The sequence below is a fragment of the Dermacentor andersoni genome, chromosome 3 (genome assembly GCF_023375885.2).
Source record: "Dermacentor andersoni chromosome 3, qqDerAnde1_hic_scaffold, whole genome shotgun sequence".
NCBI lineage: Eukaryota > Metazoa > Arthropoda > Arachnida > Ixodida > Ixodidae > Dermacentor > Dermacentor andersoni.
The window spans coordinates 128,590,885-128,651,832 of record NC_092816.1 but is presented as its reverse complement, the minus strand read 5'-3'; the positions used below and the strand labels follow the sequence as shown (position 1 = coordinate 128,651,832).

The 60,948-nt window shown below is 46.1% G+C and overlaps 2 protein-coding genes across 2 annotated transcripts; one reads left to right on the top strand and one right to left on the bottom strand.

Moving 5' to 3' along the window:
* Window positions 1–233: 233 nt before the first annotated feature.
* On the top strand, window positions 234–18,282 carry LOC126525321 (glutathione S-transferase 1-like). Its single transcript, XM_050173331.3, has 5 exons — window positions 234–411; window positions 2,989–3,047; window positions 3,648–3,789; window positions 12,527–12,700; window positions 17,983–18,282. Exons 1-5 carry the CDS (start codon window positions 271–273, stop codon window positions 18,121–18,123), a joined length of 657 nt encoding a protein of 218 aa, XP_050029288.2. The 5' UTR covers window positions 234–270; the 3' UTR covers window positions 18,124–18,282.
* Window positions 18,283–32,833: 14,551 nt separating this feature from the next.
* LOC126525322 (uncharacterized) lies at window positions 32,834–49,046 on the bottom strand. Its single transcript, XM_072286896.1, has 5 exons — window positions 48,818–49,046; window positions 45,829–46,212; window positions 41,832–41,993; window positions 35,347–35,973; window positions 32,834–33,006 (listed from the first exon to the last, which is right to left on the bottom strand). The coding sequence occupies exons 1-5, from the start codon at window positions 49,044–49,046 to the stop codon at window positions 32,834–32,836; spliced, it is 1,575 nt and encodes a 524-aa protein (XP_072142997.1).
* Between the last annotated feature and the right edge of the window lie 11,902 nt (window positions 49,047–60,948).

Below are 60,948 nucleotides of genomic sequence, written 5' to 3'. Positions count from 1 at the left end.
GTGCAAAGTTAACTAAAGTATAAAGTACAAGTTAAAAATACAGCAAAACACCTGGCGCGTGCTTTCTATAATGTCACATGTGGAAACGTACGTGTAGTAGGAACCATTGTGAAATGACACACGTGGCGAAGAGTCATTGCTGCACGTCGCTTCTAGAGGGCAGCTGTGCGGCTAGTAAACTGTACTTTGAAGGCAGACACATCGCTGATTTCGTTCTATTAGCTCAGAGGAGTGAGTCCGTAGTGTAGTGTAAAAGTCTAGCAGCCCAATATGCCGGTAGAATTGTATCTGTTTCAGGGCAGCGCGCCTTGCACATTCGTGCAAATGGTTGCCAAACACATTGGCGTTGAGTTTACCCTTAAAGAACTTGACTTTCTGAAGCGAGAACACGAGGCACCAGAGTTCACCAAGGTATGTAGAGGTTCCTTTGAAATAATGATCTTTATATGATGATAAATGCCAAGAATTATGCGAAATAGTATAGAATAATTGTGAGAAAATTATGTGATCTGCTCATTGATGGAAAACTGGAATTCTTGCTCGACATGAATTTTTGGAAATTGCGGTCTCTTGCGTGCCCCGAATTCATGCCTGCTCTTTTCTCTTGTGCAGTCATTTTGTTCTTATATTCCTTTGGGCTGCAACAAATGCATGATCAATACGTAAGCGTTGCATAATACGTGAAGCCACATGGAGCCGTCGAGAAATAAGGCTCATTTACCTGTCTTTTCATTTTTTTTGCTGTATTTGTCAGCAACGAGAACCAAGATATCCAACTCGGCGTCATACGAACAAATTGAGATACGGAGCAATTTTCATTGTGATTCAGACGCGCGATCTTTGGCTGGCTGAATTTAGGAATCTTAGCGTAAACCCATATGTTTTTCTCACTGCATACTATAGCTTCATATGAAAAGTTGTACCCACGTACATGCATTTTTGAGCGTATTTCTGAACAGAAATTTGTGCACTCAATGTTGTCCGAATTCCGTTCCCTCAAACTTGATATATTACTCCTAATGTGCCTAATATGAAGTCCAACAATGTAGGTCATTTTCCCGAGTTGGGTCGTCAAGGGAAATATGGCAGCTTAGAACAAAGGCGCACTTGTTTTGCTCTTTTCACATCTGTTGGCATAGAAGAATAACTGCATGGAAATTACGCCGTCCATCGTAGTAGCGAGTACGGCGGATGCCTTGAACACATCGATTTTCGGAGGCAGCATATGCACATGTCCGTAGCGCAATCCGAATCAATTCTATAGGCAAGAAACGTTTACTTCCTCATTACCGTGCAGCCGCAAATGCGCGGAGGAGAGCACCATCTGGTAGTCCTGCAAGCAACCCAGCATCACGCGTGCTTCGCTGTGTTTGATTGGGCTATTATGTATGAGAACAAAAAGTCAGGCTTGAGCCACGGAAACTAGATCCACCTTGGTTTTCAAAGAAAAGCTTCGCTTTAGAAGAAGCAAGGCAAACAAGGGCGACTGGTATCATAAATCAGCTGTCATGCTAAAAAAATTCCGGCAGAACCCATCTCACTATGGCTGTCATCGGTAATGCGATTAGAATTCAAGCAATGCAGCCACACTGCGTGCTGCTGAAGTCACGTTTATTTGAAATGTGTAGTGGTAATTCTGAGACTTCCTTTTGCTTCGGCTGCATGCGATTTGCACTTCCTCTGGAAGTGGCCTACCTTGCTACATCACTTGCTTGCCAAGGTCACCATGAGCACGATTGCATAAGGACGATGCAGTGCCGACGATGAAATGATGAAGCAGGAATGACGCACATGGAAAAGCAAATGTTGTATGACGACGATGGCATGACGACAACGGCATGACGATAATGAGATGACGATCCTGAAATTATGTTGTTATAAGACGACAGCTTGACGACGAGGGCGTGAGCACGATGGAACGCTGACGGGTGGGTGGCGATGATTGCGTGTCGAGGAATGATGACGATAGAACAACCATAACGGCATCACGACGATGCTATGACGATGACTGCATAAAGACGACTGTACGACGCCGCCGCAATGGCGACCATGACATAACAACGGTGTGATAACAATGTGATGACGACGATTCTATGATGATGATGGCCTGACGATTTTCTCATAAAGTCTGCATAATGACGACAGCGTGAGGCCGATGGCATGACGACGTCGTCATGGCGACAGTCGGATGATGAAGTTTAAGTATTGTGCAACAACTACGGCCGCATCAAGACGAATGTGGGACAATGAATGCATCAGGTCGGCTGTCTGATGATGGCGCAAAAACGACGATGGCCTAACAACGGTAAGCGGACAATGGGATGATGATGGCGTGACGAGTAGTGTATGACGACGATGGCATGATGACAATGGCAGGACAAGAGCAAAATAACAGAGCTGGAATGAGGACGATACAGCGCAACAATGACGTGATGACCACAAACACATGCATTGTGGCGCAAGCTATTAGACAACTTGGAGAATTGGTTTGGCGTAGAAGGAGTGAGAACGATGGCAGCAGTCAGATGACTAAACTGAAATTAGAATGATGGAAGAACCACGATGGCATCACTACCACGAGCACAGGCTTAGTCACCCAAGCTGGTAAACAACTTTGACTATGTGGGTCGGCGTAAGTAGATAGATAGATAGATAGATAGATAGATAGATAGATAGATAGATAGATAGATAGATAGATAGATAGATAGATAGATAGATAGATAGATAGATAGATAGATAGATAGATTCAGAACACCTGAATTAGGCAAAGAATGCTATTGCAATTAGGGCACGTGCCCACTTTAACCTCAAAACCCGGCACAATGTTTGAGTTCATGTTTCGAGCATACCGCAAAAGGTGTACAGACGTGCGTATTCTTAAGCTTGTTTGCCGTTACGAACTCGCCAAGCTCCCTTTAATTGTAAACACTGATTCCTAAATGATACCGTATAACTGTGTACACTAAATAGTTTTCCTCTCTGCTCTAGGTGAACCCATTTCAGAAGGTCCCGACTATAAACGACTCCGGATTCATTCTTTACGAAAGGTAAGCTGGACAAGACCCACACATGCTGTGAGTTCTTATGCAAGGGAACGTATAATGATACGGAGATGAACTGAGCGCACTCGTGGGAAGCTATGGAAGAGGACGTATGTGGGCCTAGCGTGCGAGAGTGCTATTCTATGCTCTTCTGTTCTATCTCGTGAATTCCCTTCGTACTGTTCCTAGATGGAAGACTGTTCTGGGACTCGTGCAGTTGTATCTGTGAGGGCTGATCAGAAAAGCAGTCACGCAAGCGCATTTGGAAGGAGCCATAAACCTGATTATCGCCAATAGACCAGCCTCGATCAATTACTTCTCATTTGCACAAAAGTATATTAAGAATCAAACTTTTGAACTGCTTGTGCTTTGTGGCAAGGTTACTTTTTGTAGAATGGAATACCAGCAGGCAAAGTGCCATTTACTTGTTTAGGTCACCATAAAGTTGCGCAGAGTTAAACTAAACACAACACTTGCAAGCAGCTCCCTTCATAAGGTCATGTTTGAGCGCTGGCCTAAAGCTTAAGTGGCTTAATCATTATGGTAAAAGAAACACACATAAAGTTGTAATTTATTAGCTATGCCCCCACCTCGTATCAATTGCAGCTCTGCCATCGCTTACTACCTGGTGAACAAATACGCGCCTACCTCGGAGCTCTACCCCAAAGATGTGCAGAAACGGGCACGCGTAGACCAAGTCCTTTCTGTTGTATCGACGCACATTCAGCCAAAGTTCTCAGCATTCTCGGTGAGTCTTATTGCTGAAATTTTGCCTGGCACTGTGCGCTATACTCATCTTGTTGAGTCCAAAGTCTCGAATAAATTTTTCTTTCATCTGCAGGGTGCCAGATAGATTAAAAATTTCATGCTGTTGGGGAATCTGCATCTGTGAAGGGCGGTTCTAAAGTCGTTCCATAGCATGTTTCGCCGGGTCAGTTATTCATTTCGCTTCCTCGTGGTTTTGTTATTCCAAGCACGTATGATGAGACCGTTTGTGCAGTGTAAGAAATAATTGGCGTGTCATAAGGCATCAAACAACGACTTCTATTGAGTGCTAGCAACCGCGATCGCCTCAATGTTTCCCTCTTTGCGCACACCGAATATATTAGAGCAGAATAAAGAATTGAATACAGAACATTGACGGCGCCTACATGCTTTAAAGATAATTGGCGATGGTAATTCGATTAGCAATCTTTCTTGTGATGTATGTATAAAATGTTATTGTAAATTTTGTATGTTATGATGATTATTGTAATTATTGATTACTATTATTGTATCCCCCTGCCATCCATGAATCACGCCACCTTTCGGGCACATCATCAGATGCACGAAGTGACCATCTCGATGCCAGTCACAATGCTGAATGATGCCACAAAACAGTGTATGTTGTTTTTATCAATTCATCGCAGCTGAAACTGCGTAGCAAGGCCTTCTATCCGTCTGTTTGGGCACACACCCAGCGGAATACACCTAGTAAACCAAATTCCTTAGTAGGTTAGACAGCAGTCAGCAGCAGGTCGTCTTCTCAAGAATAAACCATATGACCACTATTGTCCGCATGGCTGGACAGTAACCAGCACACACCTAGTGGTGCAGCCCGGTGTACAACTTTCTTACTGGTTATGCGAAAGAGGATAGAATGTAAAAGTCGCAGTTTTGCCTGAAAGGCGAAGCATCGATTACGATAGCAAATTAGTAGGCAGCTATAAGAAGTAAGGATAGTAATTTTATCCGCCGTATTTACTCGCAAACATCCGCTTACTAAGTAACTTAACAAGTATGGTGTCCTGTGCACAGAGGCAAACATAAACACCTCTCACTCGATGAGCGCTGACACCCGCTGTCAAAAATCATGGAGTCAGGAAGAGTGGCAGCAGCAGCGAGTGAATTGACCTTCGTGTTGTACCTCGCTTCAACGTGAAATAAGTGACCAGAACACAGCACACACGAAGCTATCAGCCCTCGTTGTACCTAGATCCTGTGCTCATCGCACATCGCTTTCAAGATAGGTCCCGTGGTGCTGCGCTCAGCCGCACCATGCGCAGCTGCCGCTGGAGTAGAACGGTGTTATCGCACTTGGACTTCACGTGGAACATGATGGCGACGAAGACAGCGGAAGTGCATATGGAGTGTCCATATAATTGCTATGGATATGAAACATGCCGCACACTAGTTGCAGTTCCCAAACAGTGCTAGCAGCTTTGAAAAAAAATTACCAGAAACCATTTCACAGTGAATGTTGGCGTTACTGTGATTGACATTGCATGAATGTATCGACACACGGCATCGCAACCGCGAAAACGCACCGTGTGTAGGGTGTGTATGCAGCCGGGATTACTTTTTTGCGCTTCTCTCTTAACACGCTGTGTAATCTAGCGCTGCCACGAGACGGCGCAGCGTCCCCACGATGCGCGTGTGAATACATATTTAAGCAATATTGTCTCAGTACTTGCGACACCGCCTCTACTTTACCTACGACCGAAGACATTTATGTAATCTTTCTTCATTGAAGAGCACTGTACCCAGTGGCACATTTGCCAGTGATCACTGGGTTCACTGAAGAGCGCATACCCAGTTACGCATAGCTTGTGATACAAGTAGGCGTAAACGACGTCCTTTCAAGAGCGCGCACACCGGTTGACGCACATCCAATGTCCCAAGTTTGTCTGAAACATGTTTGCTGGAGAGTGCCTTATACCTTGTGGCACAGACCGAGAAGTACATGTCAAATGACCGAAATTTGGGGTAAGGAGATTATAATGAAAAGCCGAACATACTGAGTAATCTAAATTGACTTCAACGAGGTGTATTCAAGCTTGTTACGTACATAGTTTCCCATGCTGAGTGATCCAAGTAGGGGTGGACGAGGTTCATGGAAGAAGGATACATAAGGGGGTGGCTCACAGCGAGTAGTAAGTTGGCTTGAAACTGCTATAGTTAGCAATAATTAATAAATTTTAGTCTGCTATAATTTCTATTGCTATAGAAATTATATGGACACTCAAGACACATTTCTTCCGTCGGTGCCGGCTTCGCCGTAAAGGTACGTATTAAGTCCAAGGCGATAAATTCGTCGCCGCTTGCCGTATGCTGCACGTGCGAGTGGAGGCGCGCAAGGGTGAGCGGCGAACGCGGCTCACTCTTGCGTGTACGAAAAAAGAAGGCGGGCCGGAAGCAAGCTTTCTCCTCTCGCGCACGAGGCACGGAGGCGAGGCGAGGGAGGAGGGAGAGCGTTCTTCCTAAGTGGCTGCTACTTACGGCGCGGCCATGTGGGCGCCGTATATTGAAAGCGATCTGCGATGTGGCCAAAGTGCGCGCCCGCGCAGGCCACATATTCGAAGCAATCTGCAATGCTTGCAGATTGCGCTAAGTGCCGGTAGCTTCGTAGGCGCTGTGCTTTAGACGTTTCGTTCGAGTTGAAGCGAGATATGAACGACGAACACTTTGAACGCTGCTGCTGCCGCGATTCCTCCCTCCAGCATTTCGACAGCTTCTGCCTTTCGGGCAAAACTGCGACATTTTTTTTTCTTTTAATAGGCAATACATGGGTGAGCTCACTGGCACTTCTTTGTTGATGAACCTGCCATGCTATGTAGCCAGTTTTACGGAGCCTCGCTCTCATATTTATTACTCGAGAAACAGGTCAGAGGCTCTCGAGCCATGCTAGACACCGGGGTGCTGACAGGGAGAGCTTCGTTTTAAAAGTAGGCGTTAATCTGAGGACATCTGCCAATATGAGTGCTCCACTTCCATTTGCCCATTCATGATATTAACGCAAGGAAAGATAAAGAATGCGCAGGAGTGCTCTCATAGTTCAGCGTGATCCACCAAATGCAATATTCGTCGTAGTATCCGCATGGCCAGAAAGAAAAACGCCTGTTATAATAGATTTCCTAAAGCAGAATGGCATGTCTCTTTTACCTGGCGACGCACCGCAGGAAGTATTATGGAAAACGCCCTTACATGCTGCGAAAAGGTATACGGATTAGTAGTCCCTAGAAGTGGACATGGGGATTTTTTAGTTGCCGTGAAAAAAAAAAGAAGGTTGAATAAGTAAATTTCAGAAGTACAAGCTCGGGGAACATTGGCAGACAATGCCTGCTAGCATCGCAGTTGTTACGTTGTACCGCTCCATTACAGAAAATAGTACTCTACTGGTAGAGGAAATATATTAGGAATAGAATTGAACATGCTCTCAGGAACGTAGGAAGGCTAAAAGCAATGAAGAAGAAACTAGGAATTGGCAAGAATCTGATGTATGCGTTAAAAGACAAAGCCGGCAATATCACTACTAATATTGATGAGATAGTTCAAGTGGCTGAGGAGTTCTATGGAGATTTATACAGTACCAGTGGCACCCACGACGATAATGGAAGAGAGACTGGTCTAGAGAAATACGATATCCCACAGGTAACGACGGAAGAAGTAAATCAAGCCTTAGAGCTATGCAAAGGGGGAAGGCAGCTGGGGAGGATCAGGTAACAGCATATTTGTTGAAGGATGGTGGCCAGATTGTTCTAGAGAAACTGGCCACCCTGTATACGCAATGCCTCATGACCTCGAGCGTACCGGAATCTTGAAAGAACGCTAACATAATCGTAATCCATAAGAATGGGGACGCCAAAGATTTGAAAAATTATACACCGATCAGTTTACTGTCCGTTGCCTACAAAGTATTTACTAAGGTAATTGCAAATAGAATCAGGAACACCTTAGACTTCCGTCAACCAAAGGACCAGGCAGGATTCCGTAAAGGCTACTCAACAATAGACCATATTCACACTATCAATCAGGTGATAGAGAAATGTGCGGAATATAACCAACCCTTATATATAGCTTTCATTGATTACGAGAAAGCGTTTGATTCAGTCGAAACCTCAGCAGTCATGGAGGCATTACGGAAAAAGGGAGTAGACGAGCCGTATGTAAAAATTCTCAAAGATATCTATAGCGGCTCCACAGCCACCGTAGTTCTCCATAAAGAAAGCAACAAAATCCCAATAAAGAAAGCCGTCAGGCAGGAAGATACGATATCTCCAATGCTATTCACAGCGTGTTTACAGGAGGTATTCAGAGACCTGGATTGGGAAGAATTGGGCATAAAAGTTGATGGAGAATACCTTAGTAACTAGCGATTCGCTGATGATATTGCCTTGCTTAGTAACTCACGGGACCAATTGCAATGCGTGCTCAGTGACCTGGAGAGGCAACGCAGAAGAGCGGTGTAAAAATTAGTCTGCAGAAAACTAATGTTTACCTGTCTCGGAAGAGAACAACAATTTACAGTAGGTAGCGAGGCACTGGAAGTGGTAAGGGGATATATCTACTTAGGGCAGGTAGTGACGGCGGATCCGGATCATGAGACAGAAATAATCAGAAGAATAAGAATGAAATGGGGTGTGTTTGGCAGGAATTCTCAGATCATGAACAGCAGGTTGCCATTAACCCTCAAAAGAAAAGTGTACAACAGCTGTGTGTTACCAGTACTCATATATGGCGCAGAAACCTGGAGGCTTACGAAAACGGTTCTACTTAAATTGAGGACGACGCAACGAGTTATGGAAAGAAGAATGATGGGTGCAACGTTAAAGGATAAGAAAAGAGCAGATTGGGTGAGGGAACAATCGCGAGTTAATGACATCTTAGTTGAAATCAAGAACAAGAAATGGGCATGGGCAGGACATGTAATGAGGAAGGAAGATAACCGATGGTCATTAAGGGTTACGGACTGGATTCCGAGGAAAGGGAAGCATAGCAGGGGGCGGGAGAAAGTTAGGTGGGCGGATGAGATTAAGAAGTTTGCAGGGACGACATGGCCACAATTAGTACATCAACCGGGTTGTTGGAGAAGTATGGGAGAGGCCTTTGCCCTGCAGTGGGCGTAACCAGGCTGATGATGATGACTCTACTGTTGAAAAATGCAGGCCACGACGGTTTTAATTTCAGTGATGGAATCGTGCACGTACTTGAACACGTCGATCCGTGAAAGCCGGAACTTGGGAACTGTTTTCGGCAAGCGAGTCAGAACTTGTCGGCAAGCAGTTATTCGCGTAGTGTTTGGAAATGCATTTTCATAATTTCATAATTTATTTATTTCATTATTTATTTATGAAATGAAGTGCGGTGTTAAGAGCCCGGGAGCAACCTCCCCCTTAAGCTTCTCCTTCAATTTCCTAAGCCGCAGTTGAATTTAGAGCTTTGCACGGCCCGCAATTCTGAGCCCGCGCCTGGCCCGGGCCCTACACTGCCCCAGACAGCCCGGTCCGGCCCGACGCGAACGAAGCCTGAGTTCGCCCGGCCGGGCCCGCCTTTGATTTAGGCTGGGTTAAGGCCCGGCCCATGCCCGGCCCGACCTGCAATAAGGCGACGCCGACACAAAAAGAAACAATATCAGAGAAATCAGTTTATTTAAATGACCTTAGAATGTTGAACTCTTGCATTCCACATGACAAAATCGTGAATATATTCAGAATCAGCGCGAGCACAGAATTGTTATTCTAAGCCATTGTGCAAAAACAAGTTGTCCATTGATGAATGGTTAAGGCAAGTGCGGCGCTCCTGCATTATGAATCCGGCAGCACTGAAGTCTCGTTCACTGCTTCAACAGGCGGCCGGAATGGCGCATAGCCTCTTAGCCAAAAGAGCAAGTTTTGGGTACGTGGCTTCCTTGCTTTTCCAAAACGGCACTAGTTCAAATTCCGAGCACGGTGTCAATTCTGCGGCCAAGTAATCGGTCAGCTCGCCTTGTTTAGCAGTCTGGTTGCTGGCTGCGTCGCTCCACTCGCTGAAGGAGTCCATGCATAGCTTTGTTGCGGGACGTTGTTATTGCAGAGTGCACGGGTACTCCCGTGTATCGACGCGAGAAGCTCTCTTACGCGATCGTATACCTCCTCTCACTCTTCGGCGGAAATCATCCGAAGGTGTTGAAATTGCGGGCACAACATTGTGGCCATCTCGTGCTCCATGGTCAGGATGACTTTCGTGCGTAGAAAGTAGTGGGCACGCTGCTGCAGCTTCGCCATTTCGGTGGTCTTTGATCGTTCGGCTTGGCCACGAAGAATCCTTTCAAATTTTGCAAAGTGCAATAGGGCTTGAGGTAACGTTGGTCTTTTGTCGGCCTCCAAAGTGATCGTTGCTTCGGAAAACGCCTCCAAAAATGCAATTAGGTCTTTCAAAATTATTTTATCCACATTGCCCATCATAGAAGAGTTCCTCTAGAAGAAGTACTTCCATTTCTGCAGTTTGGTCAAATACAGATTTTAGCATAGAATGTTTTGAGTTCTACTTCGTGGAACCTCCAGGCAGACGGTATGAGTGATTTGGCTAGCTAGGCCACTTTGTTTCAAGAATTTGACATTTTCCAGCGTCTCGCAGACAGACGGGGCTTCAGATGCAATAAAATCTTCAAAGAATGTATTCCGAAGAAAAGTATTCTGGAGATGCGCGCAGCAGTTCATTCTGCTGTAGGGCTGGAGGGCGCACTGGATATGTGCACCCTGGTCAGTTACAAACGTAGCCTTCTGTAGAGAGTCGCTGTCGATCCACAGTTTAGCGAAACACCGTTGCAACAATTTTCGAATGTTTTCCCCAGTCTTGCGTTCATGAGGAAAATTGCATGCAAAAAGAACGTGGGAGTGCAGTGCAGACGCCACTCACTGTCAATGTAATGCGCCGTAGACGTCGTGTACGCCACTTTCCGGAAATCGTCTGTCCACATGTCCGTAGTGATCGCACAGTCGAGATCGGGGAGCCCGACCGGTCCGTCCTAGACATAGAAAGCCTGGCCCGGGCCCGGCCCAAGCCCGAGTAAGAGAATCTCCAAATGGCCCGAGCCCTGCCCGGGGGCCGGCCCGGGTCCGGATTTTCGGGCCGGCCCGAGCCCGTGCACAGCTCTAGTTAAATTAGTAAGCCTAGTGAACCAGGAAGCGGAAAACGGTGGTATTTGAAGGCATATAGAACACTGCGCAGCTGAAGAAAGACTTATTTTCTGTTGGTGACACGAAGCTGCGCAAAAACACTAACAGTAAGACACGCGGATTTCCCTCGTTCTGAAGGTATCGCCGTCTGGCCTAAAAGCATTGCCGGATCTCCAAAATCGTGCATTTTTGCAAAACGCAGGCCGATCCCCAAAGCTGTGCTATAAAACGCACCTTCGCAAAGCGCATAGATGCCACGAGGAATGAATGCGAGAAACTGACACGCAGCATCAACCGAAGTCATAGCGCTGGATTGACAGGGACATGAAAGACGACAGGACACTTAGCGCACGGGCAGACGTTCAAAGAGCAACTTTGCCACGCGAGAAACGTGGGTGATATTGTGACCTAACGGTTAGCACACTGAGCTGCTGTGCTATAATAAGGACGTTCGATCGCACCACCACTCACGCATTTCTTTTCAGCATTAGATGCTGACTGCACCCACTCTTGGGAGATTTAACAGACAAATCGTAGTGTGTTGGGCGTACGCGGGCACCATCGCAGTGTGCACGAAATTATAACTTTGTAAAGAGATACGAGGTATATAAAGCGCTACCTTTATAAAGGAAAGTGTGCAAGGGCATCTGTAACACACGTGCACGCAACTCTTGGAACAACACAATCTAAGTATGCTTTCGCATGCCTAGACAGTTGTGGGACTGAGTTGTCGCCTAGATTTTACGTTACGTAGTACCTAAATTTAGATCCACATGCCGTTATTAAGTTAAATCTACTCGGTTAAGAAAACACCGCATGCCCAAGAAATACCAAATGTAACTAGCTAGTTAGGATGTGTTTTTGTTTTATCATTACTGTTGAACAATAGAATGGGGAACCTGCAGAGGGTAAATTCTCAAGAAGTTCAGTAAGGATCCTGAGACTAGAAGTTGCTTGGAAATTTTGGTTTCTTCGCTGCACACCTTTGATGGAAAGCAGGATACTATTTATGTAACTATTTCGGCTGCGAATTTCCGAGAAATGGCTGTATTCAAGAATTTTCGGTCGTTCTCATTAAGAGGCACCTAAAGGGTAAAAAAAACTAAGTAGAAACTCTCCTTTCCGATTGTAGTTCTGCGTTTGACTTAGCATTCGCACATGCTGCATCATTCACAGGTAAGTTGAGGACAATACCAGGTGGACTTGTTTCTGCAGAGACTTTACAAAACAGCATGTACTACATAGTGGCTTTCTACCGATATCAGGGGTTGTGGACCATACATTTATGAAGCCGCCCTTACAGTTGAGCACCTAGCTCCAGAGAATGGCGATTTGCTGTTTCTTTGATATGGTTATGCTAAATAACATTTATTATATCCCATTTCATCGTAGACTGTTGTGTATATGACATGGCGACAGCATTTAAAAAGTAATATTGGACGAGATTCAGGGACGTTGAATACCATGTCCAATACATTGCCATTGAACTTACGTACCCACAATTGCGAAAGCTCTTTTTTTTCTCAAGAAGGTTATTGCTTTCTGTCTTTCTTTCCTTTTGTTATATAGATACCATCATTCAGAACCAACAAGAAGCCAAGTGCCGAGAGCTTCAAGGAATTTGAGGAAGGTGTCGTGAAGGCTTTCCAGGAAGTTATTGGCGACAAAGCAACTTTTGTAGCGTGCGATCAACTGACTCTCGCCGATATTCGCCTGATTTCTCTCCTAGCCTGCATTGTTCCGGTAAGCAGTCTGCTGTGCGTTCCGCTCAGGTAAAACAACCATTTCGCCTATGTACAGCATTGTTGCTTGTATGCTGAGGCCCATTTGTTAGTTTGGTGGCTAGGTCACGCCTGCAATTTGCCTGAATACTTCGCTTTACTCTCTGTTGTGAAGTTTGCGGTTACCATAAAAAGAAGAAAACAATGCCTTTCACGCCTAGGCTGTCTTATGCGAGTCTTAGGCAGGTAAGGTTGGTTGGTACATAGGAAAAGTTCAATGGAAACAAACTGTTATCTCTGTCTCAAGCGTCCAACATTTAGGTACTGCTGAGAAACGTATAGTTAAAGCTCGTATGCAGAAAAGTTGGCCCTTTATCTAGAGACACAAGCTCCCTGCGCGGTGCATCCAATCAAAAGACACGCAGTATACGATGTCGCGCAAATTGATCATAGGCCCATTTTAGGCTAGTGATGGCTCCACAAATTAAGACTCAATAGACCTCAGACTCTGCCCAGGCGGCGCTGCGGAAAAACCCGTCACCAGCGCCCCCATCGGAGCCTTGGCGCGAACTGAGTAGTGCAAGGAGAGCTGTCCGCAAGCGAAGGTGCACAGGCCACAATGGACCCTTCTCTTTCGTTTGTGTTGAGGCACGGTTTCCTAAATATCAAGGATCTGGAAAGCTTCTTCCGCCCATCCACGCTTCGGAAAGGAAGCTCAGCCGGGCGAAGTACGTGTACAATATAAAATAAAGTCTCAAGTGTTATTTCGGCGTGCTGCGACTCGCAAGTACAGAGAGCATCAGGTTTGTCTATAGGCATATCAGCATAAAAATCTAAGCATTTCAAATCGGTCCATATTTAATATGTCTTGAACACAAGACTCAAGTCTCTCCTACATTTTTATGTATTTTATCGTAATGTTTTGTCTCGCAATTATTTACAGAGAGTAAGTCCTTTCATAGCCTTTTCCAGGGCAGCAAACAGAAAACGTTTTCCAAGGCAGCAAACAGCGTGCGATCATAACGAAGGAAGCTTCCTACAGTGCCTACGCGCTGCATCTTTCTTTCTCGCAGGAGCTACAACATCGCTCGTACCTTAATTTGAACTTTTCGCAGACGCTTCGAGCAACAAACGCGCACAAATAAATGTAAATAAACGCGACATTTTTTTTTTGCACACGTGCGTTACTTCGCAATTACTCGTCCAGTGCTCCTACAGCAACTTTATTGCTCACATTTGAAAAACGCAGTCGAGCAGGCTGAGCACGTTGCGAAGCGTGCTTGTTGTATCGGCGCAGGACATACAAAATACCGAAAGTAGAAATGAGCTCGCGATACAACGATGCGCTAGAACAGGATTTTGAATTCATAAACGAACCAAAATGTTTGGTTAAGCTGACCTGCCAAATCTCTCTGTTCCACTTGTTGAGTCAAGCGGAAGGCGGACGTCTGTTAAAAGGTGGAGATATCAATAGCACATAAGCAGGATGGTTCGCAACGTTATTTTTTCTGTCACGAACGAAGTGGCGGCTGCAAATTCTTGAGTTTTCGCTTGGTTACCACGGTCCTCCGTCAGGGCTACGCAACACAATTACAGAAGAACAAAATTGTCGCACTTTCTCATGCGAGCCGCTGTGTTGTGGGGAATGCAAGTAATCCGATTACCTAACAGGTTGAACGGCCCGTATCCAGCGCTCTCGCCTTTCCCCTTCATACGATGGCGATGGAAATAGGTAAAACTGAACGTTGTTATTCCGTCCTTCACGTTCATAGCAATTTACAACACAACAGTAGCGTCGATTGCGGCGTTTCTTCGCAGCGAGCGGAGCTATCCCGGTTGCCGTCGTTTCCGCCATCAGTCTGAAAAGTGAGCCGGCAAGCGCTTTATGGTAGTTCGGCGGCGCGTCCGACTAGCGTAGAAATTCATAGCTCTCTGTCTGGGTGTTAAATGCGCAAAACACTAGCAATATGGACCAAAATCTAGTTAAATCGTTGTTTCGCAGTCGCTAGCTGCATAGGCAACTCAGCAAGGGAGTCGGGCTTCGCACTACTCAATTACTGCCTCTTCGCACCGGCAGGTGGCGCTACGCGTCTTGCAAAACTCCAGAGTCTGACGTCCAATGAGAATTTGTTGCCTTCGCGACGTGCTTTTAGATGGTTTCCCCCACCCCCTCCCCAAGACAGTCCCTAAAAAACGGTCTGTGACATTTGCTCTGCCAGCTCTTTCAAGATCTAAAGCATCAAGTTCTTATTTCCGCGCTTTCTGATATCTTATAGAAGAATCTATGTGCGAGCGATTTTTGTTGCTGCTTTTGTTTGATGGAAGGTTCATTCATTGTTTCATTGAAACAATATGGCAAGAGAGTTCGCTTTCTATCTTTCTGCAGTAGCCTGATAAGAAAACACGTGCAGCCATTGGGTGGCGTTTCTAAGTCACTGAATAAAAAAAGAATAACGCCAGAAACATATCCTGGTGCGAAGCATTTATAGTATCTCTTTATTTGCACGTTTTCGAGCTTCTTCCGTTAGATTTGGGGAGCGCAGCCTATCCCCGGTTGTTCTGACGCATGCCGCAGGAGCAACGCTAACCTTTTTTTGTCGAGGCATATTCGCTGTCCGAGAGCTGTGGAGCGTGCTGAGCGGCGCGCGCTGTCCAATTATTGCACCGATGAGCACGCGCCTCTGCGCCTGGTGCATGCCAACCACTTTGGAGGTGGCTGTGCCTCTAGCACGTCAAGGGAGCGGAGCTTCGAACTTTGTTGCGGGTGATGTAACCTAAAGGCCCAGGGGACTCAAGGTCTCCATATTATCGTATAGTCAAATGACGCTCCTTAAATGATGCCTAACTACAAAGGTTACACCCATTGGTTATATTTGAACTCTCAAGTCAGCTGATAACTTCAACTTCACGCTTGTCACAAAACCAAGAAATTAATTTTTATTTAAAACTTCATAATTTAACTACTGCATATATCCGAATGACTCTTTTTAGAATGAAACAAAATAATACGTTTAGTTTAGGCCTAATACATTATTTGGCCTAATTTTAAAAACAAAGCTAATTTTTGATCGTGACCCCATGGCAACTTTTTATAACATGCTTCCCAGTGAAAACAGCGCTGCGAATTGATTCAGTGAAGGACAGGCAGGGTCGACGTGTCAAGCTCCGACGAATCTCGTACAACCGCACGTGAAAAGCTCAAAAAACGCTACGCAGATCCCGCACACCGTAGGAACCGCTGTAAGCGAATCTTTCACGTCTGCTGCACCACCGCATCCAAGTGGGCACCGGCGCATCATGCCACCTGCTTACGTACTCGTTGTAAACAGTACGCCCCCTAGGCTTGACGACATCATCGACTGCGTCTACCGGTTGGCGAGCTATACTTCCACTCTTCTGCCCTCATCTTCTCACCATCGCACCTCTCTCTCCCTCCTCAGCGTTTGTACCCACGTCTGCATAGTCCGGTTACCCATGAAACCGACCAAACGCAAAAAAAAAAAAACCTTCACTGTGGTAACACATCGAATGCTCGATACGTAACGCCGATTTTTTGAACAATCGGTTTTTAGAGAACCACCGCTCACTAATAAAGGTGTGGATTGATTTGCATGCGTCATGTATAACCCGGCATAGGGCAACAAAAGCGCCGTTAGTCAGTGAAGAAAACGGTATGAATTGTGCAGTGAAAATTCACGGGTTGAGTTTTCTGCTCCGAGAGAATTGTTCCGACGCGCAGTGCGGCGTCACCGATCACTAAAGGAACGTCCGCAAAATATTACGAAAACTATTTGACATTTGTTAGGGCATTGGCAACCGGATACCTATAACGTCCGTCTAGTGCAATGTAAACATTAAGGGACGTTTCTTATTCGCGCAATATTAATTCGTGATCATGAATTTTTGACATTAAGCAAAACGTTTTCTCTGCTCAGCAACCGGTCACTCCAGCTGCTGCAGAGATTATATACGTTTGGCTGCACTTGAGTGCTTGCTGTAGGCTGCTTTGACGGCTTCGACTCACTCATGGATAAAAAAAAATCTCAGAGTCTCGCGTGGGAATGTGGGCACGCGCGACGAATAATTGGCATCATTTTCGGCGCAATCTTTGAACATTAAGCGGTATCACCAGGTGCATGTCTACTAAGGTTTCTTAGCAAAACGTTTTCTGTCCCGACCGCATACGCAATTTATGCTGGCAAATAAGTCAATCAGTGCGTTTATTGTAACGCCTTCCAATAGTCTGTTTATAACGTTGTATCAGGACAATATGAAGTACTGCGCCGGGTTCACCTGGTCGATATAGGCCCCGTTGTATCAGTTGACCATTCTTCTGAGCGCCCAGCCCAATATTAATCGCTTCACGTGTAAACCATCCTGATGCACTGTGATTTTGAGATGTGAGCGCCATGGCGCGCCGCCATATGCTGTCACCTTGTCACTGACAATTCCTGCTGTTCTTGTTGTTCATCGCAGGCTGGACACTATAAATGTTGTGCGCATTGATTAGATCAGACGAAGGCGAAGCGCTCTGTCGCCGCGCGGACGGTGTAGGATACAGGGGTTTCTGATAAATAAATCGCATCGAGCAATCGCAACCGACGGACGCGCAGTCATTTCGTTCTTTACACGTATTAAATGCATTTTAATTTTTTCATATCAGAGTTTACGCACGGTTGCCCCGTGTTTCTCAGTCAGTCCACGGTACTTGTAAAGTGTACATTGATTGGTATATATGAGGAAACGAAGGAATGCCATCAATAAAAATGATGCGCGCATATGTAATGGGCCTGAGGGTGAGCTCTTGCCGCAGATGATGCTTCCAATCACCGTTTCCGGGGCTTCCGCCGCTCTCTAAACGGGACTAACATTTAAGCAAGGTGCTGGAATACCGTTTTAGATCAAAAGTGGCTCCGAGCAGGGATTCTTTTATATGAAGAGAAGCGACCAGTCGAAGGTAGCGTAAGAATTCCTAGCTGTAAGACTGCGTTATTTGTTTGTTTCGTTGCCGTATGTTTGTGTGCACTCACGCACGCTATGATTGAATGACCAATATTAAAACGCAAACAGAAGAAGACGTTTAAGCACCAGCTACAGAGAAACAAAAATGTTGCGGTCACTTTATTACCTTTGTTCCTCATCGTACTGTCCATGTTGCTATATATTTCTGTTACCATGGAGCAACAATCGATACTGTGCTCATAGAAAGTGGGTTTGTTAACGGCAGGGCAGCAAACACTAATTATGTTGAATTATAATACCATCATGGGTGATATTGTTTTTTAAATTTATTGTATTCTGCAGCTCAAGGACCTCTTCGACAGAGCAAAGTATCCCAATGTGGCGGCCTACTACGACCGTGTGACAGCCAAGATGCCTTATTTCGAGGAACTTCTGCGGCACCATATTGACGAGCGTTCCAGATTCTGGTCAACCCTTCAGTAATTCCGAACAAAAGTAAAGCAAGTGACTATCTTGCAAAACGAAAACGGAAAAATTATGCTGGATAGTGGTAGGAAAATCGTCCTTAGGTGGGAATGAACTCAGCCGGATATGCGTAGAGCACTGAAAATAAAACTGAAGAAATCATGGGACCAAACAGTGCATTGTGCTCATTTTTCACGAACTGTTCCCTAGAAGAGAAGCACTTGTCCGTGGGTGGGTTAATTACGCTTCTGATTCAGGGTGGAAATTCTTAAATTGCATATTTAGAAAGATATCGTGACTGGGGCGCATAGGCTGAAATTATGTGCTTTCAGCGTTCGTAAGCGCTAGTTCTTACGAACAACTTTGTTATTTTGCGGTGTTTTGTGAATAAAGCCCTAGGTTTAGCAACAGTAAGACCGATGCTTTCAAAATTTATGTGACTGGAATTTTCCCAACGTATAGGCACATGTTGTTGAGTGTACAGCCTTGGAGTACGCAGTGGCGCCTGCTATAAAGCTGTCTGATTTCGCCGCCATGCTGTGGTTGGCAAATTGTTTGTGTTTATATCAGCAATGCAGTTGCTGGTAGGTGTTTTTGGGCAGGCGTGGTCTGTGTAGGATGACGTGACAACGACTAAATCATTTTGTAAGCTGCTCTGATAGATTTAACTTGATGGGACTGGAGGTGTCTTCACAATTGAGTCAAACAAAGCACCCAGTGCGTGCGGGTGAGCACACTTGAAATTCTAGCCGACCAGGGATATTTGTTATGTATTTATGAACATTCATTTGACGATCGCACTTAATATTACCAAATTCACTCGCTAGTTCACCTAGGCAATGAGTAGTTCAGTGAAAATACGAGACGATTGTAACAGCGTGGATGGCGTTCTGCTGTTTTCTTCGATAAGCGCTCAAAATATTATTTCCCATTACATTGGGCGACTAGTTTGTTGCATAAATTATCTTTTTGCCGCCGTATAAAGACATTTTAGATAGTATTAACAACGTGTCTTTAACGTCAAACTGAACAAAGTCAACTGTTCTAAAGTCTTGTTCGGCCCATTCTCTCGGACGCAGTCTCCCAGTTTGCGGAAAATTGAGTCTCCGCAAAGAGTCATCGCATTATTTTTATGCGGCGCTCATAAGAATGGCACAGAGCCGGTGATGTGTTTGATTTTTGTTTAGCAATTCGATTATTCTCTGCTTTGAGCCACGCCATGCCACTCATGCAGAAGGGCCAACGGGAAGTTCGCATAGTGGATTTGCCATGATTGAAAACGATACAAGCCGGCGGCTGACGCACCCATGTTGAAGATTGCATCGAAGTTGTTTTGTAGTTGCACTCAGTTGGCCGTATACATGAGCATTGTTCTAAATCAATCAATCAATCAATCAATCAATCAATCAATCAATCAATCAATCAATCAATCAATCAATCAATCAATCAATCAATGAGTTTGTTCCAGATTCAACAAAACTGAGGGCAGCCAGACAAAATCTGCAACAACTTCTCATGAAGTGTATAGTCGGTGAAAATGTTCTTGTTTATCCTCATGCATGGTGCTAGATCACAGACGCTGCTGCTATTAGTCGACTCAAAATGAATACAGCCGAAATGTTCACAACTACACCTTTATAGCACGTCTGCGCCACCAAAATTTCCACTTTCCGTAGTTATTGTTGCAGCGAAAAAATACGCAATGGTTCCCAATGGTGCCAGCTCGCACACGCCAGAAAGGAGCAACGGCTCGTCAGGCGCTGGTCACAAGACATTCACTAGTCATCTGACAAAATGAAGGTGACGTAAAATTCTTTATGTTGAAGGGCCCTATTTAAGGGAGTTCCACAATTTGAAAATGCCACGAAATGTAACGACACATGAAATATTTTAATATGAATTACTTTTCTGGCTGGTTGTGCTGAATGTTTACCCTAAAGCGAGGGGCATTCGATATATTTGGCTTTGAAATCTTGCGCGATGCCAGTCCTTTCAAATGCTGTATGGGGAGTCCTCAGCCTCACTGTAAGGGAACGTTTGCAACCAAGGTGAGTCTGTGAGACCGAAGCCCATAATCATAAAATTTAGTCGCTACAAATATGCCCAAAATCTGATTCACAAAGAATATTGACTGCAAAATAATACGGTGTTATTGTATTTCGCGTCACTCCTGCTCTTCAAAGCTGCCCGCATATGGAAAGGTAGTTATTTCAAGCATTTACTGAAGTGGATAGACAACAAACAGCAGGATTTTTTCGCGTGACGTCTGATACGCTTAGCATAAAGCTGGCCAGAAGCTACGCACCAAGGCAGAAAGATAGCCATAATTCAAACTGGCCCAGCCGACATATATGCGTACATACAGCAAGATGCCTGACACAGTTATGCCCATACTCTCTTGCAGCTTCCTAAAAGCGAAGTTCTTTATTTTAACTGCAATTGCAGATATAATATACACTTAGGAAACACGAAGACGATGGAGGGCATGAGACACGCCATTTTAGAGAAAGTGAGCCACTGGCCGAGTCAGACGCTTCTTGGATTCATTAAAAGTTGTGCCTCACTCTAGGCGCCGAGTCCCTTCATGCGATGACTCAAGTTGCGCCAGAATACTTTAGAAAAATGAGCCATGGCAATGACTACAAGGTGATTGGTGACGCACCGACGAGAGTTTAAGCGCAAGGACGAACGTGCACAACCAAGGCGGCTTCGGAAAGAAATCTACGCCGCGTTAGCCTACGCCGGGAGACCCGAAACGGACCTCGGCGTATTGAAAGAGCATCTGCAAGCTCTGCATACTGACACGAGGGAGAGAGAGAGAGAGAATGAAGAGGAAAGGCAGAGAGGTTAACCAGATATGAGTCTCCGGTTTGCTACCCTACACTGGGGATGGGGGATAGGGGTTAGAAAGATGACAGAGAGGAAAACGCAAAAAAAGGAAAAAAAAACACGTACACATGGAGGCACACACACACAAAAGGCGTTCCAGTTAAAGTCGTTCACACAGGCCGGTAGATCGCAAAAAGCGCAATAGCGCTTGCACGGCCTTCTTCTGTGATCGTAGGTCCTGTCGATGTTGTAGAATTCTTTTTTCGGATAGCGCTTGGTCGTCCAGTTGGTCAAGTTCGTGGCGAAGGCATGCCCTCTGTGTACTGTACTGCGGGCAGGCACACAAAATATGGCCAATTGATTCTTCATGGCCGCAGTGATCACAGGTTGGGCTGTCGGTCATCCCTATGCGGAATGCATAGGCTTTAGTAAAGGCAACGCCCAACCAAAGTCGATATAAAAGCGTGGCGTCTCTACGGCGAAGCTGTGATGGCGCTCGAAGACTTAGTGTTGGATCAAGTAAGTACAGTCGCGTGTTTCTTAAATGTGGCTCATTCCATTGCGACGCGGTGCACGGCGGAGCAAGTAGGCGGAGCTTCCGTGCTGCGTCAGTTCTAGAATGAGGAATTGGGACGTGGCGCTCCTCAGTATGGGCTGAGCGGGCAGCGTGATCCGCCCGTTCATTGCCGATAATCCCGCAGTGACTTGGAAGCCACTGAAAGGTTATCTCATGGCCTGCTTCACTTATATGTTGCAACGTCTCTGTAATATGGAATATTAGTTGTTCGTGTCGTCCGCGTCGTAAAGGTGACAGTAGAGACTGCAGTGCCGCTTTCGAATCGCAGAATATTGTCCATTTATGTGGTGGTTCATCACCAATGTGATGAAGGGCAGTAAAGAGCGCTGCGAGCTCTGCTGCCGTCGATGTTGTCGCGTGGGTCGTCTTAAATTTGATTGTTGTAGCTTTCGCTGGTATGACGATTGCCGCCGCGGAGCTACTTGGAAGGACAGATCCATCAGTGTAAATATGCGTAGAATCACGGTAATTCTCGTACAAATGTAGTAGCGTGAGCTGTCTAAGGGCTGGCGATGATAGATCAGCTTTTTTCGAGATACCAGGTATTGTGAGGTTGATTTTTGGCTGAGCGAGGCACCATGGAGGAATCGAAGGTCTCGCAGCCGGGGTGAAATAAGCTGGCAATGATTCATCATGTGCGGTTATCGTCCCGCTGAAAGATGTGTGTGGTCTGTTCGCTGTTAGGGAGGCCAAGTGGTGACGAGGAGTCCTGGTCAGATGCCTTATATGGGTCCTGAGTACTTCAATTTCAATGTGGGTCCTGACAAGGTGATCTCCAGCGATTGCTATCGTAGCCACTGTTGAAGCACTCTGAGGCAGGCCTAGACAGATCCGGAGCACTTGACCCTGAAGACTTTGTATTGTGCGTAGATTTGTTTTACCTGTGTTGTTTATTGCTGGCAAGCTGTATCGCAGAAATCCTAGGAAAAGCTCCCTGTACAGTTGCAACATCGCACTTGGCGACATTCCCCAGGTCTTGCCAGCGAAAAACTTGAAGAGGTGACAGATGCCTGTCAACCGTTTTTTCACGTATGATACGTGTGGGCTCCATGACAAGTCCCTGTCGATTATGACACCTAGGAACTTGTACGATCGGACCCGTCGTATTATTTGGCCATTTATCATTACATTGTAGTTGGCCATGGGTTTGCGCGTAAATGGCACTAGTGCGCATTTCTCTGAGGAAATTTCCAGGCCTCGATTACGAAGGTAGAGAACAGTTTGTGTGGCGGCTCTCTGAATTCTCGCTCGCAACTGTAGGCGTGTTACTGCAGACGTCCATATGCAGATGTCATCCGCGTACATTGATAGCCTGACTGCAGTTGGCACGTGCTCAAGGAGAGCAATTAGTGTTAGATTAAATAACACAGGGCTAAGTACACCGCCCTGGGGGACGCCGCGGTAGCTATAATGTAGGCAAGTATGGCCTTCTTCGGTGCTTACAAAAAAGGATCGCATGGATAAATAACTCCGTATCCATTTAAACATCCGACCACCCACTCCTACCTCTGCGAGAGCAGAGAGGATGGCGTCATGCGTAACGCTGTCATACGCCCCTTTAACGTCGAGGAATAAGGAAGCGCAGAGACGCTTACGGCACTTCTCATGTTGAATGTAGGTGACCAGGTCGACGACGTTATCGATCGATGATCGACCACGTCGGAAGCCCGCCATGGTATCTGGGTAGGTGTTGTGGTGCTCCAAGTACCACTCCAGGCGTCCTAGGACCATCCTCTCCATTACTTTGCCCACACAGCTCGCCAACGCGATCGGGCGATATGATGAGAGTTCCAACGGCGACTTGCCAGGCTTCAGCAGTGGAACAAGGCGACTTGTCTTCCAGGTTGTTGGTAGTGTGCCATCTCTCCAAGATTCATTGTACACCTCAAGGAGAACTCCTCTCGCTCGCTCACCCAGGTGACACAGAGCCCGGTAGGAAATTCCGTCAGGTCCTGGCGCTGGTGTGCGGCTACACAAAGTTAATGCTGCCTTAAGTTCGTGGATTGAGAATGGTAGATCCATCCGGTGATCACGTGGTGGCGGACAGTTACTCGAAGGCGATGGAATGTTGGTAGCTGTGAGTTGGCCGGATAATCTGGCGCAGAAATCCTCTGCCACATCAATCTCCGATCTCTTTTGAGAGAGGGCAAGCGCCTTGAATGGGAATCGCTGTACGGGGAGTGTCCGGAGATCGCGCACCGTTCTCCATAGTTGCGATAAAGGCTTGCGCGGATCTAGCGACTCACAGAAGGCAGTCCAACGTTGCGATTCGAGCTTGTCTAATCGGCGCTGTATCTTCTTTTGCGTGCGCCTGGCGGTCCGTAAATCGTCCATGCGCTACTCTTGGACGTCTGTGTGGAGACTAATCATGCATGCGTAGTCGACTACAATGTTAGAGCTGACATCACATCCGGTATACTCAAACAATACTTACGCAGCCTTCCCAAACCTGGGTTCGCCAATCGCATTGATAATATCGACGCAAGAACATCGTATTCAGCGGCTCGATATTCGCCTATCGAAGTTCGACGGCTGAACGACCGACTGGAGGCCGTTCTGGGAATAATTTAATCCGCTAATTCATGGCAACCTCTAGCTTTTCCAGCAAGACAAGCTCATTTATTTAAAATTGACCATGACCGGCGAAGCACCAACCGCTATCGCTGCACTACAAGCAAACGCGAGCTGCTACAATGATGCCCGTGAAATATTACTGAAACGTTTCGTCAAGAAAGCTATAATAATTAGGAGCCATATTAGCCGATTGAGTGACCTACAGCGTATCGCGAAATTCACCAACACATAAATCCTTCGAAAACTCAACGACACGGTACTCCATACACTTTCAGTGTCGGTAAGCGAATATTGTTGTATGCTGTAGTCGATATTGTTGCGCTGTCTTGCAAGTCGCATGGCCCTCAAATACCACTAAAATCGGGTGAGCCGTAGAACAAACGAAAGACAAGATAGCATTCCAGTTGAACAGAACAGCGAACCCGAGAGGAAAATCTGGTCTCCTTGCTAAAGCTCAACGCGTCTGAATTCGAGTCCCGGTACCGCGCTGTCTTTTGACATTTCCGGGGAAGAAAGACCCTGCCAGAATTAGTTGGCTGGAGCCTCAGAGACACCGAGTGGAATAATACATGCAAACCCGTCAATCTGTACGGCGTCACTGCCACGTACCTCTACGACAGAACCTCTAACATCATCTAATAACTTCGTACCCCGAGAGAATCATGCTAATATTGCTTAATCATGCTAATTCTGCAAATTACCCGCCGACGTGACCGAACTCTGCGACTCTAATGTCTCACTAGACAATAGCAAGAACCGACATTAGGCTGCAGAACGATGCCTCCGCTGCGCGTTAAGGCACCACATGTTGAAGAATTGTTGAAGACAATTCGCCTGCACGTGAAGACACGTACAGGCGATCTGCGACCCTGAGTTTCTCGAGAACGCTGTTTCGAAATTATTGCAGGGCCCAGTACAACTAAAGTCAACGTGAACTGGAGCTTCGAGCCGCCTCGTATACTTGCAGGCTGCTGTCACATGGGCTACAGGAACAACACGTCGGGTACTTGTATAGCTCCTATTCGATGGAGGAAGCTCAGATACCTTCGTCAGACAGTAATGGGAGAAGAAAGTAAGCTTAAAATTACTGGGGCATGAACGCTTGACCACTGAATTACATTAGTACACAACGACTTAAAGACCCTGAACCGCACCCGCCGTGGTTGCTCAGTGGCTATGGTGTTGGGCTGCTGAGCACGAGGTCGCGGGATCGAATCCCGGCTACGGCGGCTGCATTTCGATGGGGGCGAAATGCGAAAACACCCGTGTGCTTAGATTTACGTGCACGTTAAAGAACCCCAGGTGGTCGAAATTTCCGGAGTCCTCCACTACGGCGTGCCTCATAATCAGAAAGTGGTTTTGGCACGTAAAACCCCAAATATTATTATTATTATTACCCTGAACCGCGTCATAGGCGAAGTGAGCTCTGTTCACACAATATAATCTGGGGTCATCGAAGCGCTTATTATGACCGAGATATGCGAAAGCAGCGGCCTCGTCCGAATGGAAAATTCATGCAAGAGTAGAAGCGCCACGAACAGTACTGCGCTGGCGTAATTCAAGTGAAAGATGCCACTCTATTGACATTATTATAGGCAGTGACTACTATTGGTCCTTCTTAACTGGCAAGGCCCAGAAGACTGAGCGCCGCCGAAACGATCTTTGGATGGATACTGTGTGGCCATTAGTTACATGCCCAGCCACCGTTTAGTGCGTCAAGTCCTTAGGACCTAGAGCAGCGTCCAGCGACGTCGGCCATGTATGTAACAATAAAAAGAGATGCAGTTTCGCACAAAAGGCGGAGAGTCGATTCCGATAGCAAATTAGTGGACAGCTAGCTATACGAAGTAAGGATAGTAGGATTATCGGTAGTATAAACTTGTAAACATAGGCACACGAACTAAATTAACAAGCATAGTTTGACACTTGCACAAGCAAACATGAACACATCTCACTCGATTACCGCGGAAAGTCGCAGTCAAAACGCTGGAGTCAGGAAGCGCGGTAGCAGCAGCCAGGGAATTGGCCTTCGTGCTGCGTCTCGCATCAAAGCGAACTAAGCCGCGAAAACAAAGCGCGCGGTGGACTCTCACCCCGTCGCATTTGGCTTTCAAGATACAGCGGACAGGGTGGTCGCGTGCGGCCGCCCGGGCCGTCTGTAGTGAAACGATCCCCCCCCCCCCCCCCCAACCCACTCCCCGGATCCTTCCGCACAACGAAAGTTGGCGCGTTTTCTCCCCGCTTTCCTCGCTTGGTGCGTGATATTGTGCCGCGACAGCCGGCTCAACCTCGCGCGCTTTCATTCGCACAAATCGCATATGGCGCGCGGCCGCGATATTATCGCCTTTTTACTTCACATGGAAGCTCATTGCGAAGGTGATGGCAGAAATGCGCCTGGAGTGTTGTTATGATTGCTATCGCAACAAAACTACTTGGAACTAGAGATGCTTGGTGTAAAGGTGGGTGAGGACACGACCAGTAAAAATTCTTTGAGATACCCCAAGGAGACACTTAGAATGATTGACTGTGATAACGTTGTATTCTTACCGTGGAAGCCCACAATTACTTCGGACGACAACAGAGAAACAGCTAAGAAACCTTTGTATCTGCTGATATGGAAACATCATCAGAATCTGTAACTTCTGCGGGACTACGGCATCGCCAATCAAAAATACCTCGATGACGGTGTGGCGGAGCTTGTCGCTGATAGTTACTCGCGTGATTATACCGGTCCATTCTACTACATGCCGCAACAAGCAGTAATCCGCGAAGATCGAACGAAACTACGAGTAGTTTTCGGCGCCTCCTTTCTCGTCAAGGACAAATTTTTCTTCAACTCCACCTCGTTTTTAAACCCAAACTTTAACGGTAACCTCATTGGTATTCTTATGTGGTTTTTGAAGCGTGCCACTGCTTTGCTCACTCATACGAAAGAGAAATCTTTACAGATCTCCGTAAACAAAAGGGATCGAGATGTCTTGAGATATTTGTTGCTCGAGAACTTACATACGCCTCAACAGCCCTTAAGATTAGCACATAGCGCATGAAGGGCGCCGCTCGTAATAGCGTGCAATTCCTTTCTTTTATCAACCGCTTATTCAGCGTCCTTTTGAGCAGATGGATTTGACCTTCCCTGTTACGGTTAAGTGCCTCAGGGATTCAAGTTCCCTAGATGACATCTTGACTGGAATGAAAACGGCTGAGGAAGTTTTACGCTCTGAAGTAGACCGCTGTCAACTTAATACTGCGTCTACCACGATTGCGAAGTACCAGAACCCCTCAACGTCACACATTTTCTCGTTAGCAAGTGCCTGATGTCTTTTCTAAATACCGGAACCGCGGACTTGAACTCAAAGGCATCAAGGCTGCTTGCATTACGGACGCGACGAGCAGTGGCTCCACCTGCGTTTTGGGAACATTGGTCCAAATACCAATGCAAAATAAGAGCTCCCTCAACTCCAAACATCCAGCTTCACACCGAATCAAAGTCATTCACCTTGTTCTCCAGTGCGACGACTCTTCCTATCTTACAACCCTCAAGAGACCTAACAGCTGGCCCATGCTTATGAATTGCATATAGGACGAGATGGAAGACCGAGACCCGGTCTTGTGACAATAAGTAGAGGGACCGACATCCCGAAATTGGTGCAACACTCGTATGCCCTATAGGCTGCTCATGACTTCCCCTACGGCAGGCTGCCGAAGCATTTAAGAAATAAGTGGAAGACGACAGAAGGCACGAGGCACGTGGCGCGTGATCTTAGACAAAGTAAGCCAACAACCGCGTCCGACGGTTCTTATGGCAGCATCTTCGGCTGTTCGTGTGGGAGCGCCCTAGACCGCTCTCATCAGCGGTGTTGTCTTCTGCTCGTTAAAAGAGGGTGCGCACCTTGCGTTCGACTGGTTCTTTTCGATCGCTCTCGTCCATCTTCGAGCGCTGTGAGGCACTCCGAGTCCTGTCGTCGGAGCGGTGATCGAGATTGAAGCGTTTCCCGCAACGTAATCACAGCACAGCGTCACCAATATTGGCGACGGTCCACCATAATCAAGGCAACCTAGGCCACTTCATGCTGGCGTCTTTGACGAATTCTCGTTGCACCGTCGCGTCCACTGGTTTTTTCTGGCAGCGCCGGTAGCTTCGGACAGGCGGAACATCAGACATTGGCAGTAGTCGCGTGGTTATGAATCTGCCATTTGCTCCTCCGAGAACGAGTCATACGCTTGGCTTGCGCGCTTGTCCTCTACCTGCGAGTTTGTGGAACGACGGATCTGCCCGACTGTACTTTGGGGGATGGAGGCGAGTAGTCGAAGATAGCATTAGTTTCCACAGGTGGTGGTAACAACTTTATTTCGTTAACACAAAAGACCTGGTTGATTTTAGTGGGCTTCCAGGTTTGGTGAGGTGGGCGTCCGTTCAGGTCTTCTGGTGCCGCATGCTATGGTGGTGAGGTCCTGTCTTTTGGCGACCTCCAAAGCCCTGATGAAGGCTCGCAGTTGAACTGGAGGGTTCGACTTGGGCACCGCATCCTCCCACTCTTGCTCGTTCAAGAGTTGCCATTCTCTTTTCGGTGTCAGACTGTTGCGTTCTAATAAAATGTGCTTTAAATCTGATTTTGTGGTCCCACAGAGCTTACATTCGGGGGTTGAGACTCCTGGGTAGGTCTTGCAGTATATACTGGGGTTTGGGAAGGTGTTAGTTTGTTGCTTCCTTCATGATCAAAGAAGAAAGGCGCGAAAGAACAGGGACAATTTACCCGCCGTGGTTGCTCAGTGGCTATGGTTTTGGGCTGCTGAGCACGAGGTTGCGGGATCGAATCCCGGCCACGGCAACCGCATGTCGATGGGGGCGAGATACGAAAACACCCATGTACTTAGATTTAGGTGCACGTTAAAGAACCCCAGATGGTCGAAATTTCCGGAGTCCTCCACTACGGCGTGCCTCATAATCAGAAAGTGGTTTTGGCACGTAAAACACCAGAATTTTTTTTTCTCTCGTGGCTCGTGGAACTCACGCCGTATGTCGAGCAGCAGAGCACGAACTCGTTGGGAAACAGAAATTTGCGGACTGCCGTGCCGTTTTGCACAAGCTGTTCAACGCAGAATACCCGTTTCGCAGGCGAGAACACCAGGAAAAGCGACCGTCTGCGGAGCCCTCTCATTTACGGTGTCCAACAAAAGGTGAAATTAAGACGCAGTTTCAAGCGTCAAGCCAGCCAAGCCACTTGCCTGAGCGGTGTCTCTTTCAGGTACTAAATTATCTTGGCGCAGCTTTGCTGTCTTTCGGCTTGCATTACAGTATAGCAAAGTCTTTCAAGCTAAAGACAAAAATGTGCTGAATTCGATCTTTGGCTGACGTGGCCCGTGGATGCGTTCAGTGCATCTGCAATTGCATCGTCTGCACACTCGGTCATGCTACCTCTGCATAAGCATTGCCCATGTGATTGAAGTTCCTTCTAGTCAGTACTTTGCATGACATCTGAAGACAGAAGGCAGACTAGCCCAACGTTTTTCAAGAAGATTAGAAGGTGGCCACTTCCGTGTATCTTGATATTTCAAAACCGCCGAACTTCACAAGCAAAAGGCGGTCAGGTGAGGTATCGAGAGCTGCAGTAAGTTAGTCCTCGCTGCTATGTTATACACCTTTAGTTCATTATGCTGAGGTTATTGTCAAAAGGTCTTAGCCAGAAGTAATAGTAAAACCCTTTGCATTTATCATTGTGGTTACATGAGTATGCTATGGGCTTTGAAACGGCACGTTAAGTTTTATGGGTCATTGGTGATAAGCATAATGATTCGCAATATTCTAGCCTAATACACCTTGAAGATGACTTAGACGCGCCAGTAATCTCGGAGGATGTTTTGTGTGTGTATTTTCGCGCGAGGACGTATGTATATATTCGATCTCGCTGTGGGCTACACTGCACAATAACACACGTGAGATATAATCACTTAGTTTTGAAGCATCCCGTTGAAAAATTGAAGGATTTATAGCGAGATGGTCCAATGGATTTGGGCAGGTTATATTTGCATATGACCAGTATTGGAAACTCATTCGTGAGAAATCGGGCTTACGCGTAGCGATGACCATGATGTCTAGCATTTAGTTTCGCAAAGACCAGATGTATCCAAAGAGCGGCAATGCACGTAACGAATAAGGTGCATTTATTTGTTTGTATTCAGTGACAGACTTTGGTAGTATTATAATTCATTGATTATGTCGTCTATTCCGTAACACTCACTGAGGTTCAGTTGGATCTATTCGAGTAACAAATAAATGTAACGAGTCACCTTATTGACGAGGCAAGCTGTTCGAGGTGACGGAGCTCTGAGCGCTTCAATTTGTGGGAGCTGAAGTAGAACGCCCGCAGTCATGCAGCAGACACGTGGTCGCGTACGTTTAGACAGGCACATATGGGCGCGAAGCGTTTTCTCACCTTAGCGCTTTACCATATATTGGTCGACGATTTCAATCGGCGCTGGTATGGCTGCCTGGTGACGAGTTTCGTTTTACAGATTTTCATGGGTGCTACAGGGAGGGACTTTTCCAAGCCTCATCAATGACGCCCGGCGCTTCATAGAGGAACCAGGCGCGGGCATCACAGCATCGAGTAATCACAAATTTGTGCTTCAGGTGCTCGTGCGTAGCAACAACACCCTCCCCTCCACTGTGCACAGCGAGTAACTTGATATTGTCGATCCAGATGTCTTCACAAGCGAGGGAAGATGACTGATGGCACGTTTGACAATCAATTATAAGTGGAGATAAAAAAAACGTGTGGAGGACTGCCGTTAATCAACGGAAAGACTGCGGCCAGCTTGGTTCATATTGTGCGTTTGTGCATTGTTCATAAATGTTGGGAACAGGGTAACGCAAAACATATGGCTTGTGTTTTAGTAATTGTTTAATTGATTTCGTGGCGTAGTAAGCGCCACTAATAAATTACATTTTAGAAATAAGCATTTTTGATTGTATAAGTTACTTTTTTTCGGTAACGTGTAAACATCTGAAACATATTGGCATAAGCATGTAATTAGAGACCAGAGGCTACTGACACTCCACTGGAATGTCGACGCTCTTTCTAGTGCGTAAAATAGTCACAATGGGGGAATGATTGTGTCCACTGAACGCTTCCGCGAATAGGTATATTGGCGTAACCTACTTGCTATGTGCTTCCAGGGGATGTTATCTTCAGCCTTGTCAGGAGCATCGGAAGTTCACTAATTAGTGACTGCAGCATGTCGACAACCTAGCGGTCTTGCTGGATTTACTGTGTGCACAACAGTCGGTGCTGTCGATGTTTCTTGTAATTCAGAGAACAGATAACACCCTTAAAAGTGAATACCAAGAACCAGAATTCGTATTTTAATCATCGTAACTCTACATAGCTTTGTTGTTATTGTAATCAAGCCTGTTTGGCCTGGGTGGCGAATGAGGAGTGAATGCGGACGTAGAGCGCGTGTTGTACAGCCTGCGGTCGTCTTTCGTAAACGTGTACGTGGCGCGTAGGTGGCTATTACTAGTAATTCGTCAGCTGCTGTGTGAGACGAGTGATGCCACAGAATCCGATTCCAGATAGTTATTTCGTGCTCGATGCGGGGACGCTAGAAGATACCACCTCAGATTTGAAGAAGTGGGAGCACCTCTAAGCAATAGTCCTGAAGGCAAAAGTGTTCTGGGGGCTCACCGCAGCAGCAGCCCGCTGACATGCTTGCCGACACCCGGCTCCCGTGGCCAAGCATCGTGCATTTCTGCCTCGCGAGCTGCCTTATCACGGAACAAAAAGCCGCATGGGGAAGCCAGCCCACCTTGATATCCGACCAAAGTGATTGGCCTATGAATGGAAGCCTCACAGGATATGTGAGAAACGTGTGAGAAGCTTCGTATTTGTGGAGTACCACCTTCATCTGTAACTTGCTTCTGTGAGCGTTGGAAGTGGTCTTGTCAGTGTTTAAGATTGTGCCACCCGCCATTTCTATTTCCGGCGGAACGTGGGAGCACACTCGCATACCACGGAGGTTAGCGACATCGCACAAGGTCTCCAGAGCGGCCGCATGTTGTTACCTATTGTCAGAATAGTGCTGGGGGTGCTGATTGACGTTGTTTGCTTCAGTTGGCACAAGTATTTCGAGATCCGCGGAATATATTTGCCTGTTGAAAGGTCTTATAGTCTTGGTGGCAAATACAAGCATGAAAATAATGGTGGTTGCCTTAGTGGTCGGCGTTGCTTTCGCAGTGCACGTGCTCGAACAGAATACCATGCTGAGCTTTCCTCTTTTTGCCTAGTGGATCAATACAACCACGAAAGTGTCATCACAGGAATGATCAGACTCAACATACGACGTCATGGGATTTTCAGTGACAGTTTTAGTATCGATACCATTATACTTTTAAAAGGCAGCTGCCGCGGACACCGCTGGACTTAGTGAACAGGTGTGGGATTGCCTTTCCATAGAAGACAAGATGGTAGCAGTATGCGAGGATGTAAAAAAAGTACGATGCTAAAAGATTGACCCTTGTTGTCACCGCTAAAGATAGCCCGGGTGATTAAAGCTGTGAACTAAGCGGTCAAATATCAGGCTTAACGCTTTGATTACCTATTATTTTACGCCTCTGAATGCGCAAAACCACATCCTTAAGTGATCAAGAAAAGCGTTCCCTTGGCTTGAGTGTGAACATGTGGTACGGTGTATAACAGACGTTAGCGAGTACGGCCACAGAACGTTGGTGGTGGCGCCCGTATACTGCCGCTATATGGTGGCTCCGTAGTTTACGTGGCCGGAGCTATTGTCCCGACGCAGGAACTTGTTGGTTGTCCTTTCGTGGCACACGAGGCCCAGAAGCATCATCGCCACGAGGAAGGCCAGGGCTGCAAATGACCGGAAGAGGTTGTCATACGAGCCCATTGTGTCGCGAAAGTACCCTGCAAAAAAAAAAAAAAAATGAATCACCGACGATTATGATTCCCCCTAATGCGAAATTCGAGCGCAGCTCTATACGTCTTTTCATTTCGCATATATCGGCTAGCACGGACATTCTGTCTCGTGCAGCAAGTAGGAAAAGAAGCGAAGTGTGACGCGACTGCCTGTCAAATCGGGAGATCACTACAGTCAGCCAGTCGGTGACGCGTGGGCTTGATTCCAGCAGTCGCCACGGACAGACCGCCGCTCATGCAGCGCGTCGTATCCATATATGGTATCGTGCGACGCACTCGCCGCGTGCCATCGGTCAACAGACGAAGGCACTTAGCGCGATGCTTTGGCGCCATCTCGTAGCGGTCGTCGCAAGACTTACACGGCACTACGCTTTTCTTTTCACGCTGCACTCGACGTTCGCTTTCATCTTTCTCTGTCCTCGTTTGCTCGGTTACGCCGAGGTACGAAACCTGTACTCGCCGCCGGAACGAGCGCCAAACAGCTGGGCTCTAGAGGTTGCATCATATTGGGACATAATAACCTGAAAACGTAGACTCGTGAAAAAAATTATGAGAATTGAATAGCCGGAAATTGTCTTTATAGGATAAACGGACGCCGGAAGCTTAAGCCTAGTTTCTTGACATTCGCCCACATGTTTACTGCCACGTAGGCGCGCCGTGTTGCCTTCGTCAATGTTGCGTGTCATGTTGCGTACCAATTTGCTGGCCATTCCTTTATGCAGAATTTGCTATGTACAACGAAGAGCTCAATAGGAATGAATGAAACTAAACTTTACTTCGGGATCTAGCCTTAAAATGTATTTTACCGGAAGACTTATGGGGAATAACAAGAAATGAATAGCACACGCTCCGTCATAATCTGAAACGAAGGTTAAGATGTCAGAATTTACGTTCCGCAAAATTTTCCGCATTGTAGCTGCATAACTGCGGCACGCTTTTAACAGCTTCTGCAATTAGTAACCGTGAATGACAATCATTGCAAGGTCCGTTTTCATACTGAAACCTCTGCGGTGGATGCGAAACCAGAAATACAAGTTCATAAGGATTGTGTAAAGGGAAACTAGGCATTTTGATGCCCACATCGTTACATCTGGACAAGTTAGTTCGGCGTTGCCGCCATTCGTGTATTCAGGGATTAGGCTGTCAAAAGATGTACACATGTAAAAAAAAAACGGTTACACCAACCGGTTCAGTGCTCTGTAGCTTTAGGTTTTACAGGGTTTACCCCCTCATAGAGAACAAGAAGCGCTATGTGGAATATTACTCTTTCCTCACACAGTAGAAGAACTCGGTATCGCTCTAGCTCTGGCGAGTTTGTCAGGCGAATGGACCTAGTTAACAAAACTTGCAATCTGACCCTGGCGCACCTTATATTTCATTAACATAATGTCACCACGTTGCCATCTAATCGGCCGCCAATGGGATCACAGGTACGCTTCGATAACGAAGCAGTGCTTCAGACGCGTAACAGTTACCTACGGCCTATATTTGCGGCGCTCAGCGCTTATAAAGCATTTTAATTACTATTTACAAGAATTACCTGTTTATGCAGGTGGCGCTGGGGTTTCATCACGCTACACAATTTACAGGATGACTAGGTTTGGTGTGGCACGTATCTATCGTTCTAGATCAAAAATCATGCATTCTCGTAGTAAATATGGAGATCAGCTTAACTTGGGCCTTGAAACACATAGGCCGAGCGGCGGTAGTGTATAAGCAACTTCTACAACAGAAGCAAGTTTGCACGAGGTCTCCCGCAGACTTCCGGTTCACAAAAACTGTCATCACCCGACGTAACTAAACGCAGTACTGCTCATATTTATCGAATTGACCTATACTTATAGCAATGTTCAATATACCCCTGCAGATATATACCCTTGTTCCAACCACCACAAGAATAAAAAATTCATCATGCGATGCATTGCGCACTGCATGCTTAGCAGATAAACTTATTGGTTGCACTGGCAGAACTCATGACGACGAATGTTTCTTTTTTTTTTCTCTGCCGCAACCCAACAGTAGCTTCCAAGGCTCCATGGAGATAGAACGTTTGTGATCTACTGATTTAATATTTTCACGTGAAATATGCAGCGTTTTGATTGCGCAAATATTGAGAAAACATATCGGGAACAGTTGGTGGGCAATCTTCGTGCTTGCATGGCTGATTTCTCTCGCTAGACACCAATGCTTACTAATTACTCGCGATATACAAACCTACTCAAACATAAGTTTAGTTTTTCATCGCACTACTCTCATTACGGCTGTAGCGAGGGGAACCCAGAAGGAACAATAGAAGTTCTATTAGAGACAGCCACAAGATTTACCTACCTATGATCGCAGGGTTTCCCAGCAGCAGAGGTAGCATGGCAACTCCCGTGACGCCTATGGCCGCCGCAATGTGTTCGATGCCAAGGTAGTCCGCCACTAGGACACCTTTCATGGTCAGAAGGCAACCAAACTGCGCCGCAGCCACGAAGCACACCATCCATAGGCCTGCAACCGAGTGCACGTGGGGCAACGCCAGGCATGCTAGCGTTATGAACACGTAGCACAGCGCCACCAGCGCGCTACGGCTCAGGTAGCCCCGGTCTGCTGCCAGTGGTAAAAGTAGCCTCCCGAGGAGCCCCGCCAGCGAGATGCATATGATCATCTGCTTGGCTTGGGCGACTGTCAATCCTTTGTCTATAGCATAGTCCACGATGGTCGTCGACAGAAGCATGTCGCCGTAGTCGCACAGCACAAACGACGGAAGGAAGGCGTAAAAGATCGGGGCCTTCAGAGGCGCGAAGGCTGCGCAGAGTGACTCCGTGCATAAACTCTGAGTCTCGGACGGCTCGCCTTGCGATTGGCCACTCGTCTTGACTTCGATTTCCACGGGTAGTTGAAACACTGTTTCTGCGTCACACACATTTTTCGCCTGGAGAGGAGTTTCGTTGCAAGCGAAGAAAAGGTGTGCTTTAATATGAAATGAGAAACAATGCATCATTGTAAATAGCAACACAACATTTTCTTACCACTTAGGTTCCCTGTCATATTGACTAATTGATTGAAAATTGCGCATTGTTTTAATTAGGATCATTAAAAGGTAGCGGAAGTGGTTTCCCAATCGAAGAACACATTCGAGTTGGGAAGACGTGACTGCACAGTTTATGATTTACCATTTTCCCAGACAACCCTTCCTAGACAACAAGACTTGGTTGGCCGAGTTGTCTAATATCATGGGCTACTAGGAACGCACTCGTGGTCGTGATGTCGTTCGGATCGTTGCATCGTCGTCATAGCATCGTCGCCACATATTCATCTAGCGATCATTATGATGAGGTCATTTTACTACCGTCTTCGCATTTGTAACGTCACACTATTGTTGATATATATATATATATATATATATATATATATATATATATATATATATATATATATATATATATATATATATATATATATATATATATCTTTGTGTGTGTATGCCTTAAGATAGAGAAAGAAAGCGAGAAAGAACAGGAAATGCAGGGTGGTCAACCAGACGAGCACCCGATTTGCTACCCTACATTGGGGGTGGGAGAAAGGGGAAAAGAAAGAGGAAAAGAAGGAGAGTGAGAGCCCTGAGTCCCTCTGTGAGGATGCACAGGGATGCTATAAACGTTCTCCTAAGCCGGTGCACTTCAGGTAGCGTACTAGCACACATTTTGCTTTTCGTGCCAATGACGGGTGTGCTCACCGTGAGAGTATCTTAGACTCGGTGAACGGTCCTGACAATGACACCAAGGGCAGCACGACAAAAATTACCTGTATTTCTTAACTGAATGAAAGAAATTGAGAATAAATAGAAAAGAAATACGATGAAAAAAAAAACAACTGGCCGCAGGTGGTAAACGAACCGTACTCTTGCTATCACAGACGCGATGCTTTCGACTATTGAGTTAACATCGCAATGTTTTCCTGTCTACCTTCTTGTTTAGTTACGTTCGCCTACTAGAATAACCCTGCTTGTGTTACCCAGCGCCACCATTCACGGCCTTGGCGGCGGATGTGGAAGATCCTTTCTGTCACAGGGGTCAAGTAAGCTTCTATGATATGACTAATAAAGATCAGCAATCTCGATTTATGTTCTTCTCGTTCCAAATTATTGCAAATTCGTCATATCATTATCGTCAAGCCATCGTCGTCCCGTTATCGGCACACCATCATCATCACTTCAGTAATGTCCTCCGACTGTCTTCATCCCGCCTTCGTAATTCTATCAAGGTCGATTCACATTTGTCATTCTATCGTAATATGCCCTCGTCATTCAATCGTGATTATTTCTCTATTGTCATGCCATCGTCATCTTTGCGCCGTTGTCAGACAGGCGTATTATGCATCCGTTGTCAGACCGTTGTCATCGTGTCACTGTAGTCGTGTCATCGTCATAACACATCACATCCTTGTCATACAGTATTCAGGATCACCATTGTCGTTATACAGTCGTCGCCACGCTGTCGTTCTACCATCGTCGTCGCTTCAGCAACGTCCTCCCCCTGTTGGGATTCGGTCGTCCTCATACCACCGTTGTCGATTCACCGATGCCATTTCTTCTTCGTTATTCTATTCTAATCATGCTGTCGTTATTGATTTGTGCTTCTGCCACCGTTATCATGCCACCGTCATGATCGGGCTTCCGTTGTCATGCTGTCGTCATCATTCCATCGTAGTCGAGCCATTGTCGTCATTCCAGCTTCGTCATTCGGCTGTTGTCACGCCATCGTCGGCGCACACTCGTCGTCATCTCGTTTTCCTCATGCCCACGTCTTCCCGCTGTAATCCGTGTACCATCGTCATCATTAATGAATCATCTTCTCATTATCGTTATGCCATCGTCGTCATCTCACTTTTGTCGTTTCACAAATGTCATTTCTTTTTCTTCATTCTATTGTCACAGTGTTAGCGTCATACAGGCGTCGTCATGCCGGCATGCTAACGGGCGACCTAGGCAGGCGAGTGTCATTGCAAAGTGAAGTATGCCGAAGTATGAAGTATGCTGAAGTATGCTACATGTAGCTTAGGCAAAGGAAATCTAAAAACATGATTATAAATGGTAAAGAAACGTGACCATAAGAAGTATGGCTCATCCCTACATCGTTCGAATTCTATTCGCATTCGCGTCTATAGACATCGTGAGATTAGTTCTTTTTTCTTTGCCGCTTTCAGGCGTCGCTACAAGCCTGTACGGCGATTCAGGCTGAAGTCCTTGAGGTTTGATGCCCGATGTCTTATCGCTATTCCACCCCACTAATAATACGCTAGATCAAAGAAGCAGTCGGCTCGGTGGAACAAGGCAGTCAGGAGAAAGAATTGAGTGTCATACAATGCTATCACCATGTCCGTAACACAGACTATGCAGTCTGGTTGGATGAATGTTCGCATAATGCAAGGGTTATGTATGCCATTAGTGTTGTAGCCAGGAAGGAAGAGCGAGACGGCCAGACGAGGAGTGACATACGCACACGTTTAGTAGTCTCTCAGGCGTGTTCTATATCTGGAAGAAGTAGAGCACGCGCTGCCTGATCGTCGACCACGCGCAGTCACGGGGAACTAGGTCTCCCTGCTTTCACTAGATGGCAGCATATACATCATCTCCCCAACAGAGCAAGCTAAGTTCACTGCAGCAGGCGGCTTCACGCACCTCCTACTTGTAGTGTGCATGTGGGAAGTGTCTTGGCAACACGAATGGGCGTCTGCTACACTGTTACTGACACAAACATTTTCTGCGTGGGTTTTAGCAGGGGAACAGCGAACTAGCTGCGTCGTGTTCCTGTGCACATAACCAGTGTCAGTGTTAACCCAGTAGGATCGAGGCTCATGTGGCTGGGGCATATACTGTCGCTTTGCACTTGAGGTCTGTCAACCAGACATCGTTTCCGTAGAATAGCGCCGCGGCAGTTGGCGAACTCCGTGACGTCTGTCGAAGTCTTTCCTTTGACGTTTCCGGTACGGTTCCTCGAGCTTCCGAATGCTCTCTTGATCTGGCAGTTGGGATGTCAGCTTGGTGGAACTAAGAGGAAGCTTGGTTCTAATCCGACAACCCATCAGTAGTTCCGCATGGCTATGCCCATTCTTCAAAGGAATCGACCTGTAAGCTAGAAGCGTCTAGTAAGGGTCTTTCGTTTTTTCATGCAAGTCTTGACAATTTTTACCTCAGCCTCAGCAAGTCCATACCTCTGAGGATTGTGAGGGCTAGAGCTAATGTGCTTGTAGGCATAGTCCTGAGCGAAGAGTGAAAATTCAGTCGACGAAAACAGCGGGCCGTTGTCCAAAACCAGAAACTCAGGAATCACGTGGCGTGCAAAAAATGACTTGCAGTGGTTGGCTACAGCTGTGGACGTAAGCTTCTCGAGCGGAGCTGGTTCAGGGTATCTTGAATAATAATCTGTTGCTGGCCACTGGTCACTGGCTCTTATAGTTAGACAAGTCCATTGTCATGTGTTGCCAGGGTCTTTCTGAAAATTTGGAACTTTTGAGTGCCATTTTCCTGTTGCTTGTTGATTCGACGCATTGCTAACATTGCTTCACCAGGGACGTGACATCAGCTCCTAGAATGGGGCCACCAGACACAATCTCTGGCTCGAGCAAGTGTCTTTGTTATGCCGAAGTGTCCTTCATGTAAGAGTCATAGGACTTCGTTTTGGCAAGAGGCAGGGACGACAACTCGAGCAGCATAGATGAGTAAATTGTTCTCCAGAGTGAGCTGGTGTCGATGCTCGCAGAAGGGTTTTAAGGGCACTGGCAAATCTCGCCTATTGGGCTACTCTTTCTTTTTTTTTGATCCACCGGCAAAGTTTTGCACAAACAGGGTCTATTTGTTGGGATGCCTGTAGCCATCGAAGGCAGTGCTCCTTTATAAAAAAAATAGGTTTTCAAAGAGCATATGAAAGCTTCCACGTTTTCTTCGAGCTCTGTGTTTTCTATTTTTTGGAAAGTCGCTCTGGAAAAAGTGTCTGCGGCTAGACCATCTTTGCCTGGAACGTATGCAATATCGTGCTGGTATCGCATCATTCTCCTCTTTAGCCACGGTAATCTGGGTGTCAGGTCGTCAACACTCTTCGAAGGAAAGATGGCAACGAACGGCTTATGGTCTGTGTCTAGGTTGAGCAGCTTGCCCACAAGATAATCGCTAAACTTGTCACTCGCCCAGACTAAAGCAAAAGCCTCTTTCTCGATTTGAGCGTAACGCTTGTCGGACTCTGAGAGTAATCTTGAAGCATAAGCGATGACAGAAAACTTGCCATTCGTTTGCTTCTGCCGGATTAATGCTCCAACTTCGAAGGACGATGCATCTGTAGTGACGATCGTTTCTCTCGATGGATCGTAAACTCGAAGGACATGGTGAGACGAGAGCACCGATTCCATCTGTTGAACACCTACTGTTGTGGAGCATCCGAAGCAAACTTTTGCTTCTTTGACAGCAAAAGAGTAAGGGGTTGCAGGACATCAGAGAGATTGGGAACTAATCTGGCGAGGTGTGTTGCCATAGCTGGAATTCTCTGCAGCTCGGTCCTATTTCTTGGACTCTCCGTTTTCATAATGGCTTCATCTTTCTTTTCGTCGGGTTGTATGCCGTTTTGGTCTAGCCAGTGTCCATGGAACGTGAGGCGCTGGACATTAAACAAACATTTTGCTTCACTTAATGTGAGTCCAGCCTTGATGAGTGGATGCAGCACATTTCTGAGTGTCTAATTATGCTCCTGGTCATTCGAACCCCAGATAAGGATGTCGTCCATGTGACAGACAACACTACGGACCCCTTGTAAAATTCATGACACCTGTTTTTCGAAGTGTTCAGGAGCAGACGCAATTCCAAACGGTAACCGGTTGAAATAGAAGCGTACAAAAGGTGAGATGAACGTGGTGAGCTTTTTAGAACCATTATAAAGTGGGATTTGCCAAAATCCAGGGTTACCGTCTAGTTTAGAGAACACTTTAGCTCCATGAAGTCCGAGAGTGTGCTCCACGGAAGAGATAGGATGCCATTCTCTCAGAACGTGGCGGTTCAGTTCTGTGAAGTCCACGCAGATGCTCACGTCTCCGGAGGGATTTGGGACGGCTACCATTGGTGAGCACCACTTTGTCGGCTGGTCAACAGGTGATATGACGCCGACTTTCTGCAGTCTTTGTTGTTCCAACTTTGTCATTTCGTACAAACGAATTGGGATGCGCCTCGGAGAGCTGAGCGGGGCACGAAAGGTTTCTCTTCTGCTTGCAGCTGAATTCGTTGTTCCTTGTGCAGCTTGCAGAGTCCCTGGAACAACGCTGGAAATTCTTCTTTCGGATTCAGTTTCTCAGCAATGGCGTTTTCAAATGTCAACATCCGGAGTTCTTTGATCGCTGGCTTGCCTAGCAACGGAGTGCGGACCTCATATACGACGTAGGCATCCCGAATAGTCGTACGGTCGCGGTAGATGAGCTCGAGTCGTGCCACTGCTGCGGCTGGAAGAGGCACTCCGTCTGGACCATGTAGCTGGAGAGGAGAAGCTGAGAGAAAAGGTCTGTCCTTGAGCGCCTGGAATACTTCCTTCGGGAGGACTTTTTCGTCGGCGCCAGTGTCAACCTTGAAATCTACGGGCTGACCTTGAACTAAGACTGTTGTCTCCCAGGTTCCAGCATCCGAAGTCTTGATTAGTCCGAGGAATCCTGCTTCTAAATTGATTTTGACTCTAAATTGACTTCCGAACGTGCTGGGCACAGAGTACGAGGGTGACGCTCTTGACCGCACCAACGGCATGGTTTCTGCATGCTGTTTTTACCGGAGGAGAAAAATGGCTTCTTTGCCTCACGTGAATGGTTGCCGCTTTTGTCCTCTTTCGAAGTACGGCAAGTGGATTCGGGAGCTGATGCAACTTTGTTCACACATGACGCTGCCTGGTGGAGCTCGACTTCTTGCTGACGGACGCTCTCGATCTGGCGGGCGAACTCAAGAGCCTTCTGAAGAGTGCGGTCTGCATGGAGAGCGGATAGCTGCTTATCTTTTATCGTGACTACTAGGCGGTCGCACTCGAACTCTTCTCGGAGAGCTCCGAATTCGCAGCCTTTCAAAACTGTGTGTGAAGCACAGTAACGAAATCTTCGGCCAACTCACCGTCTCGTTGCACTCTGGTGTTGAATCTGGCTCATTAAAAGATTATGTTGTGTCGCGGGATAAAGTATTTGCCGAACTGCTCCACGATTGCGTCGAAATTATTGGAGTTCTCTTCAGAGAGAGCAAAAGTGGCGTACATTTCCTTGGCTCGCTCGCCCATGATGTAGAGTAGCACGTCTACTTGGTGCTTCTCGGTCTTAACGCAAAAACCTGAATAGGTTCGGAAACGCTCAAATCTTGGTTTCCACTTTGGCCGCTCATTCGGCTACGAGAAGGTAATGGCGTCCGGCGGTTGAATTAAGATTGACACCATGGCCTCAAACGTTAAGGGGTCGCGTTGCTTGAGCACCGAGATGTGCGTATAGGAAGCAGCTCACCGGTGTTTCTTTGCTGCCATCGTCCTTCACATGCAGGAGGACTAGGACTACCGCATCAAAGTAATCTTCGCAAATCCAAAGGGCTGCAAATTCTTTAATTTTATCGTTAGCAGCCCTTAAATAGTGCTTCAGCAGACGACGTGAGCAGCTGACGGTAAGCGGTAGTGATGCGGATACGGTGAAAGTCGTAGAACCATACACTACTGCTGATCTTGCAGTTTCGACTAAGTCCCCGGGGCAAGGGCTTAAAGGCCGACTACAGTGATATGTTCGACCGCGGAAAAAGCCCACTTTCAAATAATTTAGGCCTGCAGTAGTCTCTATGTAAGATCTTACGCTTGAAATACTAGTCAAAGCGTCAGAAAGAGCTCGCAAAAAATCGATGCTTTTCATTTCATTTCATTTCATTTCATTTCATTTCATTTTATTACCTTAAAGACCCCATTCGGGGTATTACATAAGGGGTGGTTAGCATGTGGACACAAGAAAAGGCAGGTTTTACATTGAAATACAAGTTTGAATAGTTTCTAGAAATTCTGAATGACATGTGATGGCAGCGACATTGAAGGGTAGGTCGTTCCTGTCCTTGGCAGCTCGAGGAAAAAATTATGATTGCAAAGTGACAGTTCGTGTTCGAGGACGATAAACTTAGAGTTGATGGCTGGTGCGCTGTGACAAGCGTGAAGATGATGGCGTGACGTAAGGTGGGCGGCTTAGTGAGCTGTAAAAAAAAATTGTGACAGAGAGATAGCGTGGCGATGCGACGACGAAAAGCAAGAAATGCCAAGCTAGATTGTACCTTTAAGTGTGAAATGCTGATGTTATATGAATATGAAGAATGGATGAATCTAGTCGCAAGATTCTGAACTGACTCGAGTGCATTGATGATATATGTTTGATGAGGGTTCCAGGTGGCGGTGGCATATTCCAGTTGTGGTCTGACAAATGATTTGTATGCGAATAGTCTAACCTGCTGTGGAGCATGACGAAGATGACGCCTCATGAAAACAAGAGTTGTTCGCTGACGAAATTACGTTAGTCGCATGCGCATTCCAGGAAAGGTCGTGGGACAGGGTTACGCCTAGGTACTTATAGGCTAGAACTGATTCTACTGGGACGTTTGCAATTGTGTAAGTAGAGAGATAAGGATTACGACGGCGGGAAATCGAAATAAATTTGCACTTGTTAGGGTTCGAGGGCATTTGCCAACGGTTGCACCAGTCCTGCACGTTATTAAGGTCATTCTGGAGAGGTGCTTGGCCAGACATGTTAGTCACAGTACGATAAATCACACAGTCGTCAGCGAACATACGAATAGGACAAGATACATGCAGCGGAAGATGAGAAGTAGCTGAGGCTTCGCACGACCGGACTACACGAGCTCGCCCATATCGCTATGGCGGTATTGCTATCCTGCATGGCTTGCCAACGCATCTACACCATAGCCGCCGCGTCGTATTCTCCTTCGTGACAAATGCATCATGCGTTCCTGCTCGTTTCTGGCACTGTGTCAGAAAGGATTTCGCTCGTCTACTTTGACGCGTCGGATGTCGTGACACACGAAATTTATTGATGATGCACTGACTGATATGATCGCTAGAGAATATCGCTCTTCAATAAAAGTTACTGCTGAACGTTACCTTTGGTTCTCGGGCGCCATTGCGCCATAGAGTACTTATGGTCACCCAGAGAAAGCGTCTGCGAAGCAGATCATGACGGATAAGTGACCGTGCTGTTGAAATTTAGCTAGTGCAGCTTCGTCAACACCAGTTTACATGCTTTGTGCACGTTGACTGGACCGCGTCGCACTTGCCCGTTGCGCCCCGGGGCACCGTCTCGCTCTGAAAGCTGGGGCAGGAAAGATGTGTTCCGCCTTGCTCTACTGAGCGTTATGCATTGCACAGCCAACGCTCGTGTTCGAGTACCTATTCGAGCAGCCGACGGTCACGCAACGCACCGGCATTCTTGCAACAGCTCAAATCACGAGTGCAACACGAAGAACGCACACCGAAAAAGATGCCCGCTAATTGGAAAACGATGAGCGAACAATGCGCCTGGCTGCCTAGACGGAACATGTCGCAACTGAGCGATCAGCAGTTGCGTACGGTTCATTAGAATAAAAGCAGGAAGAGCGCAACACAGGACGAGCGAGTAAACAGGACAGAGCGCTGTCCTGTTTATTCGCTCGTCCTGTGTTGCGCTGTTCCTGTTTTTATTATAAAAATGAACCAACCAGCCCCCATTGAACACACTGCTACAGTTCTTTAATATGCGCCATATCCGCATCGCTACCGCTCTGCCGCCAGCTGCATGCGTCGTCTGCATAGGCGCTACTTAATAGCTACTAATAACAAATATAGGCCATTAGCGGCCCTGCGGCTTTGCCAAGATTACCTTGAAAGCATACGCCAGCATTTATAGTCAATTAAACCGAAGTGAAATTTCTTTGCAGTTGGCGTTTAAACGGCTACTACAAGGATGCTGTGACACCTACTTTAACACGAGCCATGGCTGCGCAGGGAAAGGCAGAACGCATCTTAACTTTCCCAGATTCTAGGGCAAAATCGCGCACCCAAGTCATACGTCTAAGTCGTACGTTATTTCTGTCGAGTGGTAATGGCGCTGTACTAATTTATTTTGTTTAGTTATTTTGCAGATTCGGTGTGACAATCATTCCAGCGTCTATTGACACATGCACTGGTAGTTCAAGTGTGAAATTCCACACAGATGCTACTGTATATTTCAATTACCTGAAAGTGGGCTTCATTTCGTTGCAGTTGACATTTAAGCCACATTGCCACTACATGTTTTCCGAACTATTATTAATAGTTTTTTCTACGGGACTGGTTCAGTAATCCGGTGAGCAATGAAATATATCCCTTAACACTATGAACAAGGTGAACAATACAAATTAAGTTCACACGTGCTTTTTTTCGTGCAATAAGTACCTAAACATCCGGACTGCAAGTCTTGGTGTTCGCCCTGCCATATTACATAGCAACGTCATCTTCATCATCAACCTATCTTTTGTCCACATTAAGATGATGGTCTCTCGCGGCGACCTTCACTATCACTGCCTTGCGCTTGCTGAATCATATACATTATGTGTGCCTGCAGATTAAACGTGAATCAGTATAGACACCGCAGAAAGCTACTAAGAATGGTGGAAGAAAGAGAGGTCAGAAACTGAGGCCATTGTTGGGACAAGGCAACTTGTCTTCGTCATGGGCCAGACAGAGTGAAGTCCCCTTATGAAAACCTTGAATCCAGTCTGAGATTACCTTTATTTGACTACTGTCACACTACTGACTGCTGTACTGACTACTTCGTGTCTGTCGTCTTCAAAGGTTCTGTCTTTGAATTTCCGTTGAAAGAAGGTAGTTATTATGAAAATGTGTGAACCTACCACAGTAAGTAGAACTTGGCGGCTGATTTTCCTCGTTCCAGTGGTGCAGCAGCGTATGGCTCTTGGATTGCTTAGGAGCATAATGAAGACCATGACATTCATAACTATCCCGCCGAGCAGCAGCATGCCGCCTTGGAAGCCGTAAGTATTGAAGAGGATGGTCAGTATAGGAGGGAACACCAAACCCGAAAGGGACCAGCCTACAAACTTGAAACCAGTGGCCACTCCTCGATACTTCATGAAGTACGTAATGTTGTAAACCGATAGCATTATCACCATGGTCCCGGAGCCCATAGCTGAAATGTGAAATGAATATATCTCCATTAGTTAGCGGTGGGCAAAATTAACCATCTTGCCGATAAGCATAAATTAAAAGACGTTAAATTAGAAGGGTAGACACGAGAATAAGGAAGTTCTCAAGCTGAACACGAGGTCGCAGATTTTCTTTCTGACGACACACCTCATGAATTTATCGCGAACATAAGAATAAATCATTCTCGTTATCGCAAATGAAAGGTGTGAAGTACTGAAGAACCGGTCCACGTATATACGCTGTAATGCCGGCATGTGGCTCCTTGGCAACTCATTTTACTGTACCTCTATGAGAAATGGCCATTAGGGTACCTCCAAAGATAGATTTACGAGATTTCCTATTATAGTGCCGACCATTAGAGTACGAAAATTATTACGAATAGCCCCGAGGGTTCTAATACGCAGGCACAAGTTCTCTTGTTTTTTTTTATTCTTGACGCTATGTCGTGCACACGTAAAGTATGAAATTGGCCTCCTCGCCCTTTTTGGATTTTGTAGGCGCTAATGTATAAATCATACTATGTGGATAGAACCGGCTTTTGAATATTACTTTCTTCACTAACCAAATGTGCGTTCCAGAAAGTGAGCTAATGCTAAAGACACGGTAGGGGTAAAGCACAGCCATATTTGGACTAATTTGACAATTCGGCAAGCATTTACCACTGACAAAGTTGTTAACTAAAGAAGCAGACTTAGCTTGGACAAGTTTGCGTGCGTTATTACCTTCATTTCATTCTCTTCATTTAATATACCACATCACGGGGCTTTACGGCGTTACAGCGTGGGGGTGGGAACGACGCACAATACAAATCAGTACATGCCCTATCAGTACCCACTTGCACCTACATGCTGGATTGGCCCGTCAGGGAATAGTTTGCACCATATTAGAAGTCACCACTATAGCGGGACTTAAGTATAATTTATTAATGTAATCATCATCTGGAGCTGCTTAGTGATGGCAACAGAAACTCCTTCTTCCCACGAGCAGTTAGATCACGGACCATCTCTATGATACGAAATTCTCTTTAAGCTTTCACGCATCGTAAAACCTTGTAGTCAGGCACATCCCGCTCTGACTAGCGTACCAGTGAACACAAAACAAAGAGGTGCCTAAAAAAAAAAAGAAAGTAGGTTGCTCAACACGAGCCTGAGTGAGCACTCGCAAACAGTACAACTCCAGAGCCGCGGAGCACGGCGGTCCTTCAGTGCAAGTCCTGTGGCTGCGCACTGGGTACTAAAAGCTGCACATTGCTAAATTCTTTTAAGGATTTTCTACGCTCGTTTGGTATTTCGAGAATATAATATTTTTTTTTAAAGGAAGAGCTGTGGTACAAAAGCCTAACCAGAAATGGCTAACCAAAAATAAACGGCAATCTTAAATGTTTTTTGGAATGACTTGGCAATTAGTGCACTAGTGGCGCGTTGACAAGGGAAGTTATTTTCTTGTGAACATTTCTTAATTTTTTTTTCAATTTCATGTACACCCCGAAGCAAACACCTTTTCACGATATTTGCACCTTTGCTTTTATTTTGGTTGTCTGCTTTTGATTTTCAAATTTCGTTAGCGTTGTCTCTTAGTATGTACTGCTATACGCAAGCTAAATTATTACGGAATGAGGAGAGCGCCAAAACCCTTTTATCTGTGCCTGGAAGAATATGTATATTACACAAAAAATACGAAAAAGAACACAAAGGAGACTGCAGTTTGCAAACATGTTGTAGTGAAGTGGTTTCTAACTTGCGAACGCTCAATCTTTTCGCGTAATATCGATCGATATCCAATGATGGATATACACCTGTGCATATCCAAATGTTACAGGCCTTATAAATACTGCAGATATGTTTTGTAGTTCAGGAGATTAACTTACCATAAATTACCCCCATGGTTACTGATATTGCTTGGATATTAGGAGCGAATGCGGACAGTACGAAGCCCATCCAAGAGAATAAGCCACCCATCAGTGTGAGGTTGTGGACTGATACAGTTCGTTGTAGAGCTGCGAGAACGAGACCTAGCAGAAAGGCGAGACAACAAAGTGGCTCATGTAATCAACATGAAGAACACGCGAAAACAAGAAATGATTGTTATCTGACATTGTTCCGTATATGAAACATTACTTAGGTACCGTATAATGTTACTCTGAACATAAGAGCGTGCCGAAATTCCGTGAGTATATGATACAACACACATACACAGGGACTGACGACTGACGGAGTTAAATAGGTCATTTGAGGGTGTTGCCGAAACGTGAGTATTCTCATTGCTGCCTACTAGTGTAATTAGGAAAACTCTGTCAAAAGGTTAAGTTAGGGCAAAAAGGAAATAGATTACCAGCATCGCAAATGTTCAATAAAGAATAGAGAAACGAATTGGGACGTCCTGTTGGAGACAACGGTTTATACAAAGATCTGAAGTACCTCAATCGCACTTTCCCCGAGTATTTATAGCACCCTGCGTTTTATGCACGGCCAGGGATCAACGTGATCACTAAGGTTTGGTCTTTTTAAGCGTTCGGCGAAAGCACAGATCACGCTTTGGCGATGAACACGGGCGGTATTCGTTCAACCCGGGTTTTCAATTCATCATACCTATGACGTGGCAGGCAATGGAATGAATACTGGCAGGCCAGGACGCTTCCTCCCGGGTCGCTCCGTAGTGGCCCATGTACACGACGTAGAAGAATCCGTGGTTGGAAACGCCCACCGTACTCAGGAACGCCGCGGCGGCTGTGATCAGAGGCACGCTCCATAGGCTGTCCAGAAGGTGTGGCTGGGCCACCCTGGGCGCCGCGGAAGGCGAACGCGACCTGTCGCACATACTAGTCTCTGTCGTCCAGCTACTGCAATCACCTGCGCAAAATATCGGCGGTCGGTATTGCTCACCTAGCAAAGTGCGCGCCTTGAATGGTTGTCATTTCGGTGGCAATTTAAATAGACCACTGGAGGAGGAGCAGGGCGTTATAGAGGCCAAAAAGGCAGAGTTAACCTGGCGTGCTGAGCTGCCAATTCCTTCCTCTTCTATATAGGGACAACTGGTCACCCATGCAACTACGTTGGGCAGAACGTTAACTCATAATTATCAAGGTACCAAAGGAAAGAAATCATCACATTCATAAGAATAAATTTTTCACATTGCATTTTTTTTTCAAAATCCACAAACAACATTTAGTTCGGTTATTTGGAAAGCAGTGAAAGAGCGGTTAACGGGTAATAAAAATAATGACCCCCCCGGAAATGCCTTCCCGCCTAAGTTCTCGACGCTGTCTGCCGATGAGTCTTCAGTAAAATTCTTCAGCAGTGTCAATTTCTCTGCGGCCTTGGTGCAAAGCGAGGAATTTGACAGGAACACGCTGTTAAGAAGACACGCGAAGTCCACGCACGGTTCTCAATATCAGAGATAACCGCTTAGGTTGATCAAACGACTCACAGAAACGTTTTCATCTTTTAGGTTGTAGAGCATGAATGCGGCGTTGAATCTCCTTTTGCATCCGCCTTGCCTCTCTGAAATCATGGATGGATTTAGTTCTCCTTACACCATGCCACTCCTGTGCCTTGGCATTCCCGCATAGATTTAATGTTTTCGGTGGAGGAGCTTGAAGCGGCACTGCCGACTTGCAGGTGCTCTTCCTCACCTAGGCCGGACGGCGTTAGCTATGCGGCGCTCGTCAATCCTGGGCAGCAAGTACGACTCAGCCTCCTAAACAATTACAACCAGTCTTGGGGCAACGGTTTGGTTCCACGTGAATAGAAATTCAGCCGCTTCGTTCCACTTCTCAAACCAGGTAAATCACCGTTAGATTTGGCATCATACCGCCCCCTCGCCCTGGCCAGTTGCATAGGGAAAATAATGGAAAGAATAATTTTGATGCGTCTCAACTGGTACCTGGAAAATTACAACGTGTACCCAGAACCTATGGCTGGCTTTCAGCGTGGGCGCTCATCCATAGATAATGTAATCAATTTGGTGACGTTTGTTCAACGTCAAAAACGTCTGAAACGACTCACTGTGGCATTATTCCTTGAGATAAAAGGCACCTATGATAATGTAGCACAATATGCCTTAATAGAAGCTCTGATTGAAGGCGGAATGAATGGCTGTGCAGTTATTTGACCGACAGGCGTTTTTTCGTGATGACCTAGGATGGCGCCACGACTCAACACCAAACATTCCGTGCAGTACCGCAAGGCGGAGTGTTGAGCCCGACGCTATTCAACATAGTGCTCGTTGGCCTACTCATATGCTTGCCCAACAGTATCCATCTATGCTGACGACATATGTATTTGGGCGTCAGCTGTAACACAACCGCAGGTACGAGCAAGGCTACGAAATGCAGCTACGTTAACATCACTGTACTTCAAAAACAGAACTTATAGCTGTCTTCAGAGAAATGCTGCTGTGTTAGATTCACTCGAAAGGTAATGAAGCGTTACTCTGCTAGTGTCAATGGGCAAGCAATTGCAAGCGCACAGATACACCGTTTTTTGGTTTAATTATTGACCACGACCTATCAGGGAGCCCACACGTTTCATACCTGAAGAAGAGGTTAGTGACGACAATACATGCACTCAAATCTATCGGCGAAAAATCATAGGGCACATCGGTGCGACCAATGCTGCATATTTATAACGCCTTGTCCCTCGGTTTCACAAGGCACAGCCACCCTGTGCTTGGGTGACACCTGCAAAACAAACATGCGTGTACTGCAGGGACTACAAGCTCAAGACCTAAGGACGTGTCTCGGTTTCCCGAAGTGTGGGTCTACAGCGGCAATCATTGTCATAGCTCGAGATTACCAAATATAAACGTACTTGATAACCCAATCTCTCGGGGTGCATACACGTCGCTCGACTACCTTCTCACCATCGTGCCGTTTTACCCGCAGAAAAGACACACACCACTTTCATTCGTGTAATTGTTGCCAATCGCACCTCGTTGCCATTGAACTGCATGCCTGCAGCAAGACAATCCTAACCTTTCTGGTGCGTGCACAAACCTGAAATACGCCTCACCACCCAAGCAATCACGAAGAAAGCTATCATGCCGTCGTTTGCACTGAAGCAGGCGACATTAGGACTTTTATATGAAGTGCACAGTGGCTGCGTGCACATTTACATCGATGGCTCAGTCACGCCCGCAAGTTCAGCTGCCGCTGTGGTGATACCAACAAGATCCGTCAAAATACAGCCAAAAACGTCACATGTATAATCAACAACCGGTGCGGAAATGGTAGCCATGTGTGTGGCTCTTCATTTAATTAAGGAGGAACCACCCCATGCACGGTCAATCTTCTGTGATTCCAAGGCAGCCCTACAGAGTGTACTCTCAGCACTGCGCCATGGATCACATGAGCAGCTCGTCACAGAGATCAGAGAAATCCACCATGGGATAGTTGACGAAGGACGCGATATAATAAAGAAGTGGTTGCCTAGTCACTGTGGCATAAATGGCAAAGATCGAACCGACGCAGCTGCCCAATCTGCCCATGATGGCGTCAACTGCGTTGGCATTCCTCTTTCGTGCGCCGACGCAGCGAAAAAACTTTCCACACTTGCGCACGACCTAACATTAGCTCAATGGAATTAATCCGAGTTCATAAATGCACGCCTTCACACCCTGAACCCTAATTTACAGCTCCGTATTCCACCCGACATTGCACGCCGTAACTGCACCCTTCCAGTCCGTCTATGGCTTGGAGTCGCATTTTCAAATGCGTGCTCTTTTCTTATCGGAATGGCTAACAGCCCGCTTTGTGACTTCTGCGGGTGCAATAAAACAATCGCGCACCTTCTTTGTGAGTGACCTCGTTTCAACCCGCAAAGAGCAGTCCTCTCAGCCATCCTAGACAAACTGGACGAGCGCCCTATAATAGCAAGCAACATCCTTGGAAACTGGCCTACGCGAACATCAGCGCGATCCACTATGAAGGCGGTGCTGTGGTACTTAAAAACATGGGACTTTCTAAGAAATTGTGATTGTACACTGTGTGACGTAGGATGGGACGGTGACACTGCGTAACATTATGAAGGCCTTCGCATACTGCGTGACAGTGCCCACAGAAACAGTTCGTGTGTACGTCTGTGTGTGTGTGTGTGTGTCTGTGTGTGTGTGCGTGTGTGTGTGTGTCTGTGCATGTCTTTTTTTCATTTTTGTCCTTTTCTCTCCCTCACCTATCGCATCCATTTGCCCCTCCCCCAGTACGGGGTAGCCAACCGGAGATAAGCTCTGGTTACTCTCGATGTCATTCCTTTGCGTTTCTCTCTCTGCCGAAGAGTCGTAATTTTCGTTCTCATTTTTCTGGTGTTTTTTTTTTTTAGGTAAAGCTGCAAGGGAGGTTCGCAACGGACTTTGTGCATGGTCGCGACGCTAACGTGTTTCGGCGCAGCTGGTATCGTGAAGACATAGGTGAATCGTAAACACGAAGCCGATAGCGTACAACTCGTGCAGGGCGCAGCGACACACGTCGGCTATCGGGGGTGCATATAAGTACTAAGTTCGGATGTAGTGAAGCTTTAGAAAAGACAGGGAAACACAGAAGGTATTGCACCGGATATATAACGACACATTGGCGAAGTCTTGGGCGTCTTTTGAGTAGTTTCCTGCTTGTGCACCATAGCTCCGGTATATCGGGGCAGTACCCAGGGTACAGGGAGTAACATTTATTGCAACTAGAGCATAGAAACTTAGTCGCTACGGATATAGAGGAGCATTTAACACTGCAGAGGTCGTGCAGTGCGCCAATGAGCATGCATAGTATACAGCGGGGAAATACACCATTGCTAACCTGGCATGTAGTAAACAATTTGAAAGTACCAGCGCTGTATCGACCTACTTGCATGAGATATAACAGGCGTTTGTAAAGACTGAAGTATAGTTCGCGTAATTGGATCCTTATGACTTCTGAAGGGTTTTAGAGCTCCCTTATAGAAAATGCTGTCGTTGTTCTAGGAGTTTCGCTAATACCTATTCCATTTAACCTTGCACAACGACGACTTGTCAGGAAACCAAGTTCACTTGAAGGGAGGCAAATTTAACCATACCGTACTGCAACGTAGAACGGCTGTTAAATGTTTGCTTCTATGAAATAACTCTTGAGGAATATCTGTCAGTGCTCTTAGGCACTCTTTGATGACGTGATTGTCAGTGCTGTAGATATACATATATACAGCGTGCTTTTTAGCTGCACCAAGATTTTAAAAAAAATTCAGTGGTAGGTAACGCGATTCTAATCCCTCATATATATTACTCAAAAAGGCGGCCATTACTTCTACGAGAAATCAAAATGCTTATTTTGATAAATTAACATTATTAAGCTAATTAACAATTCAATTGATAATTATGCGGCACATCTTTAATCTACTAATATTAGCTCGCGAGTTCGCAAGACGTATTCACATGAGACGAATAGTCAGGACTGCACCAGTTGGAGATATTAATTTTTAAACTGTCTCACGTGCTTTAGTGCAAAAAACAACGTTTTCTTGAAAAAGCTACCGGAACGCCAATGCTTTTCATCGGCCACTAAAAATTAATATATCGAAACTGGTGTAGTCTTGAAGATTCGTTCCAAGATTTGGCCTTGCGAACCCGTCGGCTATAAAACGCAGATTGAAATCTATAGCGTAATGTGTTGAATTAAAAAGCTAATTAGCCTAACTTTAGTAACTATTCAAATAAACATTCGGAGTTCTCGTAGAAACAATGACCGCCTCATCGATTAATTTATATCAAGGGTTAGTATCGTGCTATATGCCACATGCCATTATAAAAAAATATTGGAGCAAAAGAAAACTCACCAAAAATTCTTCGCTAAATATACTACGTCTGCGCGCGAGGTTCGTGCAGAAAATCTGCGAAAAAAATTATGAGATGAGGCGGAGCTCCTTTCTCGTTCTCCCCAGTTGAGAGGAACTGGTTGATTACCATTACAAGCCGCGCTGCTAGATGAAAACGCAAAGTGTATGTGCGCATTTCTTATGTATAATGGCAATTGTCCACCAGATGCAATAAAGGATCAAACTCAAGCTTTTCGCAACATTTGGCTAGAATAGTTCATACATTTCCGAGATGAAGCATCATGGCCATGGAAAAGATGCGCAAGTGTAAAAGCCATGAGCACCGCAAGGACCATGCCGGATCAGAGCATTGCTCCACCTCAGGCCAAGATAAAAAGATTGCTCGTGTAAATCCTCTCGAGCACTGCCAAATGTATGTTAGAATGCCATCGAATGTAGTTGCCCTGGAAAGGCATCCGTCTCCACGGCACTGACGCTAATTTTTGAAACGTCAACAGTTTTGGCGAAGATCGCAGCGAATTTTTTAGTATTCAGTTTCGATGTTCCGAGACCTCAGCAACAGCTTTCGGCAGTTTGTGCGTAAAATCAACACCTTGGAACGCATTTTGAATATAGACAAAATCTTTCCCGTCATTAAAACTTGATTATTTCCTTGTGGAAAGCACAAAAAGTCATCCACATGTCGAATGCGCGCTACAACGCTGAAACATGGCAACTCCAGCGCACGATTCCCCTTTGTATTTAAAATGGCTCGTAGTATTTGTGCTAAACATGGGCCTGTACGGACATGTTCATGTTGAACACAACATCAATCTCCAACTTTAAGATACAGTTATTAGAGATGCCCTGACAAAAGTTCTAGTAAACCGCTAATAGTTGTCATGCGCTTATTGTGCAATCCTGAGCTTCTATGAATGTCGATACGGTCAGGTACTGTTACAATTGCATGAATTACTGGCATATTATAATACATGTATTGGAAGCATCTAAATACGCATGATTAGCAACTATTGCAAATAGCAGATGCATGTTTAGAAAAGATGCAAATATTTGTAAAGGCGTGCAGCCTTTACGAAGGCGACTATCTCTCAGAACTTCGTCTCATGTGTCCTCGCTCAGCGGTTCTGACACATGTACTCGAACATATTTTACCAGGACGCTCTGCCAAGAACCTTTATGTTTAGCAATCATTCTAAAAGGACTTACACCTGCGTGAGTTTCGAATGAGAGTAAAATGCTCTCGAGCTAAGCGCTTTTTCGCATTTTGTGGCCATTTCAGTGTCTCAAGTTCTAGCTGCACACACAAAATATAAGCGTTCTTATAAACGAATTTCAGTATTCTGTGACTTACGTCTGGTACGGCAAAATATTTTCTACCGCTTCCTTGATTTTTTCTTTGTATCGGCATTGGTCCATAATCACTAATGTCGTAAGGTGCGAAGAAACCTACAAAGAAAGTCCATTTTAATTATGAAAGCCACAACTTCCTTTATTGCACTGCAACGAACTGCAGCGGTCCTGAGTGTTTTTACTTGCAGGGCCACTGAGCACTTCTTGCGTTCACGAACGTTTCTTACTTCGTTGTGAACTAAACTACGAACTTTGGTATGCTTTCAAAGAGGGTGCATTTAAAATTTTAGTCTTTTGTTAAGCAGGGTCTCAACCTTTCGCGGTAGCTTGGAGTGTCTTGCGTTGAATTGCCCTTTCCTGTCCTCTGAAGATTCCTTCCTGAGGCAGCGATCTAAATTTTGCTGTTGAAGCACTTCTTCCATGGATCCTGGAGGGCGGGTGAAGAATTCGACCGTGAATCATGATGCATTCAGGTCCAACGTGGCAACACATGAAGCAATGATGCGTTGTCATAACATATGTATTTGTAGCAGCTTCCCACACATAGAATTTTGCATTGCCATGCGGCACTTTTGGCAGAGGTCGACATTTTGGCCCAGCGTTGCTGAAAGCACCGGCATAGTCAGTCGTTGAGACAACGCATACATAAGCGTGCGCATCTTCCATGTGTTCTGATATGCAGTTGATAAGGAAATATGCAATCGAATTAGTGGAGGACTGGAACATTACTTTTCCATTTAATGTAAATGAATAGTAGTATATCTTAGATGGAGGTTAATTGGCTGCGCATGTCGAAGTAGACTGCGCTACTGGGTTACAAAAACGAGCGACAAAGAGACACACAATAACAATACAAGTTCAAGATCACTTCTCAGTATGGCGATTTGCACTTGTCCATCTTGCGCTCCTCCCAGTGTCGTGGGTGCCATTTCTGCCATTTGGTATTGTGCCTCAGTAGCGCCTCTCCCTTCAACATGAGTCAGTGAACGATTAATTTGTACTGACAAAGACATTCTTGAGTACTGGAGCTTACGGGTACAGGATAGCGGGACAAAATGTCGGTGTCTCGATGAGCACGATGAGTGCGATGCACGACAGTGTGCTTCGAGCTTTTGGCACCAGTGAGCCCACATTGACATCAGTTTCTTGGACGTTCGAATCCAGGCCAGTAGATTATTCTCCGCTACGATTCTTGAGTTCTGTCCATATATATACGATGAATTGTTCTCAACAACATAAATTGCAGCTAGGCACTCCAGGCTCGACGAGTGCCAACGTCGCTGTACAACTCATAGTTTAGTCATACGACGAGGCCCACTGATAACCTGAAGAATCTTGGAGCATGCTGACCAGGCCCACTTGATTGGAGTCTGTGTGCAGTATGACTACACCTAACTGGTAAAATATAGCCATAATCGCTGTCTGAAGCAATCAAGTTGCATCGTCAAATACGATCTGCTCTTCCAAACCGCAAGTCCATGGAATGCAGAAGGGCAGCGGATTGGGGGAGTTGGTGTTGCATGGTAACAATAAAATTCAAACAGCGCTAAACGACTGTACAGACCACATGGCTAAGTCTCTGATAAAATAGTGAACTACGAGGGAAACAGCTTAAGAAAACTTAGTTCATTCGGTGCACTGAGCTTTGTAAGTAGCGAAAGCACTTACCATCTCATGGTCAGGTCTGACATTCTGTCGAGGGTTCGTTGACTTTCGTCACACCAACACCGGATTTTCCGCCTGATTAGCCAATAATGCTTTCGAATTAAAATCGAATTCTAGGGTTGTACGCGCCACAACCAAGATCTCATTATGAGGCAGGTGGTAGTGGAGACCGCAGGCTAATATTGAATACTTGAGGTTTTATTAAAGTGCTTCCAATGCACTGTACATGAACTTTCTTTTTTTTTCATTTCGAGCGCGTCAGATTAGGGCCACCGAGTATGGGACCAAACTCGCTATTTCGAGCTCAGCAGTGCAGTGCTTAGTCACTGGGACTCGCGAAGACTCGAAAATGAAGCCATGCTTAAGCGTGTCACGCACATGTTCTTGTAGTACACTGGTCTGGTACAGCACATGATGAGGTCCGAGGTCCCCCCATGATGTGCTACTGAGTTTATCTGGAAAGGAGATTATGCATCAACTGCATGGCTGAAGCAGTCCATTTAGAATATCCAGCGCATCACTCGAAAAGTGTGCTCCATAGCTTACGGTAAGGTGCATAGCAGGACGAGTTACGACTGGAGGTATTCTTTGAATCAACGCGGAAAACAACGGCAAAGAAACAATAACGCAAAACTCAGCTCACGATGTCTGCGATCGTAATGTGTGTAGCATTCGAACAATGTAGCACCACACCATATTTCTGATATCACATGTATTTAACATTAGTAGTTGTCATGGTGCTACCTCCGTTGCTTCGGTCATATGAGAAATATTCAAATATCATCAAACTTTGCTATGGCAGTCACCTGCCTAGGTCGCCCGTGAGCATGTCTGCATGACGGCGACTATATGACGCCCATGCACTGATCATAGATTGACGAAGGAATGACGTCAATGGAAAGACGAATCTGTCAGGAAGACGATGGTGTGACGACAATGAAATGATGATTCTTAAATGATGACGATGGTATACCGACGACAGTGTAACGATGACATGGTGACACTAGGTGGCGACAACTGTATCAATACGATAGCATCATGACAACAAGATAACGAAGCTGTAACGAGGACAATGGTAGGACTATGACGGCATGATGACGACGGTATGAAAACAGATACGCCAACATGACGATGGCCTAACAATGCAAGCACAATCACAATTGATTAATGACAGCACGGTTACCATAGAATGCAAAAGAAGAAATGACATCGGTGGATTGAAGAAGGTGGTATGACGACGGCGGAGTAACAACAATGGGATGACGTTACTGAAGTGTTGGCAATGGTAAAATGACTGTGCGACAACGACTTTATGACGACAATGGCACGATGAGGCTATGAATACAGCGGCGTGAAGGCTGAATCACAAAGCCTCTATGACAACGATGATGTGATGACGACGGCATTACGAGAGTTGGATGACGAAGCGGCAGTGATGACAGTGGCCCGACCCCTAAGGATGGATGACAACGATATGAGAAGGAATGCATGACAGTCACTGCCTGACGACAATCACACGACAACAATGAAATAAGCATGATTGAATGATGACAGCCGAATTACTATAGAAAGATTAAGAAGCACTGACGTCGATGGAGCGACGAAGGCGGGATGATGTCGACAGCCTGACAAAAATGGCATGACGTTACTGATGTGATGACGATGGCAAAACGAGAGGGTGACGATGACGGGATATGATGATAATAGTATGACGATGGCGGTGTGGTAATGACGACATGACAAGTATCGGATGACGAATATAGAAGTATGACAATGGAACAACGGCGACGGCTTCACGACGACAGTATAATAACGAATGCCTCAAGATGACTGTATGGAAAGGACACAATGACGACGATGTCATAACAACAGTATGAGGTCAATGGAGTAACAAGACGTGTATGACGACAATGACGTCATGACGTCTGCATCACGAGGCCTGCAGAGCGGTAATGGCGTGACGATGGTGGCATGATGGCAGTCGGATGCCAAAGCTAGTATAACGACGATGCAACGAGCCACATTCATTGTGGCCGAAGCTATTAGGCAACTCAACCGACTGGGTCGACGTAAGTGGTGTGACGACAGGCGCATGATGAGCGTCATCGCCAAGCTGGAATGATAAATAACACCGAAATTTTCAACGACCTCGCAAGCAGTACGACTACGAGTACATACCTAGTGGCCCAAGGTAGTAGACAACTTGGGGCACTGGGTTCGCGTAACTCAACAGACAGGCAGACAGACAGACAGACAGACAGACAGACAGACAGACAGACAGACAGACAGACAGACAGACAGACAGACAGACAGACAGACAGACAGACAGAGACAGACAGACTGACAGACAGACAGACAGACAGATAGATAGATAGATAGATAGATAGATAGATAGATAGATAGATAGATAGATAGATAGATAGATAGATAGATAGATAGATAGATAGATAGATAGATAGATAGATAGATAGATAGATAGATAGATAGATAGGCAGGCAGGCAGGCTCAGAACGCTTGAAGTAGGCAGAGGGTGCTAATCGCAGTAAAATGGAACGGCATAGGACGAGCGCTTTCTAACTATTGATGTTGATAAGGAAAAAGAAACGCAAGAAAAGGAAGACACAATGTGCGTGCGCGCCATTAGGTCACATGGAATAGATTAACATGCATTTGCGCCTGACAATCCAGCAAAGAGATAGAAGGCTCCGAGGCGCAATCATCACGCATCCGATGTTTAAACATCACAGGGCAGGAATGCTGAAAACATACACTGTGCGGCACCAGACTGGGTGCTCCCACCTGATGATATAAACGGGGAGACCACACCGATAAAGGCAGAGGCTTCACCAATGTGTTTGCCTCTGCGTACTGTTGTCGGATTTTCTTGATGCTGACGACAAAAACATACGGTTCGGCCACTGAAACGGGAAAGAAGGCTTCGGGATGATATCGCCTCCTTCACTGGCTTCGACCGCAGCGCAAATTTTACGAAGCTCTGCGGGTGCGCAAGTAAACAAAAATGCATGCAATACAACAGCTTGAGACACAATTGTATTGAAAAGATCTTGGGTATCAGAAATGTCATGTGGTGTGATAACAGGAACAGTAAAGGCTGCATACGACGACGGTCAATTTCTTGACGGCATAAAGAGATGTTTTTATGCCTTGGTTAAAATTGGTGATTGCACTGAGCACCCGGGTTGCTTGCAGGGGCCAACCTTGAGTAGTGGCCAAGGAAATTAGGGTAACCTCTGCTCCTCTGCACGAGCCGCTGCCGAGAACATTCCAAATAGGTCTTTCGGCTAAAATGAAGTAAAAAACTTCTGTTTTTCGAAGAATTTGACGCTTTATAATCGCACGAGCTGTTTCGCCTCTGTACCGTTGAAGGAGAACATACGCTTTGGAGACGGTAAGAGTAGGTGTGGCATCTCTACGAAGAATGAAGAATTTAGAACGTTGACAGCTATTTCCTTGTCATCCAACACATTTGCACTAGATATGTTGAGGACGTAAGCGTCAACAAATAAACAGCAGTTTCGCCACTAATGGCAAAGAACTGAAAGCGATACCAACGTTCAAGCTTTAAATTTACTGTTAATTCATACCAATGCGCCCACCCTGGCGAAATATGCTCCTTCCTGAGACGCATAAAGCCTAGAATTGGCACCGACCAAGCTGATGCCGACCGCGCAAACCACAACGTCGCCCACACTTCTAATGGAAACGCATTGCGCGGCTTTCGCGAATAAATATCTTCTATCCTTTTAGTAAAGCAATGAAGGGGGCTAGTTGGTGAACGTTCATGGTTATATTGCGCTCAGTTTTACAAACTCGCAACTTTAATATCGTGTTTGTAAAACTGAGCGCAATATAACCACGAACGTTCACCAACTAGCCCCCTCCATTGCTTT

Bases quoted from the DNA above. Each gene is read 5' to 3' on its own strand.
- LOC126525321 (XM_050173331.3), top strand. From the start codon at position 271: ATGCCGGTAGAATTGTATCTGTTTCAGGGCAGCGCGCCTTGCACATTC. The intron at 3,790-12,526 runs GTGAGTCTTATT...TTTGTTATATAG, and splicing joins CAAAGTTCTCAGCATTCTCG to ATACCATCATTCAGAACCAA. The intron at 12,701-17,982 runs GTAAGCAGTCTG...TGTATTCTGCAG, and splicing joins TCCTAGCCTGCATTGTTCCG to CTCAAGGACCTCTTCGACAG.
- LOC126525322 (XM_072286896.1), bottom strand. From the start codon at position 49,046: ATGTGCGACAGGTCGCGTTCGCCTTCCGCGGCGCCCAGGGTGGCCCAG. The intron at 46,213-48,817 runs GTATGATGAATT...TTCACATTTCAG, and splicing joins CATTGCCTGCCACGTCATAG to CTATGGGCTCCGGGACCATG. The intron at 41,994-45,828 runs GTACAGCAGTCA...CTCTCCATGCAG, and splicing joins CGACAGACACGAAGTAGTCA to ACCGCACTCTTCAGAAGGCT.